Below are 72,089 nucleotides of genomic sequence, written 5' to 3'. Positions count from 1 at the left end.
AAAAGTCAGAGAGAAAGAGACCAGGAGACCCCCTAGGAATGAAGGCTCTGTTCTCGTAAACATCACTCCAACAATGCTATAAAGCTTCAGGTTGCCAAGGTCACGATTACACCAAAAATCTTAATATTTTTTAATTATTATGAGTGACTACCTACCATTGTGTTCATGTTGGTTGGTTCAATGACTTAAAAAAACAGTTGGTCTTAGATGCCTAGCTCTGACAACATTTTTATATTTATAACTTCTTGTGAAACCTTGTTCTGGGCAGATACTTTTTTAATCTACATCCAGAGATATGGGGCCATTACCCTAGAAGCAGCTGTAAAAATATATCTGGAAGATACCAAGGTTGAGGGGCTGGGATTGGGACCCAGGTGCGAATAAGGACTTGAGAGCTCTGCCAGTTGGTCATGGTTTGGTTGGTTAAAGTAAGGCAACCAACAAACTGCCCGACCTGGCAATTGTCCCCAGGAGTTTTGTTCATAGGCAAAGCTGTTCATATCCTCCTCCAGATTCCCTAGAGAGTAAGTGTGTTCAGCCAAAGGTCCTGGGTCTTTGGAGGAGGGAGGAGGGGAACTCTAGGCTTCTGCACAAAATATCACTACTTCTCAACACTAGAATGTTGGTGAAACTTTTTTCTGGATCCCCCAGCCTATCTGTTTTGCCTGCTCATTCCACCTCTGGATTTTCCTCCAAGATTTTAAGGTGATTTGCCCTTTCCTTCACCTTTCTGGCCCTCAAAACCCAACTGCAGGAGGAGTTCTGAGATGCTCAGTACCTGAGGAGTTGAGTTAATGACTTAATATTAAGCTGATGGTTTAATATACTGTCCCTCTCAAATGAACTCACAAATTATTCTCCCACAGTAACAACTGGCGAAAGGAGGGAAAATTTCCTTTTCTTTCCATTTTTTGTTGTTGTTGTCTTTTTGCCTTTTCTAGGATCGCTCCCACAGCATGTGAAGGTTCCCAGGCTAGGGGTCTAATAGAAGCTGTAGCCACCGGCCTATACCACAGCCACAGCAACTTGGGATCCAAGCTGCAACTGCAACCTATACCACAGTTCACAGCAACGCCGGATCCTTAACCCACTGAGTGAGGCCTGGGATCGAACCGGCAACCTCATGGTTCCTGGTGGTATTCGTTAACCACTGAGCCAAGACAGGAACTCCTCTTTTCATTTTTTTTTAACATCTGTATGATATTGGCAATGTTTCCTCCCTTTGTAAGGACTTGCTCTTTTTTTTTTTTTTTTAAAGCATGATTAATAATAATACAGAACTAAACTATTCCACACTGTAGCCACTAGTGGAAATTGAAGATGCCTAGTCTAAATTGAGATGCGCTGTCAGGATAAAGTGCAACCTGGGTCTTGAGGACTTAGTGTGAAAAGCTGTAAAATATCTCAATAATTCTTATATTGATTACATGTTGAAGTGATATTTTGGATATATTAATTTTTTTTATGGCTGCACCCCACATCCTCACGTACACTGTGGAGAGTTCCTAACCTGCTGAGCCACAATTGAAAGTCCTGAATATTTTAATTTAAATAACATATATTACAAAATTGATTTCATCTCTTTCTTTTTACTTTTTAGGCAATTACCAGAAATTTTCTAATCATATATGTGATTTACATTTTATTTCTACTGGAGAAGGCTTATGCAGAGGTTTGTGCCCCACTAAAGTACTTTTTATAGTCTTTTAATCTGTAAGGGACTGATCATTAGTCCACTTTTCAAAAAAATTGAAACTGAGGTTAACAACCAGCTCTTGATCACACAGCTAGCAGCAAAAAATAGATCCTGAGTCTACTAACTACAGAAACTATCCTCTGTGTAGAAATTCAAGGACAACATCATCCCTTTTGATAAACACTGGGCTTAAGTCTCAGACAGGCAAACTTCAACACAAAGCTCTCTCTCTCTCTTTTTTTTTCCTAAAACTTTATATTCTCTTTAAAGCAACTTTTCACTTTTCAAGTCAGAACAGCAATGACAGATGGAAGAATGAGAAAATCTCATTGCTCTGGGGGCTCAGAGGAGTCCACGCCTGGTAAATAAATAGTGCTATGAGACAATGAAACAAAAAGAATTGGGGGAGAGCACTCTAACAAATCAAGAGAAAAAAAAAAAAAGGAAATTTAGGTCCCATTTTTCAGGGAAAATCAAGTAACTGAGCTGATGGCCTGGTTATTTAGCCTTAAAACCCCTTCGCTCCCCAAGTGTGGCAGAAATAAATGACTCACATCTTGCATTTTGTTATTACAGACTGAAGGGAGACATGCTTTACTTTTCTTCCCCAGAACACCTGCCCCATCCTTCCTGCATCAGCTGTGATAAAGATAAGATTAGGTGATTGCCATGCCATCCCAAATTTATCCTCGTGTGTCCTTCATCCACGGCCACAACCCATGATGCCCTGGCCCATGGTACTGGGTGAATCCAGAGTGTAATACAGCAAACAGGCTGCAGCTGGGATCAAAATGGTTGGCTCAGGAGATCAAGTTTCCCATCATGGAAGGTACTTAGACTTTACACAAAGTTGATTTGGATAAAATTTAGGGTATCTTCCAATCCTAAGGCTCAATTCATTTATGGCAAGGATATTGTGCAGAGGAAAGAAACCCTTTCAAACTTCCAGTTAGTGGCCCCACCCATTCCCCATTCCCTCTGTCTTTGGCCATTGCTTTTGAGATGACCACTCCACTGCTCTTCCTGGTTCGGGGATAATTGGGTCTTAACAGGCTGATGATAAATGCAGCAATTCAGGCTGATAAACAAGCAGCCCTGATGATGGAGTTTGACGGAGATAGCTGTGCCAGGAAATATTTAGGTGTTGGATATAATTTCAAAGGTCAATAAATATGCAAGTTGATGCAGGGCTGCTTGAACACACACTGATAGCAGGGCGGGGGACCAGATTATTTTCCCATCTCCCTTACTCAAAGAGTTTAATGTGTACCTTCAAGCTATATTGTATTTCACCATTTTTGCAGTAGGCTAACATCCGTTATTTAATCTTATGTTTCTTTCTTTTTTTAATAATTGAAGATTTTCTCTGCAGCATGGCAGGAGCAATAAATCATACAGCCTTAATATTTATTTACATTATTTTACTTGTCACAGACATTTGAGGCTGGAGAATTTCCAAGGACCGAGCTGTCATCTAAATGCCTATTTCCTTCTCACTTTGCAGTCCTCTGTACTCAGGTCTGTGCTAGGTAGTGTGGAATAGAAAAAATAAGACAAAGACACAATCCATGCACTTGGAGAGCCTTGATATAGTTGGTAAGACATGCAGAGGTGGATTTATAAATAGCATAGCAACCGTGTGGGAAAGGGGGATATATGTCCTGCTTCCACCTCCACTGCTATCTTCTATGCCTTCTCATCAACTTTCAGGCTCTGGCCATTTCACTGCTTTAGTTCAATTATTTGCTTCAGTCACCCACAGTAATGGATTCAGGAATTATCTTAGGTAGATAGTCCACTGTGAAAATCTAAACTTGACTTGTTTCTAACATCCAGTCTCATATTTCTTCTTGGAATTCCTACCAATCTCTTAAACATGTCCAAAATCAAAATCCTCTCTACTTTCCATAATCAGAATTGTCCTCTGGGTGTATTTCTCTTATTTAGACTGTGACAGTGCTCATACCTCACCAGTACATGCACTCGGACAGGTCATTTCTCTCTCTGAGACTCATATTCCTCACACGTGAATTTGGATTATTAGTATCCATCTGATCCTAACTCTCCTTTGATCCATTTACTAGGGGACCAGTGGAAAATAATAAAGTGAGGAGATCAGGTAAAAGCATCACTAATATTATTGTGATGGTAGTTTAGGTAGGCATTTTTTTTTTTTGTCCATAGAGCATTTTCATCACATAAATGGTCTTTTGGTTCTTCTTGCTTAAAGAGTGATGTCTCCATAAGGATCTTTTATTTTTTTTAAGTCTCATAATATATAATTAGCATTTAGTTTGAAAGATTAATTTTTATTTCAAAGAAATAAAAATGGTCTACAATTTGGACAAAGAATAAACGAATTCTAGTCTCAGGGATGGGTTTCAGCTGGAGAAGTGTGGACGCAATGGCAGTATGTGACAGATGGCTTTGAACCTCAGTGAGGCAGCAAAAGCATCTTACACTTATTGTCAAAGGGGTGTGGGAGGGAAGAGTGGGTGGAGAATGTTGGAAGATGGTCATGATTCAAAAGCTATAAGGAGCACAAATATTTGTTCATCCTAAAAAGGACCCTGGATTGTAGATGTTACCATCACAACTTTATGAAGGGAAAAAAATTAAAACTAAAGTTGAGATAGCATGAGCAGCAGTTCAGATACACAGTCTGCTGAACTAGAATGTGAACTTCGGAATAATTGGGTCCAAAGGGCTGTGCCACCTCATTACCCACATGTGGTGCTGGGAAAGCCAATGTTTCTTTTTGATTTTCTGAAGAGTCTTGTGATAGTGTCTCCATTTTATCTGATAAAACAGATGCAGGGACCATAAGTTACTTGCCTTATCTCACATAACCAGCAACTGGCAAAGCTTATATTGAAACCCATCCTTGACCTGACAAACTCAATTCTTTACTCTTCCTCAAAACTTTGCTGTAGGTAAAACCTGGCATGGATCAACACCACATGCATAGCAATCTCTTGCTGGTGGGAAAAGTTTAGTGAATGAAATTTTCACTAAAATAAATTCTAGTCAATAAAGTCCTCCCTGGCTGCTTTGTTGCTGCATTCCTGGTTTTATGGGATGAAAGAAAGAAACTTAACACTTTATTTAAAGCATAAAGTGTATATCCAGAGGCACAGAATGACTTAGCTTGTCACAATGATCCCCCTGTGGGAAGATTAAAACACATTTTAGACTATCATTGGGACACTGCTTAAGGTGGGGAGAAGGGTGATTAATGGATATAATTACTGGCTTGAGGATTTCTTGCTTTCGTCTTGAGTTTATGCCAAGAACACCAAGGTAAGTATACTCTGCTAAATAATTCAAGCACTTGGAGATTTTCCTGCTGCCTTCTCTGCTTGAAAGCAATGTCCCTGACCACCCTTTAGTCCTCATTAGCAGTGCAGAACTGTGAGTCAAATCCTTGTCAGAGAAGAAAGTTTTACTGATGCTCACTCCCTGCAAGTTAAGGACTTGCATTTATGAGCAGCTAGTGAAGCTCAAGGTCAAATTCTTGTCTTTTCTTAAACTAGATGTGCTAAGACATAAGAGGATAGAGAAACACTCAAGAACTCAAGTTCTTATTGGACTTTCCTCTTAATAAAATAGAGCAAATAGAGCTGCACACTTCTTTCACTTAATGGAAAAATATAAACATTCACCACAATGAGCTCAACTAAAATTTTCTATAGAGACATTGTTTTGAAAGAATTATAAGCCAATTTCAGTTCTGCCGCTGAACTTGAGTGAGTCATGCGCTGCTTGGACATCAGTTTGGATGGATGGATAGATAGGTAGGTAGGTAGATAGATAGATAGATAGATAGACAGACAGACAGATAATCCCAGTCCAACTGACCTCCTAAAATGCAGTTGAAACTTAAGATGTAAAGAATTTTGAAAAGAATAGTGTTAATAACCTCCATATACTTGTACATAGTTACAACATGGTTTTCTCAAAGGAGTTTCACACCCATGGTATCACTAGATTCTTATATCATATCTCTGAACTAGAAAAGGTCATGAGAGCCCTATTTCTCAAGAATGGACAGTTAACACCTGAGAAACTAAGTCCAAGTTCATTGCTTGTCCAAGCAAACCAAATGGTGTTCTTGTTTTAAAACACCAATTTTCTGCTGCAGAATTCTTTCTACTGTCTAGACCGAAACCCCACTGGAGTAGAAGGCAGGAAGACTGGATTCCTCCCTCAAATCCAACAGCTATAGTCACATGACATCGGAAAAAAATCTCTTAAATTGTGAGTCTCATTTGGCTCAGACTCCAGACAGATCCAAAGTTAAGGACTGAGATATAGCAATAAACATGAAAACTATAGTCTCTTCATTCACTGATTCCATAGAATACACAGGAAAATCGGTATAGAGTAAATAATTGTGATAAAGTGTAAAGCACTAATATGCTATAGGAATACATAACAGGAGAACACTATCAGGTAGGTTTCAGGAAAGTTCTTCCTAAAGAAGTGATGTATAAGCTAGGAACTAAATGATAACTAAGAAGAAGCTGGAGGAAGTAGGAAGGAAGGAACAAATGAGTATTTCATAAGAAAGGGATAAAAAACATGAGTCAAGTGCTTGAAGCTGCAAAGAACAGATGAAAACTATAATTTCTCTACACTGATTCCTTCCATCTCAGACGATTTGTCACAAATTTGTAAGATTTGGGAGTTCCCTTCATGGCTCAGTGGTTAACGAACCCAACTAGGATCCATGAGAACACAGGTTCAATCCCTGGCCTCATTCAGTGGGTTAAGCATCTGGCATTGCCCTGAGCTGTGGTGTAGGTCACAGAGGAGGCTCGGATCTGGTGTTGCTGTGGCTGTGGTGTAGGCTGGCAGCTATGTCTCTGATTTGACCCCTAGCCTGGAAACTTCCATATATGGCCCTAAAAAACAAAACCAACAAAAAAAAATGTAAGATTTGTTACAAATCTTAACAAAGGTAGCCACTGTCTTAGTAGCTCTACCCACTATCTTATGGAATCTGAACATACTCTTCCAGGGTCCAGCCTAGAAGCTATTAAATTTGGAATAATTTCTCAGATCAAGCTAAATTACTCTTACTTGCAACATTATTATTAGATTTTTCTGAATTTCCGACATTGCTGCATGATTTGCACTTGACTTCTGCAGGAAGTCATACTTCAGTTTTGAAAATCTAGCTTTATGATTGGCATTACCTTTCCCTAAGACTCCTGATACTTCCTTTTATTAATTCAGAAACCCTCCGATTTCAATACAAATTCCTGAGGCCTAGAACTACTGCAGCTCCCAGAGTTGACGTTCATCTTCAGTTCAGCCCTAGATGAAGAAGGCTGCATCTAATGGACTTCTGATTGTACCCACCCCTTGGATTTACTCTCCTAGATTTGGAAGCTGTCCTCCCACTGAGTTTTCTCTATGATCTGTAGGCATGCTCATTCTCACCTCCCCACTCCAGAGGGATTTCTTCAAATATACCGCGATCAAGCTCTTGTATTACCTAGAGCTGGAATGACTCTAGAAAAAAAATGTACCACTTGGGGAAATTTTGAAACACTTGTCTTAATAGTAGCAAGGCAAAACCACCATTCTGAACCTAGAGTTGCAAACATGTGCGCCTAAATACACCCTTGTGGGTACATATGAGAAATCCCAATGATATTATTAAGAATTGTAGTGTAACTATAGACAAGAATGACTTAGAGTAATTCCTATTTGCTCTCAAAAATTACTTAGACCAATATTCCATGCAGTAAATATACTTGCATAAAATGGCATTTAAACACGGCATGAGGCTTAGAAAAGCTAGCTAACCAATCACCGGCTGAAAATTCCATTAGCAGAAAGCAAATAAGACGGTCTAAAATTAATGAATCCATCAACTGAGGTGAAACCTTTCAAAAACTTCTCATGTCAGAGAGTAATTAATTGGATCTTTCCAGGATTTAAGTTATTGCTGCTGAATGCCTGACAATTTCAGTTCAAGTGAAATAGGGCCCTCTAGAAGGAAGAACTCAAGGGTATTATTCAGTTCTTATCCTGACTTGGTCACTAACATGCAGTGTGACATAGACTTACCTAGGCTCCCACTCTGTTCCTGAATTTCCTCATTGTAATGTGAAGTTAATAAACAGTCACCCCGCCTGATATACAAGGTAGTTCTGAGGATAAAAGGAAGTAATGGACGTTACTGGCAACTTAGATAATTGCCTAAATCAGAAGGAAGTTGGAACTTAACAACATTTGGATGACTTATAATGAGAACGGGAACAGTATCTGTCCTTTTCCTGAAACAGGGAATCAACGGTATTGTATTTGAGTAAATAAAGAGAATCTGATAACTTCACTGAGTACATTCTTTTTCTTAGTGTCTGTTAGGTTAATGTAGCTTAGCAAATAATCACACATGGCTGTTAGTCACAGATTTTCCCTGGTGTTTTCAACCCCCTCCATGTATATCAGAAATCAGATTTTCTGGGCTTAGGTCTTCTAAATGTCAAGTCCATTCCAATGGTAAATTAAATATCTGAGAAAAAATATTTCCTCTCTCATGTTGCAGAAGTTAATGGCCTTGCAGCAAAGGCCAACACTCTATTTCTCTTTTATAGAAAAACAAATCTCTTCTCTCCACAAAAGTCTGTACAGTGATTAAGAGCATAGCTTTGGCTTTTGGGATTTTAATCCTTATTCAGTTACTTTTGAAGTAGCATGACTGAGTGATTCAAACGCTCTAAAGTTTTATTTTCCTGTGTGAAAGATGAAGGTAAGTATAGCAGTCTCATAATGGTGATCTGTATACTATTAAATATGATCATTTTATATAGAGCTCTTAGCACAGTTCCAGGCACAAAATTAATGCTGAATAAATAGTAGTTAGAAGCAATTAAATTAGTCTGGCAATTCTCTGATAACATGGAATTTATAAGTAAGTGCTTTCCTAAGTTACTAACTTCTGAATACCTTTAAAAAATAAATATCATGTCATTGCATTTAAGGATATAGGTAAAATAATCAAAGATTGGAAAAGCATTGCAAGCTTAATGTCCTCAAGGGAAATATGTTGACACTTAAAGAATAAATCAATAGGTAAAATAAGAAGTGGTTCAGTATAACTTACATCTTCAGACCATACGTATATATGTTTGTCATCCTACTGAAAAGTAACACAATAACTTATATCTTCAGACCATATGTATATATGTTTGTCATCTACTGAAAATTAATGAGTCTCTACTATGGCACCACCAGGCACTGAAAATAATGTTATGATTATCTGCCATTTATCACATGATTATAGGAGTTAGGCATCATGCTTAAGCATAGCCATCTATTACCTTATTTAATTCCCACCACAGCTCCGCAAGGTGGATCTGTCTGATTTGAGAGCCCAACCCTTAAGTACTATGCCTAACTGATTTTCCCTTCCATTAGCCCACGGTCTGGGCTGGCATGGGGGCAAATGTGTGTGGGAAGGGTACCTAGAGCCACAGAGGAACATCATGAGCTAGGAGAGAGGAGCACAACCTTAAAGCACTCATATGTCTCAGATAACTTCCAGTCTAGGAATCTTATTGGGAATCTCAACCTGATGTTTACCCAACTCCACCCACCCAGCAACATGGATGAAACTAGACTCTCATACTAGGTGAAGTAAGTCAGAAAGAAAGACAAATACCATGTGATTGATATCATTTACATCTGGAATCTAATATATGGCACAAATGAACTTATCTACAGAAAGAAAAAAAACCTCATGGGCATGGAGAACAGACTTGTGGTTGCCAAGGGAGAGGGAGTAGGATGGACTGGAAATCTGGGGTTAGTAGATGCAAACGATTGCATTTGGAGTAGATAAGCAATGAGATCCTGCTGTGCTGCACAGGGAACTATATCTAGTCACTTGTGATGAAACACGATGGAATATGATGTGAAAAAAAGAATGTGTGTGTGTGTGTGTGTGTGTATATACACTGGGTCACTTTGTTGTACAGAAGAAATTGACAGAGCACTGTAAATCAACTACAATAAAAATTTTTCAAAAAGAAAAAAAAGAAAATCAAAATCCAAGTTTTCTAAACCTTAGGCCATTTTGAAATTAAATGTAGCTGCTAATATTTATCAAAATTATATATTAATTTGTTCTAGATTCTGGGAATACAAACTCATGCTTGACCAATTGAATATGGAGTAAACGGCATAATGTCACTTCTCAACCTATTCTGAAAAGTCTTGGCCACTTCTGCTTCACCCTTTAGAAATCGTGATCAATCATGAAAGTCCTGCTAGCCTGACACCTTCATGCTAATAAGAAATCCAAGAAAGACCCTGTGATGACATGCTAGTTAGCAGACCCACATGAACTCTCAGCCAATAATAATCAACACCAAATACACTTATGTATGTGGTCATCTTCGAGGTCCAGTCCTCCATTTGATCCTTCATATGACTCCAGCTCCAGCCATTATCTATGTGAGAAACCCTCAGGAAGAACCATGTAAGCAAGCCTAGTCAACCCTCAGAACCATGAGAAATAATAATAAATTGCTGCTGTAAGCCACTAACTTTGGGAAAGTTTGTTGTTCAATAACCAATCACAAGCATAGATAACTAAGAAATTATTGAAAGATTTTCAACAGGGGAGGAATGATAAATTCAGCTTATAACTGAACATTTTGAGTCTTATGCCTAAGGTATATGATTCCATGGAGAGTAGGAGATAAACACCCTATCCTCGACTCACACACATCCAAGTTTATTTGAAGTCGGAGGGATGCTGGTTGGAATTGAGCGAAGTTCCTCCTCCCATGTAAAAATGGTATGTATTACATAGATTCAGAAGGACCTTCTAGGGGCAAAACAAACAAACAAACAAACAAAAAAACAAAGGGCCAGGCTTCTCATACAGGACTTCTGACCTATGTCTGATAAAGTATCAGGTTTCAACTCTGGTAGCAAGCTATTTTGATAGCACCCAATGATTCCCATCTACTGGTATTTACATTTTCATGTAATTCCATACCATATTGGATAGGGCTGATCTATGTAACCAAAAAGATATGGCAGAAATGACCACATGTGACATCCAAAGCTATCTTTTAAATGACTTTGCAATTTTGCCTTCATCTCTCTTGCATTACTTGTGCTGGAGGAAGCTGATCATTCCAAAAGCCCTATAGAACTGAAGCTTTCTGCCAATAGCCAGCACAAATTTATGATGTTAATGAGTCATCTTGGAAGTAGATAGTCCATCCCCAGTCAAGCCTTCAGATCACTATAGCCTGGCCAATATCTTGATGAAATCTTTACCTGAAGTTCAACAATCATTTTAAATTGATTTCTATGGGCTAACTCCAATAATTTAAAGACCACATAAAATCGTATCTGGTTTTTCTTACATTATTTAATTCAATTTTCTTTAATTTTTAATATATATTTTATGTAGAGAGGACAATGGAAGTATCATGCGTATGATTAAAAGAAAAATTCAAGGACCTATCACTATATTTAAAAAGCATAACTACTATTATGTTTGAAACTTCCTGTGTCTTCATTCCAACAATTACCTTCTCCCTTCATTCAGAGGTAAGAAATGGGAATTTTGAGTTTGTGTTTCCCCTCCTCTTATAATAATATGATAAAATGATATTGTTTTATTGTGTATATAGTATGTATAAATGATATAGAATTCTTTTTAAAATTTTGTTTTTGACCTTTTAAAAAGGAAATTACATAGTATATAATCTTTTATGTTTTGATAGATTTTCCTCAACATTGTATCTTTAAGTTTAAATCATACTGATGCCTGTAACTCTGGTTCACACAGTTACATTGCTTATTAAACAAAAAATGTTTATCCTAGTTTCCTGTTAATGGACTTTTGGGTTGTTTTTGGCTGTTTGCCATTATAAATAATGATGCTATTAACATTCTGTGTATACATATCACTTGACATTTATATGCAAGCTGTATATTCCTATGAGTGGAATATGCCAGGTTTCCCAAAGGGTTCTATCAATTTACGCTACCACCAGGAGCTATGTGAATGATTCCAAATCCTCACCAAAAGTTTGGAGAGTCAAAAAAATTTTCGTGGAGTTCCCATCGTGGCTCAGTGGTTAGTGAATCCAACTAGGAACAATGAGGTTGTGGGTTCGATCCCTGGTCTTGCTCAGTGTGTTAAGGATTCGGCGTTGCCGTGAGCTATGGGGTGGGTTGCAGAAGTGGCTCGGATCCTGCATCCCGCGTTGCTGTGGCATAGGCCGGCGGCTACAGCTCCGATTACATCCCTAGCCTGGGATCCTCCATATGCTACGGGAGCGGCCCAAGAAATGGCAAAAAGACAAATAAATAAATAAATAAATAAATTTCGTGTCCGTCTGATAGGTATGAAACTACATTTCATTTTGATTTTCATTTCATTGATTGCTAATGAGGTTGACATAATGTCATATCTATTGATTACTTTGCTTCTTTAGTGAAATGCCTGCTCATGTGTTTTCACTCTTCTAATGACTATATTTTTCTTTTTCTTATTGATTTTTACTGTTGTAAACATGTTCTAGAAATCAAATCTTTGTCAGGTATTATATATATCTGACAAAAAAATATATATATATATATATACACGCACACACACACACACATAAAGAATATCCTTCCTTGTCCCTTACTCATTTATTTTTATTTTAATTTTAAAGTGGTCATATTTGGCAATATTTTATACTTTGATTTGTGATTTTTGTGTTTGAGATGCCTTCCTAAACCAAAGTCAACATACCGCATACTTTTAAAATATTCTCTTCTAAAGTTTTATGATGTTGGTTTTCACATTTAAGTCATCAGTTCTCCTGGAATGTGCTTTGTTTTATTTATGTGTTTTATTTTGGGGTTGTTTGGTTTTTACATTTAAAAGGTAAGAATTCAATTATTCTTTTGTTCATACGGATATCCGATGAACCCACACCGTTTAGCCCATTCTTTCCTATCAGCGGTGACCCTCCATATTTCCAGTTTTCATATAGAATAAGTTTGTTCCTGGGCTATCTCTTTCATTACGCAGGTCACGTTTACTATTCCTGACCCTAGTCTTTTTTTACAGCAAAAAGTTTTGGTGTATGGTCAAACAAAATTCTTAACTTCATTGTTTCTCCTCTGAAACATGTTGATTATTCTTGTTTTTCTTTACGAATTTTTAGTTTATCAAATTACAGAAAAATCCCATTAGCATTCCAATTGTACTTCCATTAATCAATATAGGGAGAAAGAATATCTTGAAGATATTGAAATTTTTGTCTTTGCAAACATAATCAAACTCTCCATATACTTAGGTCTTCTTTGTAGCTTGAAAAAATTGTTATGGTGTCTTGCCTACTTTTTATAAGATGTATTCCTAGATACATTATTTTTCCTTCCTATTAAAAATGGTATCTCTTAGCTTTTCTAACTTTGTTGCTGGAATTTATGAATTGGGCTTGCATTCTTCATGCTTGCTAAAATTTCTCATTAATTCAAACAATTCGGGGATTCTTGCAGGTTTTCTATGGAGAAAACATATCTTATGCAAATAGTGACAATTTCATTTGTTCTCCTACCATGGTTAAATTTTTCTTATCGTCTGTAAGAGTATTTTCTATAACATAGTATGGTTGAATAGAATCAGTGAGGGTAGGACACATATTTCTGAATTTTAAGGAAATGTTTTCAGTGTTTTACTTTCGAGTCTCTGTAGGTTTCTCTACTATGTTAAGGAAGTTCTTATCTACTCTTTCTTTGTTAAGAGTTTTTACTTTTCACTAATGAATGTAAATTTTCACTGAATTATTATTATTTTTTTCTCTTTTTGCCATTTCTAGGGCCGCACCCGCGATATATGGAGGTTCCCAGGCTAGGGGTCTAATTGGAGCTGTAGCCACCCGCCTACACCAGAGCCACAGCAACGCCAAATCCGAGCCGCATCTGCGACCCACACAACAGCTCACAGCAACGCCGGATCCTTAACCCACTGAGCAAGTCCAGGGATTGAATCTGCAACCTCGTGGTTCCTAGTCAGATTCGTTAACCACTGCGCCAAGATGGGAACTCCTGAATGATTTTTTTATCTTTTAAGATGATCATATTTTTTCCTCCCTTAATTTATTAATGTGAGCATTACATTAATAGTTTCTCATAGCAAACTATCCCTGCAATCCAGAGATCAACCCTTCTTTTCCTTCATTCATTACATACATTGGTAAACTCCTGTGGCTTAAATATTTTGTTCAGGAATTTTGCAGCTACATTCTTGAGTTGGGTTGCTTTAAGTGTTTTTTTTCTAAATTGTTGGCTTTTAATTTTTCTTTTCTCCAAAATTTTCATACAGTATTTTATGAAAAACAAAGGGTCCCAAAGAGAACACAACAGTTATTCACCCTCTATATCAAACACCCTGGAAAGACAATTATGCCACATGGCTCCTCACTTCATCTGCATTCCTTTACTTACCCTTACATTGGATTATTTTGATGTAAAATTTGAAAAATACATTTCACCTGTATTTTATTTTCTATCTCCAAGTTATAACACTAAATAATATAAATATAATATCATATTTGCATCTAAAAATAATAAAAAACCTTAGTATTTTCAAATGTTTACACCTAGTCAAGTGTCTCAAAATTAATTTTTCCCATTTGATTTTTTCAAATTAGGATCTAAACATGGTCCATACATTGTATTTAATTAACACATCTCTCAAATATGAAGAAAGACATATTGCTTTATTTCCTTAAATTCATTTCTTAGACTTTCTTGATTGTATCCCTGTGTTGTAACCTAAGGTTTGTTTCCATCCTCGTATGTCCTGGGCATTGATAGTTTGATGCTAATCAAGCATTTTGGTCTTAGGACACTTCACATTCTTAAAAATATTGAGGGCACCCCAATTTTTTATTTGTTGAAAATTATTGATTTTATAATAATAAATGTTAAAATAGGAATTTAAAAAATATTTATCAACTTACTCACTTTGGTGGTTTTTTAAAAATGTCAACAAAATGCCCATATGTGAATAACAAGTCTGTCTCTCAATCCACATTCAAGTAAAAGTTGTCTTGCATGAAAATGGTGGATTAGAACTGTGTTACATAAGAGTGACCTACTGTATAGCACAGGGAAATCCACTCAATATTCTGTAATAACCTATATGGGAGAAAAAAATTATATATGTATAGGTATATAACTGATTCACTTTGCTGTAAACATGAAACTAATACACATTGTAAGTCAACTATACTCTGATTAAAAAACAAAGCAAATGCTTTTTTTTCAAGACCACCACTGCACTCTAGCATGCAGATTCCCTTTTAGTTGTACACACTGTTGAAGTAATCTATTCAAGTGTTAGGTTTTACTAAAATGAGCTCTCTTAACTGCTTCATCAAGGTCATCAAGGGCATTTTATTTGTTTTTTTGGACACAGCAGCATCATGTGGAAGTTGCCAGGCCAGGGATCAAACCCTCACCACTGAAGCAACCCCAGCCACTTCAGTGACAACACAGGATCCAAAGCCACTGTTCCACAAGGGAACGCCCAAAGACTTTTTTTTCCTTTTTATGGCTGCACCTGTAGCATATGGGAATTCATAGGCTAGGTGTTGAATCACAGAGCTACAGCTGCAGGCCTATGTCACAGCTTTTGCCAACATTGGTACCTTAACCCACTGATAGAAGCCAGGGATCCAACCCACATCCTCATGGATACAATGTTGGGTTCTTAACCCACTGAACCACAAGGAACTCCCAAGGACTTTTTAAAGTGAAAATTCCTATTTGTTTTTTATGAGTACATGGAAATGAAGAACACAGGCTGATGCCTCTGCCTTGGTGAAAGCTGAAACCCTTGAAATTTTACCTACTCTTGAATGTGCCCCATCAGTGCAAATGTCCACACAGTGAAGAAGGCATATAACATTTTAGTATAGTTATGAAAATTGAAATTTACAGTTTCCCAAAATGGTCTTGAGGACCTCCAAGTTTCTGCAGAACAAAATCTGAAGTATCGATTAGGGAGCTCAGAATCAAATTGTACTAAGAACCTATTTCTCAATCTTCCCACACAGAGGTCACCTGAAGGCAAATCTGCCTGATGTTCTGTAAAATCCTGGTTTGCCTCTAGCTTTGGAACACTCCATGCTCCTTTCACACCTTGATGCAATAAAGACATAGCAATGCTGAACAATGGCTTTCCTTTGTTTCAATACTTTCTTTTCCCTCAACTAATGCATTGCCCTCAGCAATATTTTTCAACATAATTGAGCACATCAGAGCTACTCCACTCCCATCCACCAGCATTTGCATTGCCTAGGAGAGAAATCCCTCTACCAATTTAAGCCCTGGCTACTGTGGGAGCCTGTCAAGAAATGCAGTAAGAAGTAGGAAGTCACTACTACCTAGCCTTTTCTATCTCTTCATCCCCCATTTCTGGGTCTGACCTTCCGAGAATCTACCTAAGCTGGAACCGCTCCATTGGCTTGTCTGTTTTCCCTCTGTCCCATCTCTCCTTTCTTTCTGTCTCCTTACACTGGAGTGGGAGCCTGGTGAAGATGAGGGGGAGCCTCTGAATCCTAGGCCAGAATCAAGGGTGCCTGCACATTTATGGACTAAGTCAGATGGGAAGTTAGCTTCTTGAGTCTGGTTTAAGCTCCTCATGGGCTTGGATCCAAGTGTGAAGATTCATCCAGGAAGGGGATTTTATCCCCACACTTTCCATCTGATATTCCTTCCTCCCAACCTCATATCAGGCTTTTTTGTGTATGTGTTCTAAATAAAATTGTTGTCTTCCATTGCCTGTCTTCTCTACTTCACTTTTATAAACAAACTCTGGAAAAGGGGAAGTGGGTGAGTGAGGAGAATTTGGGTCAATCTCTGCCCAATTTCAAACAAGTCCCTTGGGAAATAACCACACACACACACACACACACACACACACATCACTCTCCTACACATTCTACTGCTCACATATTCTCCTAGGCCAGCACTTGGATAGCATGATGCAACCAGTCTTAGGGTATCTGACGACATTCAGAACACTACTTCCTAAAATACCAGCTTGAAGCACAATGAACAGATATTATCAATATTCATTAATATAACACAGATGAATAAATTAATTAAATAGATAAAACATATGATCTCAATGAAACCTTGTATCTTGTTATTATTGGGTTTGATATACATATACGTAGTAGATCAATCGAGTGCAGTTTTCTAATATCTTTCACATTCTATTCTTACCTTACCATTTTTAGCTAGCTGTGGTCCATTTAACTACATGTTGTCCTTTCTGTAGAGGGCACTTGTAAGAATGTATCTCAATAGGTCCTCTGTCCTTGGGTGTTAAGACGCTGACTTCAGTCAAGACTGGAGTTGGGATGGCTTCAGTGTCCAGCAAGATTTCTCTTAACATTTTTTGAATGAAGATTGAAGAAATTCCCCTCACCTAACTGAAGGCAAGACCCATACTTTTCATATATCAACATATTTACAGACCAATAATCTGCCTTCCACCTTATCACCACCCCTCCCTTGGCACATGTTTCATTTCAGAAAAAAAAGAAATGTTTGGGGCCAGTTCCCTAATCTGGGAAATATTTATCATATGAGACCACTGACAATATTTTCCATATGTGCCAATAACACTTCAACATTGCCATGAAGTGTATTGCTTCTCAAATAAAGAGAATGAGCACTGCCTTTTGTTAATGTCTATTAATTTTTTCTTGCTCTTTCTAAGAGAGACTGCCTCAACTAAGCATTCATTTAACAGTTTTGTTGGAAGCACATTTCCATCTAGATAAATTAACTTGTGACAGTACAATGCCGGGGATCTTGATTTTTTTGTCCTGGTTAAAGTAACAACATGGTTTGGAGAATTTCACAGTGAGTGTGTCAGTTCTTATTTTAGTTGAGTTCTTCCTTTAATGGTGGGTGAGCTACCACAGCTGAGGGGGCCAGATCCTGTTCTTCCTGTTGGAGGACCCATTGTATAAGATAGGACATTTTTAGTTGCAAGTAAGAAAGATCCCAACATAATTTGGCTCAAAAAGGTAAAGGTATTTACTTGACTACGTAACTGAAAAATCTAAAAGTGAGGAAGTCTTTGAGCTCAGGTTGATCAGGGCTCAAGTGTCATTTATCTAGGACTTTCATGTCTTCATCCTCCTTTATATGTATCTTGTATCTTTCTACTAACTTCCTTTGTTACAGCACAAGAGAGTTGCTGGAAGCAACTGGGGCCACTGATCCCTTATTAATATAAGAAGAGAGAACATACAGTGTTTCCTAAATTCATAAAAGGAAAAATCCTGCATTTCACCCTTTTTAGACAAAATTTAGCAAACCACTACCGGCAGAATAATGTCATGGATTGGTGCTTGAAGCCTGAATTATGGCACATCTTTGAACTATTATTAGAGCAAAGAGGATATAGTATCATATGAGTCATAAATTGTCCCGGATCCTAGAGTATGATCACATCAACAAATCTCAGGTTGTCTATTATATTGGCATTTAGTTGCTTAGAGAAGTCTCTTATGATCCTTTGTATTTCTGTTGTGAACAACAAAGGAGACCATAAGAAAAAAGAAAGACAATCCGCAGAATGAGAGAAAAGCTTTGCAAATGGTGCAACTGACAAGGGCTTAGTCTTAAAATAAATAACAAATTCTGGAGAGGATGTGGAGAAAAGGAAACTCTCCTACACTATTGGTGGGAATATAAATTAGTACAACTGCTATGGAAAACAGTATGGAGGTACCTCAGAAAACTAAATATAGAACTACCATATGACCCAGCAACCTCGCTCCTGGGCATATATCTGGACAAAACTTTCATTCAAAAAGATACATACACCATTATGTTTATCGCAGCCCTATTTACAATAGCCAAGACATGGAAATGACCTTAATGTCCATCAACGGATGGAAAGATTAAGATGATGTGGTACATATATGCAGTGGAATACTATTCAGCCATAAAAAAGACAAAATAATGCCATTTGCAGCAACATGGATGCAACTAGAGATTTCATACTAAGTGAAATAAGTCATAAACAGAAAGACAACACCATATGATACACTTAAATGTGTACTCTAAAATATGGCACAAATGAACTCATCTAAAAAACAGAAATGGACTCCCAGATGTAGAGAACAGACTTGTGGTTGCACAAGATGGGGGAGGAAGTGGAATGGATGGGTAGTTTGTGGGTGGTATATGCAAACTATTCCATTTAGAATTGATAAGCAATGAGTTCTTGCTGCATAGCACAGGGAACTACATTCTGTCCCTTGGGATAGAACATGATGGACGATGGTATGAGAAAAATAACCCATACATATATGTATGAGTAGATCATTATGCTGCAAAGCAGAAACTGGCACAACACTGTAAATCAACTATACTTTTTTTTTGGTCCTTTAATCTTGGTGAATTGTTGGGATTTTTCTGGTTCTCCAGGGAAGAGACAAAACAGCTTCCAATGAAGCCTCATTTGAAATGGCAGCAACAGGCTGGCCTAATGATAAGGAATTGCATTGGTTAACTGTTGTGAAATTAACTATACATTAATATAATTAATTAATCTAATTTAAAAAAACCTCAGAAAGTGTTACTCTCAGAGGATGGAAGGAGTAGATTTTCTTAGTGGAACACTGGGCTGCTATTGGAGAAAGCAATGAAGGTGGTAGGTTTCCAGTGAATATTACCACATGAGCACACACACATTCAGAGAATTGGATGAAGGTAAAAATTGAATTAATAATCAACTGGGATTAGCCAATATAAAAATAGCTACAGCTTTCTTTCTCTCTCTCCTCTCTTTCTTTTTTTTTTTTTTTTTTTTTTTTTTGCTTAGTAATCATCAATCACCATGTTACCACCATCGAGAGAATCAAAATGCTGGCATGCCCATGAGGGGAGGCATTCTGCATGTCAAGAATCAGTCAAGAATCAGTCACTTGTCTGTGTTCAGACTGCTGTTGATACCTAACATCATAAAATATCTATCTTCCAATTTTTCAGTTCTTTTCACCAATTTATGCTGTGAATGCTCCTTTGTAGTTCACTTTTCCCAGATTATTATGTAACTATGCCATGGTTATTCTCAGCCTCCCTTTGAAAGTAAACAGGCCCACTGACACTTAAATTTAGATGGTGTGTTTTTTTTAAACCTAGGTTGGTGATGATGTATATTTTCAAAAGGCAGTCAGTCATTTGATGAAGATAAAATCAAAATTCTGTTCTCTTCTTGGAGCAATGAAAGAATAAAGAATTAGGAGGACATTTGGAAAATTTTGTGATACTGTGATTTATTAAATATTTTGAAACTTTTCTGTCTGAATCAAGTTTAGACAGAATATTGATGTTTTCTCAGACTGTGTTAAATATTATGATATTCAGATTATCTGGAACTCCAGGAAGGCCACTTTAGTACCCATATTCTTAATCTGTAAATCAAGTGCCTGCTTAGTGATTCCTTATCAATACAGGAAATCCATAACCAGTTCTTTGCTGCAGGACATTTTTCTAGAAAGAATTAACTTCTGTTTTCTTAAAATGAGAAATAAATTTTGAAAACAATCATGTGCATTTTAAAACATTAAAGAGATTATTTATCCCTATCATTTCTAAAAAGAAAATAAAAATAGTGTAAACATTCAAAAAACAGATAAGTTTGAGAGTTCTCTTGTGGTGCGGTGAGAAATACTACTGTGGTTCAGGTCTGATCCCTGACCTGGGAATTTCCAGATTCACAGGTGCAGCCAACAACAACAACAACAACAACAGAACAACGACAAAAGGTATATTTAATAAAGTATAATGCAACCATTGAGTTGAATATTAACCATTAAAAATTATGCTGAAATGCTTAATTTTGTTAAATTATAAAATGTACATGTGAGGGGAGATGGGGGTGGAGGCAATAAAGAACCACCTTTTCTCTTCCCCCAGTCACTGTCCAACCTGAGTGGTTTTGCCAGACTAGATGAGATGAGTTTTAACAGGACCTGAGCAAAGGGTAGAAGCAAAAGTAAAGCCTAGCAAGTGAGCAGAGCAAAAGCCAGGACACAGAGAAAGGGCACAGGTGCTTTGGGCTCAGAGACATTCCCGGAAGGGGGAGGGGCTTTTCCAGGCACAGGTAGGAACTGGCCAGGGTAGGGTATCCTCTCCACAGTCAGTCCCACTTTCCTTCAGGGAACATGGAGTTTTATCCTTCTCTGTCTGGGTGCTCCCAGGTGCTCAGTTCCCACGTCCTGGAGAGGCAGAGGGAGCAAGAAAAAAATCCTCCAGCAGAGCCTGCAAAAGGGAAGCAAAGACATAGCCTAGAAGTAGGTGCAAGAGATCAGGCCTCCTGAGTGGGAATATTTGGGAAGCTATCTGGAGAGAGATTCATGAAAGAGAGAAGCAGGGAAGAGAGGACAGATCGTTTTCCCTACTGACAGACCAGCACATCTCTTGGTTTTGCCCTTTTCCTCAAATGTAAGAAAATGACCAATACTTGCCTGTGTAGAGTCTGATGGTAGCAGATGAGGATGATAAAGAAAGAAGGTTATAATCTCTTCAATTGAATCCAGCTGCAGATTTCCTTGAAAATCTGATGTCAGTGTAAAAATTTTACTTACAAACTTATTATCTCATCAGTAAAACCACCACCACCAACAACAAAACCTGATGCAGTTGGTATCTACCCAACCACCCCAACCAATTCTCTAAAACCCATTAACACCCACGTTCAAAAAGAAAACTGTCATGTTAAAATGGAAAATTATTTAAAGCATGATTTTCTGATTGCACATAATTAATGTATTTGTTAAAATGACTTTCCGGGAGTTCCCGTCGTGGCGCAGTGGCTAACGAATCTGACTAGGAACCATGAGGTTGCGGCTTCGGTCCCTGCCCTTGCTCAGTGGGTTAACGATCCGGCGTTGCCGTGAGCTGTGGTGTAGGTTGCAGACGTGGCTCGGATCCCGCGTTGCTGTGGCTCTGGCGTAGGTCAGTGGCTACAGCTCCGATTTGACCCCTAGCCTGGGAACCTCCATATGCCGCGGGAGCGGCCCAAGAAATAGCAACAACAACAACAACAAATAAATAAAATAAAATAAAATGACTTTCCTTATTTTATAAGATGCATAATCCAATGATGCCTGTCTTTGCACCAGTGCCATCTGTGACCTGTATTCTCTTTCAAAAGAATACATGATTCCGATCTTTTATCAATTGTGTTTTGTCCATATCTTGAGACTTAGCCCATATGACATTTATTAAATGATTCATATTGAGATTTGGAAATGCATATATGAATTTTTCTTGTATAAAATTTAACTGAATAATGTTGCATTGAGGGGTAGGCGCATGTGTGGATTTGGGATAATTAAAATCCAAAGAGTTGGAGTTCCTGTAATGACTCAGCGTTAACGAACCCGAACCCGACTAGTATGCATGAGGACATGAGTTCAATCCCTGGCCTTGCTCAGTGGGTTAAGGATCCAGTGTTGCCTTGAACTGCAGTGTAGGTTGCAGATGAGGATTGGATTCTGCGTTTCTGTGGCTGTGGTGTAGGCCTGTGCCTATAGCTCCAATTCAGCCTCTAGCCTGGGAACTTCTATATGCTATGCTTATGGCCCTGAAGACACCAAAAAAACCCCAAGGGTTGTTTTATAAAGAAAATGTTAACTGTAAATGTTGTTTGCAGGATATGCCTGCAATATCTCAGTTGCTACTCAGAATATATCATAAGGATGATAAAAATTCTAATTGTGTAATGTTTTATTCATATTCATTGTACAGTTTTATCCTTCTAAGACTGTCAGATGCTCAGCATCTTACTGCTGCCTGCTTCAAGGATCTTCCCCAGAATCTTAACCTCCAACATCATTTATTTTGTAAAAATCCTTGATTATCACAACTGGTAAAAACACCCTTGTTCTATTGAGGAAGAAAAGAACGTTCAGAGAATACCTGGGAAAATTTTCTGTCCGTAGCTCTGACATTTCTGCCCTTTATAGAAGATGAGGCACTGGCTGCCCTTTCTTCTGGACTATCTTTGCAAGGATGTCTATGTAGCAAAGACCCTTTAAAAAGAGAGGTGGCACCTCTCTCCAAAGCAAAGGCCAGGCTTGCTTACAATTTGGGGAAGTGGTGATAAAGTTTTTAAGCCAGAATGGAGGAAATCAGGCATTCTCCCCAGCACAGGAAAGCTGTCTCCCTCTGAAGTCAGCAGTAGGCTAAGCTTAAGGCTCATGATAAATATCAGGTTTCCCAAGCTCCTGATGCATAATAACAGGGAGTATTCCTCTCCTGTAACAAAACCCAAACCATGTGAAGACACTGTGTGGGCCCATCTATGTCCTCAGTACGGGACTAGGGGCTGAGGGTGAATGGGCTGAAGCTCATGATGCTGCACGTATTAAATTCTTTGCCTTCTGCCAATATCCGTGCAACTCCTGGGGTAACTAGGCCTGTGCTAGGACAATATTTTAGATACCTCTTGGTCTTTGATATGAAGTTTAGCAAATTTTGCTTCTTATTGGAAGAGAGCAATCTTAACTGAAGTGTTTTGTGTCTCACCATCTGATTTCTATTGCTGTTTTCTATTGAACTTTTCTTAAAAACAAAAAGTAAAACAAAAAACACCAAAAGCAGTTTTCTGGTTTTTTTTTTTTTTTTGTAATTACACATATCATATCTGCTATCCTGGCCTTTTCCTCTGGCAGTTCTCCCTTCCCACCCTTCCCTCCATGTCCCAAAGTGTCTCTCTTCCCCTCTCCCATTGTGGATTTACAGATGTTACAGACCCCCTGACATGTTCTCTAGTCCCACATGGTACCAGAGAGTCCCAACACGCTTCCCTTAGGGAAAGCTAAGCATTCTGAGGGCCTCTCTCTAAAGGAATATTAAATTTTAGATAAACACTCCCCTAAAATATCTGCTAATATCAAATATTGTAAACTTCAAAAGGATCATAGATTAGGAAATCTTATAAGAAAACAACTGTGGAAAAAAATCAACAAGAGCACAATTCATGTTTGGGAGTCAGATTATTTATGGTTTTATATCCTATCCTCAGAAATAATTAAAGGAAGGGATTTCCAAATTTTCTTTTTTTTTTTTTTTTATTTTCCCACTGTACAGCAAGGGGGTCAGGTTATCCTTACATGTATACATTACAATTACATTTTTCCCCCAGCCTTTCTTCTGTTGCAACATGAGTATCTAGACAAAGTTCTCAATGCTATTCAGCAGGATCTCCTTGTATATCTATTCTAAGTTGTGTCTGATAAGCCCAAGCTCCCGATCCCTCCCACTCCCTCCCCCTCCCATCAGGCAGCCACAAGTCTCTTCTCCAAGTCCATGATTTTCTTTTCTAAGGAGACGTTCATTTGTGCTGGATATTAGATTCCAGTTATAAGTGATATCATATGGTATTTGTCTTTGTCTTTCTGGCTCATTTCACTCAGTATGAGATTCTCTAACTCCATCCATGTTGCTGCAAATGGCATTATGGCATTCTTTTTTTATGGCTGAGTAGTATTCCATTGTGTATATATACCACTTCTTCTGAATCCAATCCTCTGTCGATGGACATTTGGGTTGTTTCCATGTCTTGCCTATTGTGAATAGTGCTGCAATGACCATGAGGGTGCACGTGTCTCTTTTAAGTAGAGTTTTGTCCGGATAGATGCCCAAGAGTGGGATTGCGGGGTCATATGGAAGTTCTATGTATAGATTTCTAAGGTATCTCCAAACTGTTCTCCATAGTGGCTGTACCAGTTTACATTCCCACCAACAGTGTAGGAGGGTTCCCTTTTCTCCACAGCCCCTCCAGCACTTGTTATTTGTGGATTTATTAATGATGGCCATTCTGACTGGTGTGAGGTGGTATCTCATGGTAGTTTTGATTTGCATTTCTCTTATAACCAGCGATGTTGAGCATTTTTTCATGTGTTTGTTGGCCATCTGTATATCTTCTTTGGAGAAATGTCTATTCAGGTCTTTTGCCCATTTTTCCATTGACTGATTGGCTTTTTTGCTGTTGGGTTGTATAAGTTGTTTATATATTCTAGAGATTAAGCCCTTGTCGGTTGCATCATTTGAAACTATTTTCTCCTATTCTGAAAGTTGTCTTTTTGTTTTCTTTTGGGTTTCCTTTGCTGTGCAAAAGCTTTTCAGTTTGATGAGGTCCCATGGGTTTATTGTTGCTCTAATTTCTATTGCTTTGGGAGACTGACCTGAGAAACAAATTTTCTTATTTTTAGTTTTTATATATTTTACAGCCAACTTCACTAAAATGTTTTAAATGCTGATGATTAAATATTTGAAATCTTTGAAATTTCTAACTATGAGTCACCAAAGAGACTGACTTATTCATATCTCAAGCTACCCTGAACAAACATTGGCATTCTGAATTTTCTTTGACAAATTCCAAACAGTGCCTCAAGTCTCCAGTTGACACCATAATCATTGTCATGTTAAAAGGCAGAAAATGACCCTGAAGCTTGTTGAAAGACTGCCAGCTGTTCATATTCAAATGATAAGAACATTTTACTCTACAGCAGAAAATGACAGAACATTGTAAATCAATCATAATAAAAAATTTAAAAAAGAAAAGAAAAAAACCAAATGATAAGAACATAGAAGAAATATAAAGTCAGAAGTCCTCAGCGTTACAATCCCAGGTTGTCCTGACAACCCTGAGTAGTGACGTAAATCAAATGAAGAGGCTTAGACAAAGATAAAGAGGAGAGAGAATGAAAGCTTGGACCAGCTTTGATCCAAAGAAAGGGAGTTGTGCTCAGGAGGGGCCTTCCTCTGCCAGACATTCACTGAGGTAGAAAGATGTCCAGAGGTTTCTGAAAGTGGCTGAGCTGAGTGATAGAGGGTCCAGCCTGGTCCAAGGCAGTGCATCAGAAACTGAAAGGAAAACTGTTAGCCTTTATTCAAAATACCTGGCCTGAGAAGTCTCCCAAGAAACATTCTGATTTGGGGCAGAAATGTGTATGGCTATGTGGCACTTTACTATTGGAAGGTGGGTTGAGGTTTGGTTACTGTCAAGAATAAAGGATTTGTTCTGTAACCTTAGTAGTTTACATTTTCTCTAAATGGTAGAGGAGAAACAAGGGCTGATATTCTGTACAAGGATGGGCTGCTTGGGAAAGTACAGCCGCAGGGGCAAAGTACATGCAAACCAGAAATGCTTTCATTTAGGATATAGTGGAATTATTCTCATTATACAGTATGAATGAGGTCCGTCTCAGGGAAGCAGGAATGATAGAAAAGTCTGGGTTGTGTCAAATGCTATAACCCTTAAGGACAATTGATCTTATGTACTCTCTCCTCTTGGTTGTGACCTGAACCTGTAAACATGATGAGATATTCAGCACTTCAGTGATGTCATGTCTGTGGCAAAATAGATTTTTGAAGAGGCAGTTAAGATCACTAATCAATTGCCTGGGTCAAGAAAAAGGGAGACTTCTGGGAGATTATTGAAGTGGGCCCAATCTAATCACATGAGCCACTAAGGTATAGTTTTCTCTGATTGTCAGCATAAAGGGAAGTCAAGAAATTCAAAGCACCACAAAGATTCATTGTGCCATTGCTGGCTTAGCAGATGGAGGTGGTTTGTGCCATGGTATGCCATTGAGAGTTGTGCCTTAGCTGGCAGCCAGTAGGAAATGGGAGCTCAGTGCTACAACTGCCCGGAGCTAAATTCTGCCAATAACCTGAGTGCATGTGGAAGTTTGTTACACAAAAGAATTAAACTAATAAACAGAGTTTCCATGGGATAAAATATGTGTTCTTAGACGGGAATCCCCCCTGTGAGTGAAAATCACCTTCGCTGAGAATCAAGGGATTTTGCCTCTTAGATCTTAAAGGATAGGTTAGCCTATCTTCTGGTTTAAACTAAACTTGTATCAGGCCATGCTCAAAGAAAATATTGTGAAAGAGGATTCTCTGACTGATCCTGTTGTACCCTGTAGTTGGTAAAACACAAGTGTTGTAAAGATCTACCGGTGGCAGGGTCTGAGGACAGGGCATCAGCCTCCCATCAAGGAGATAATTTAAAGGTTCTGGGAGGTCCATTTGCAAGGGGTGATATGTGATCCTGATTACTTAATTTTTTTTTTTTTGTCTTTTTGCCTCTTCTAGGGCTGCTCCCACGGCATATGGAGGTTCCCAGGCTAGGAGTTCAATTGGAGCTGTGGCCACCGGCCTACCCAGAGCCACAGCAACGAGGGATCCAAGCCACGTCTGCGACCTGCACCACAGCTCATGTCAAGGCCAGATCCTTAACCCACTGAGCAAGGCCAGGGATCGAACCTGCATCCTCATGGTTCCTAGTCAGATTCGTTAACCACTGCACCACAAAGGGAACTCCCTGACTATTATTTTTAAGATTTTTATTTTTCTATTATAGTTGATTTACAATGTTCTGTCAATTTCTGCTGTACAAAAAATTGACCCAGTCATATAAATATGTATGTATGACTATATATATATATATATATACATATATATATATATATATATATATATATATATATTCTTTTCTCACATTATCCTCCATCATGTTCAATCACAGGTGACTAGATGTACTTCCCTGTGCTATACAGCAAGATCTTATTGCTTATCCACTCCAAATGCAATAGTTTACTGATCGAATTTAAAGTGTGCTGAGTGGAGGAAGAGCCACATGGGCTTTGAGGCCACTTGGGGGATGGTCACAGTCAAATGAAAGGGTGGTTTCCTCAACCCAGTGGGATCATATACCGGCAATGTAGGCAGAGGAAGGGTAGTTCAGGAAACTGATGGCAGGAGAAGGCCAATCAAACAAAAACCCAGTAGGAATCTGCAAGTGAGGGGTGTTGAGAGACAAAAAGAAAGAGCAGCATGAATTTTACACAAGAGAAAAAGAAAGAAGGAAAAAAAATCCTGGAAGATAGAAGAGTTGGATTTCAGCCACCATCTCTTCAACAGTAAGGTACTAGGCATGCCAACTAAGTGTTCTGATTTTCAATCTGCTTTGTCACTGCCCCAAGCAGGATGGCGCCACATTTGCCCCACTGCCTCCCTTGTTCCTGTGCCCCCTGATTGTCCTGCTACAAGCTCACCCTCTCTCCACCTGCCTCCTGCTGCCCTCTGCTCACACCAGCCATCACTCCTCCTGGAAGGACTCAGTCCCTTCCCCCTGTGCTCAGGATCCTGGGAACAGAGCATCTGGTTGCTGCTGCTGAAGGCAAACCCCACTTTGACTTGCACAGTTTGCTAACCTGCTGGCAGGGAGGGGACCTCATCTGTGACAATTCCCAGGTGTTCTAAGAAGAGGCTACTCCTGGTGCTAGAATTTCCTTGTGCCAGGGTCTCTCCAGCCCTCCCCTTGCAATTCAAATGTAAGGCTTTATAGAGGAAGAATCCAGAGAAAAAGAGCTATTTCTGAGTGTGAGAACTTTATGACATTTGTAGAGACTTTATACTCAAATTTAGTAGAGTAAATAACTGGTGGCTTGACAAAGTTTATTTCTGACCATTCAAAGATAATGGGATTTAGAGGAGGGAGAGACCGTGGATGTTTGTCTGTAATATCTGGTTCTTTTCCAATGCTTGTATGTCCTTTATTTCCATGGACACATGAGGCATGAGAAAGGAAGGGGAGGGGGCTCTGACTTGCTCTTTGTTCTTCCAAGTCTCCAACCAGATTTCAGTGTATCTGCCCCCATGTGTTTGTGACCATGGGTGGAGTGAGATGGGAAAGTACAACATCCTTCTTCTCCCCCAAGTCTCTGTGACTCTGGTGTGTGTAAATATGCAAAAGACACATTGAATAGTGGGTCAAAGGATGGGGTGCTTGAAGTCTTACATTCACTCCCTTCCATAAACTCTTCTTGTGGTGTCTGTGGCTATAGCCACGATCAATGGGTAGTTATTAATTAAAACCAGTTAGGCCTCAGAGAGTTGGATGCATTGAATATAAATATATTAGGGGGAAGGAAAACAGCAAGTTTTGGTCATGTAGGAAGTGACCCTGGAAGTTCCCTTGTGGTAGGTTAAGAATCCAGTGTTGTCACTGCACTGGCTTGGGTCACTGCTGTGGCACGTGTTTGATCCCTGACTGGGGACCTCCCACATGTGGTAGGTATGGCCAAAAACAAAAGGCCCTGAAGAATAACTTCCTACGTTCAGATCAGTCCAACTCCAACACTTAGTAGCTTTTGACCTCAAGTTTCTTAGCCTCTGTGATTTTCAGTTCGTTCATCTGTTAAATATGCCCAATAATGGCACCTGCTTTATCAGACTGTTGTGTAATGGGGATTAACTGAGCTAAATTATTTGTACAGCATTTAAGAAAGTAACTGCCAATACAACATGCAATAAAAGCCTGTGACAAATACACCAGAATTTTCCTTTGAAGTAAAGATAGGAAAAAAAAAAGGCATTATTATAAGTAGTTTCCTCATAATCGGCAGGGCACACTCAGCCTAAGAAAGGCCTCAGTCCATCACGTGCTTTATTTCTCTGGAGACTAACTTTTGCAGACAGATTCTTACCAACATGCAGGTCAAGAATTAAAGCAACAGGGAGATAATCTCTCTATAGAAAATCTTAAATACTAGTTCAAGGCTGGAAAGTAGTGAACAGTTAACAGCTATTAGAAGGTGGCCAACAGCATCACTTATCAGTCACAGCCTTAAACCTCCTAAGCTTTACTGGAGGCTTAGTCAGGAATCACTCCACTGGGGATGCATGAACTTTAGAGATCTGGCATTCTGCTTTCCATCTATCAGAAGACTTTTGAGGACTTGCCATAGGAAAGGCCTGAAAGGAGCTCCTGTGAACCTTGTGAAATGGGGTCAGGATATAGACTCCTGAGGACAAGAGGATATATATTGAAGCAATGGGAAATAAGGCTTCTCTGAAAAAAACATCACTCTGGACACAGCAAAAATCTTTATTACCATATATGTGGAATTTGGTCAGCCACATATGTAAGCAACAAGAATAACTATCTCAATAGGTTCACAGCTATTGGGGGCAGTAAAGATTGTGCTGAGACAACAGTGTCAGTTTTTTTAAATGCCCTTCTTTTATCTTGCTGTAGCTCATAGTCTCTATCATACTAGCTACAAAATATTTTATGCATTTTAAAGTATTAGGTCTTTTATGCCTGGGAAGTCATTGTGCATTTACAGTTTTCTTGAAAGATGAAATCACTCATATTAAAAAAGCAACAAATCGGGAGTTCCCTGTTGTGTTAGCATTAAAGGATCCAGCATTGTCACTGCTGTGGCTTGGATCACTTCTGTGGCATGTGTTTGGTCCTTGGCCCAGGAACTTCTGCATGCTATGAGTATGGCCAAAAAAAAAAAAAAAACAAAAAGCAACAAATCTTTTAGGTATTACTTTTCAAAAATATTTCCTTGTTTACTTTTGTCAAGTGACTCTCTCATGGTACCACTGGGGATAAGGAAATTTCCTCCCCTACCATTCTTGAGTTCTGTGGCTAAAGTAAAATTGAAATAAGGCAGATTAACTGGAGAAAAATAAACAAAGTTTAATTCATGTACATGGAGATCCTATAAAAACAGGACCTAAAAACTGGCCACAGAAAGCAGTTTTTATATTTTTAAACAAAGAAAGAATGCATCTGTAAGAAATTGACAGAATAAAAAAATGCAGGTTTGGGGTGCCTAAATACCAAAGGTCCTAAATAGAGTTTGAGTTTGGAGTAGTAAATTACAGAAGAAACAAGATTTGTGTAATAGGTTTCTCAGCTCAAATTCCCTACCCTTGGTGATAAGGGTGTCCTTCTGCCTCCAGATTCAGGAAGTGCACCTTTCACATGAGAGATTTATTTCCTGCTTTCAGGGAGACAGAAAGGAGGGTCAGTGGGTCCCTATTGAATTAGCCACTGCTTAAGTAACTTTAATTCAATATAATCAATATACCATTGAAGCACATTTCAGGGAAGCCTACTCTGGGCTCTAATATCTCCTTCCTCTGAAACTTAATTGGAAATTTTTCATATTAGAAACTGAGCTGGTCACTATAGCAGTCCTAAATCCTAATGCAAGAGAGCTGCCTGTGCTGGTGACTGCAGAGAGAGAACAGGATAGTTGAATTTTCCATTTCTTAGTTCTGAGGACAGATCAGTTAAACATTTGTATCTCATTCAGAAGATGATGATGCTGATGGGCTCCGCAAGCCAGACATACAGTACCAGGAATCAGGTACTTAATAAGAGACATCTCTCTGGGAACAAAAGAAAAACAATAGTTAATGATAACAGCAGATTATGAACCCGTTTCTGAGCCCAGGGTGCCATCACTTAAACAGATTTCTAGATGTCAGAGGCAAGGCATCTTTTCCCATTTGCAGTACCTCTGATAAAGTAACTGGGCATGAAGGTAAACTTTCTGAGTGGCTCATATATACACAGGCGAAAGGCTTGTTTAAATATGAGCTGTTGTGGCAATTTATCTGAAATTTGTATCAAGTCATTTAGTTTCAATTTTCAGGGCTTCAGGAAAAGGGGAGTATTACTTCCCAATAATTTCAAGATGAAAAGATAGGAAATAATGGAAACACTAGTTTACAGAATCGTAGCTAGATATTGAAGAAAACTAGAAAAAATCAGTATATAGACCAAGTTTAAGGTAAACATTCAAACCTCTAGGAAAAGTAATAGCATTAGAATTTAATATTCACAAGTGTGTATTATAGTTTAATTGAAGCATATTTATCTCTCTAAAATCATCCTCATTTCTACCAAAGATAGCTAAATAAAGATTAACTGGTTTACAAAATAAGTTTGTTTTTTAGACCCCTAGCCTGGGAACCTCCACATGCCTCGGGTGCAGCCCTAAAAGTAAAAGTAAAATGAAATGAAATGAAATAAATAAAATAATTAAAAAAATACAATCCTACCCAACTAAGAAAATGGAAAAGGGGGGAGAAATTCTCAACTCATTCTATGGGGCTAGCATTACCCTAATATTCAAACTAGACAAATACATTACAAGACAAGAATACTGCAGACCAGCAAACCTTATAAGCCATTCACCTAAACCTTTGGCAATATGTTAGAATGTTGAATTTAGTAGAAAGTAGTTTAATATAAAAACATTAAAAATACACCATGAGTAAGTGGAACTTATCCTGGGAATGAAAAGTTGGTTTAACATTTTGAACTCCAGTGATGTAATTTACCATATTAACACTGTAAAGAAAATCCATTAGGTCATCTCAATAGATGCAAGAAAAGCATTTGACAAAGTTTGACAAAATTCAACTAATGTTCATAAATAAATTTCTTAGGAAATTAGAAAGGAAACTTTAACTTGATAAAAACCATCTCTGGTGGAGTTCCCGCTGTGGTACAGTGGGTTAAGAACCTGACTACAGCGGCTTGGGTCACTGCAGAGGCTGGATTCGATGCTTGGCCCCAGTGCATTGGGTTGAAGGTTGCTTTGTCATAACTGTGGCGTAGGGTGTAGCTGTGGCTCAGATTCAATCCCTGGACTGGGAACTTTCAAATGCTGTAGGTGCAGCCATTAAAAAAAAAGAAAAGAAAAGAAAAAGAAAAGAAAAAAAAAAGAGAGATTTTAAAAAATCAGTAATATTTTAGATTAAAACTCATAAAAATATATTTATCACTTCATTTGTTCTCATGTAACCAACTCATTCTTTTTTAATTCAGTTTTTCCATTAGTTCTAATTACCGTGCTTGCTAATTGAGGGTAATAGATACAGTGATAACTCCAAGAAGTTTTCAAGTTTTTTGCTAAGGATTTGCCTAGTGAAGTGAGCGCCTTGATCACTAGAGATTGTGGAAGGTATACCCCAAGTAAAAAACACATTTATTTTGTAATGGTTTCCTTTTTTATTAAAATATGTTTGATTTATAGTCTTTCTTAAATTTCTGTTGTACAGCAAACTGACCAAATCACAGTTTCCTATGCAGTTTCTTTACTGTTGTAAGGATTTCAGCTTTGTGGCAGGAGAAGGATTCGACCCATTTGGAAACAATACACATGATAACATGAATATTTTGATATCTCATATTAAGTGACAGTTGAATGAAGTCCATTTTCAGGTGTACAAAGGATCTAGAGAAAGGAAATCTGAGACAACTGAGGACAAAAATACTTTTCCCCAGGGTATGACATTGAAGGTTGATTGTCTTCTTGATTTTATAGAAAGCTTCCTGCCAGTGTCTACTTATAATTTGAATCAGCATTTAAGTTGCTTCCATGTCTTGACTATTGTGAATAGTGCAGCTATGAAAATTGGTGTGTATGTTTCTTTTCAAATTAGGGTTTTTGTCTTTTCCTCATATGCCCGAGATTGGGGTTGCTGAATCATATGGTAACTCTTTTTTTAGATTTTTTAAGGAAATTCCAGACTGTTTTCTATGGTAGCTGTAACAATGTATTTTCCTAACAGTTGTGTAGGGGGTTTCCTTTTTCTCCACATCCTCCCCAACATTTATTATTTGTAGACTCTTTGATGATGGCCATTCTGATGTGAGATGTGAGATGATACCTCATTGTAGTTTTTATTTTCATTTATCTTTTATTTCATTTATCTTTTCATTTTTTTTGGTCTATTGGCCATTCATATGTGATCTCTATCAAATTACCCCTTCCATTTTCCACAGAGCTAGAACAAATATTCTTAAAATTTATATGGAACCCACAAAACACCCAGAATTTCCAAAGCGATTCTGAGGAAAAAGAACAAATCTGGAGGCATAACTCTCCCAGACTTCCAACAATACCACAAAGCTATAGCAATCAAAACAGTGTGGTGCTGGCACACACACAAAAAGATATAGGTCAGTGGAACAGAATAGAGAGTCCAGAAATACATGCACATCATTATGGTCTATTAATCTTCATCAAATCAGGCAAGAATATACAAGGCAGAAAAGATAGTCTCTCTTCAAAAAATAGTAGTGTGAAAACTGGACAGCCTCATTCATAAAGTGAAGTTGGGACACTCCCTCAGACTATAGAGAAAAATAAAATAAAAATCACTTAAAGACTTAAATATAAGATATGACACCATAAAACTCCTAGAAGTTAACATAGACAAAACATTCTTGGACATAAATCATAGCAATGTTTTCTTAGGTCAGTTGCCTAAGGCAAAATAAATGAAAGCAAACATAAACAAATGGGACCTAATCACACTTAGTTGGTTTAATATAGCAAAGGAAACTTTCAACAGAACTAAAAGACTATCTACAGACTGGGAGGATATATTTGCAAGTGATCCATCCTATAATGGCCTGACTTCAAAATATGTAAACAGACCTTATAAATCAATACGAAAATTACAACAACTCAACCAAAAAAAAGCAAAAAAATTGGTAGAAGACCTGAATAGACATGTTTCCCTTCATTCTTTAATGCATTGGAAATTGTCAGGTAGTGCCTAGACTATTGTGGTTATTTTGTGTCCATGAAGGAATGGCACAGATCATCATGGAGAGCCTTGATATCCCTGAACTTCTGAGGGTGAACCCTGATAATACCTATTCCAAAAACTGCTAAGTAAATCAGTAAATCTCTGTGTTATTAAGCTGCTTATGGTTGGGTCTTCTGTTACCATAAAGTATCATAATAGCTATAGCAGGTGAAGTGGGGCAGGAAAGTCCCAGCAAGATCAAGCTCATCTGTTAAGTCAAAATAGCAGAAGTCTGGAGTTCCCATCATGGTGCAGTGGAAATGAATCCGACCAGGAACCATAAGGTTTCGGGTTCAATCCCTGGCCTCGCTCAGTGGGTTAAGGATCTGGCGTTGCCGTGAGCTGTGGTGTAGATTGCAGACGCCGCTTGGATCTTGTGTTGCTGTGGCTGTGGCATAGGCCAGCAGCAATAGCTCTGATCAGACCCGTAGCCTGGGAATCTCCATATGCCTTGGGTGTGGCCCTAAAAAGACAAAAAAAAAAAAAAAAAAGCAGAAGATTGCGGGAGGGAAGGTAATTTGATGTAAAAATGAGTCCTATAGAAAACTCAAGGTCAGAATCAAAAATGTATGTCAAAACAAATCAACGGGACTAGGAAATGTTTTCATTTGGATTTCTGTGGTCAACATTATGCTGGATCTCAGTGAGGGTGATGATGCATTTTTCTAGAATGAACTGTTGAATGTCTACTATGTAAAAGGCATGATTATTTAAATCCTGGATAAAATCTTCTGGTGGACTCTGAAATCTGTTTAAGTGAACAAATAAGTGTAGGGTTGTTTGTGGTAAAAGTTGATGGTACTAGACAAATCACCCAATTGAATAGTTCCTGGGTCTGTAACTCAGAATGTTAATATTTAATGCTTTTCCAAGTAATTTTCGTTTATGTCCTCTATTATAGGGTGTTAGAGCTAAGAGTGTCATTACACATCACTTAACCCAACTGGGGAAGGACATAAGACGTTATGTCTGGAGATCTGGGGAAGAGAGTTCAAGGTTTTAGTTCAGAGCAAAGGTCTTTGGGGTAGTGGAAAACACGAATGAAACCTTAATAAAGTTGGAATGAGAAAATCTGGATAGGAGGAAGTAGTTTCAGTTACTGCCCATGTTTGCAAAACTCCTTCCTCAGCAGGAAGGAGCACTGGGAGGCTCTCTTTCTTGGAGAATGAGGGACAGCTTAGACACATGGCTAAAAGGAGGTATAGCAGAAATTAAAACATGCTTTACCAACTTCCAGTCCAATACCTTTTCCACCTTATACCTGTTGTTGAATTAAAGCTGTAGTAAAGGATAATAATTGTGACAAATAGATGAGTTGCAAAATAAGAACCATCCCTGGAAAGATCCCCAAGGCTTCCCACACCAGCTTCTGATTCTCTCAAAATCCCATCTTTTGAGAACTAAAATCATCTTGAAGCTAAAAGCCTAGAGTTTCTACTCATTGTCCAGTTATTCAACACTCCTAGTGACCCAGTGATCAGAGAGGTAAACTCTAAATGGAACTTATTCTCTTGGGGGTCATTTTTCATTTGTTTGTTTTTGGCTAACCCTGAATTCTGGTAGAAAAATGTCACAAAGGACATCTTTCTCTAGAGGGCACAATGTTTATATGTCCCCTTTTTGTCTTCTGGGTCTCCCATGGGTGGGACCCTACCCTAGGAAACATTATCACTTTTAATTTGATAGAGTAGTTCAACTGATAGTTGTTTGATATTTTGTTCTTTTTTCTTTTGTTTAGGAAAAACATATCAAGCAATTAAAAACATGGTAAAAAATGTGTTAGTATCCTCCTCTCATTCCTTATAACCACAAGTATCTAGCCCTCTCCACCAATGTGAATAACTTAGGGACAATGGCTAATGAATACCTGGTTTAGTTGGGTGGAGTAGGATAGTTGCACAGGTGGTTGTGAGGGGTTCCAAGGGGGACCATGGATGAAAAGGGGGCCTGAGGAGATTTGGGAGATCACTGCGGATCAGTGATGTCACAGGAAGGCCATCAGAATGAGGCAGGCTTGCTTGATTAGTGGAGGCATGAGATACACTTCAGGTCATTGGGTGGGGGATAGAGTGAGGCCTGTCTTCAGGTTCAGACCAAGAACAGATGTTTAAGGATCACCCCCCTCCTGCTGATTTGAATAAGCACCTTGACAGTCCTAGTTTGACTTTATAGGGTCAAATACTCTCTTACCAGATACCAAAGAGGGGCTATCACTCAAAGAAAGAGGAAGAAGTGGTCTTTTCCCACCCGCACACCCCTTGGATTATAAAACTGTAGCCCACCTAACCCTTGAGGCAGAGCCTCTTAGCTTGTCCATTGTATGTCTTACAATCATCCTTTCCTAATAAATCTATTTCTTGCCTATCCCTTTGTCTCTCACTGAATTCCTTCTGTGCTGAGGCACAGAGAAACTGAACATCAGTAAGTCCAGACACCTGGTGAGTGATTCTAATTTAAAAAACTTGGATTTGGGAGTTCCTGTTGTGGTGCAGCAGAAACGAATCCAACTACTATCCATGGAGAATGTGGGTTCGATCTCTGACCTCACTCAGTGGGTTAAGGATCTGGTGTTGCATTAAGCTGTGCTGTAGGTTGCAGATGCAGCTAGGATCTGGCGTTGCTGGGCTGTGGTATAGGCTAGCAGCTGTAGCTCCTAGCCTGGGATCTTCCACATGCCTCTGGTACGGCCCTTAAGAGTAGATAGATAGATAGATGACAGATGGATTGATTAGATAGATTAGATAGATAGATGATAGATAGATAGATAGATAGATAGATAGATAGATAGATAGATAGATAGATAGTAGATAGATAGATAGATAAAATTTGGATTTAAGTCCCAAATTGGGATTTGGCTGGGTTCAAGTCTTGGCACGTGGGTTCAGGTACCAATCTGGCATCTGGCTGGGTTCAAATCATAAGTGCTGTCAGTTTCAGTTTTGTTCTGAAAAACAAAAGAAGAAAGAAACAGAGTGCACTTACTGTGCTATTGAACAGCCTGGGCTGCATCAGTTGCTTCATTCATCAATCTGGGATGACACACCACAGATATATCTTCCACTGCTTGGTTTTCCCAGGGTTGGGGATATGGTCATCACAGCTCAGTCTTGGAAGAGCTTTTAACATACTACATTTTTAAGATACACACTTACTTAGAGCAAAGGGAGCATTGGAAATTTCAGTCACCCTCCTTAAAGCCAATGAAGGAATTGGAGAACAGGGGTCCTATCTATTTAGCTATGATACCATTACCACAAGAAACAAATATTAAAATTCTGTCATTATCAAAAATTGGTTCATATATGTATTTCACAATCATGTTCATATATGTATTTCACAATCATTTCACAAATGACTATTTTTAATTATTTTTGTTGAAATACATTTGATAACATACATTAGTTTCTAGTGTACAGCAAAGTGATATAATCACATACACACATTTTTTTTCTTTTTTTTAATTATGTTTATCACAGGGTACCCTGTGCTATATAGCAGAAACTTGTTTATTCATTCTATATATGTGTTTATTCATTCTATATAATAGTTTGCCTCTGCTAATCCCAAACTCCCAATCCATCTCTCCCACTCCTGTTATCCAACTTGGAAAGCACAAGTCTGTTCTCTATGTCTGCGAATCTGTTTCTGTCTCATAGATAAGTTCCTTTTCGTCATATTTTAGATTTCATACATAAGTGATACCATATTGTGTTTATCTTTCTCCATATAACTTACCTTATTTAGCATAATATTCTCTAGATCCATCTGTATTGCTGCAAATGACAGTATTTATTTTTATACCTGAGTAGTATTCCATTTTTTGTATGTCTATGTGTGTGTGTGTGTGTGTATCCATTCACGTGTCCATGGGTGTTTAGGTTGTTTCTGTGTCTTAGCTGTTGTAAACAATGCTGCTAAGAACATGGGAGTACATGTGTTTTTCTCACATTTTTGATTTTTGTCCAGTATATGCCCAGAAGTGGGATCGCTAAATCATATGGCAACTCTATTTTTATTTTTTGGGGGAAAACTCTCTACTGTTTTTCATAACAGCTACACCAATTTACATTATCACCACCAGCGTAGGAGTGTCCACTTTTCTCCATACCATCTCTAGCGACAGTTATTGCAGACATTTTAATGATGGCCATTCTGACCAGTATGAGGTGGTACCTCAATGACTTTTGCTTTGCATTTCTACAATAATTAGCAATGTTGAGCATTTTTTCATGTGCCTATTGGTCAAAGGGCATAATTTATTAATTGATACAACATTAAATTTTACTCACCAGGATAGGTTATATATCTCTTTTGAGACCTTTAATCGAAAATGATATCTTTCCTTATGATAGTGAGTTTTACAAGAATTCCAGAACATACTCCATTCCTGATGGGTGATTGCTATCATTCACTTCTCACTTTAGTCTTTTCTGTAGAAAATTTCCTTCTCAAATAACCATAACTATCATACTTGAATGATAGGTTTATTTTGTGATTTCCACTAAGCTCTCACTTGTGTGTGTGAAATCATTCCCGTTTTTCCTGGATAACAAAGGAATCTGTTGTCTGTCCTTTTCTTCCTATTATTTGTGGGTTCTACTGATGTTTGGATTCCTAGGACATGAATCAATTACAAACTGAGTTGCAATGACCACATCACAAATCTCCACAATAGACACCTGTGCACAAGGTGTCCTATGGTGTCCTCATAAGAATGGAAATCTCTAGAGAATCCCAAGTTAAATTATTTCCAGATTGGCCAAAATGAACATGATCCATATAGTGTGTGTCTCATACTTGCCAAAGTTGACAACTAGGACGTAACCCTGACGAAGGAAATTTTCTCAGTATGCTTAGAGTGACCAACCTCCCAGTAAGAATGTAGTAAAAATCACCTTCCTTCTCCATAGACATGGCAGTCTTGAAAGTCAGTTGTAGCATAAATACACGTGTGGGTTCACAGTATTGAGCACTTATTACATCAACCAGAACGACTCCAGGAGATGTGCCCTTGAACATTAATACCACGTTTTCTGCCAGAGTCACCTAACAGGAAAGAAGCAGGGAAAAGAACAAATGTCACCTGTTCCTGGAAAAACTGCTGACCTGCTCCCGAGAAGGAGGTAATATCTGTGGCAATTCCCAACCTTTCCTGGAAGAGCCTCCTCCCCATGGCAGGAAACTCTTGAGCCACAGCCAGGCCCTGCCCATGACCCCTGCCCTGCCTCTACTCATCTGTTACTCATTTCAGAGCCCCTCCCTCAATTCCCCTTATAAAAGCCCAGTCTCTCCTGCCCTGATGAACCATCTCAGATCCCTGCAAGACAGGTAAGTGGGAGCTGAGAGAAGATGAGACCATGAGACCTGACAGAGGTTTCACCTCCCACATTTCAGGGGGTGGTACACAAGGATGCCTGGGCTCAGAGAACACAGGAGCTCTGAGACCAGGCAAAGGCAGTCCTGGTTGGAGGGGATGTACAGAGTTTCCAGTTGTTTCCAGAATTATAGCAGGGCATGGCTTCTATCAAGATGGATTTATTCCTAGGAGACTAGACAGAGAGAAAGACAAGAGGTACAACAGGGGGTTGCTCACACCCTTCCTGTGACCACCCTTCCTTTAGTTCTCTGACTGCCTCCACACGTCAACAGACATGATACTGCCTTCCACGGGCCTCCCCAGCCTGTCCTGGATGCTGCTGTCCTGCCTGATGCTCCTGTCTCAGGTCCAAGGTGAGATGTCTCTGCCTCTAGCAGTGGGTTCCCCATGGATGCTCAGGAAGAGGAGGAAAGCTCCTGTGTGCCTCACATGGTAGTGGTGCATCTCCACACAACACAACTGCTTGAGGTTCTTGCACCATCACCCCATCCTTCTGGGGAACTAGAGGTGGGAGACTCCCACGGGTCCTTTCACAGTGGATTAAGATGATTTCCACTCTATTGGTAGAGTCTAATTTATGCGAGTAATTAAAGAGGGAAAGCACAGAGTGTCATTAATGAGATGAGTAGGAGCAGAATGATTGGAGAATGCAGTGTAGGTACAAGCAGCCCAGAGGAGGAAAAAGATGAAAGTTTTGAATAAAGGGGAAGAGCAATAAAAAAAGGGGCCATCTCCCAATTAAAAAGACTGGTTAAATACTAAAAACAAAATAAAAAACGGAGTGTTGGCCATGGTGAGGTGTAGTCAGGAGTTGGGTGTCAATGCCCTAAGCACTGGACTCATAGATATTCCCCAAATTGAGATATTCACCTCCTCACTTCAGTGCCCTCTCTGCATTTCACCCCATTTGTCTGTTTATTTCTTCCTCCCCAGGTGAAGATTCCCCAGCAGACATGCCCTCTGCACGGATCAGCTGTCCCAAAGGCTCCATGGCCTATGCTTCCTACTGCTATGCCTTGTTTATAACACCCAAAACCTGGATGGATGCAGACGTGAGTGCTGGGGTGTGCAGTTAGGGGTGAGAGGGAGAAGCAAATTAGAGGCTTAGAGTCGGTGGTGCTGGTCTCCTTCCTCAAGGGGTCCTCGAGGTCCATCATTTGCAGAGGCACCCCTTCTCACCTACCCCAGCCCTGCCCTTCCCCCAGGGATGTCTCAGGCCCCTCCTCAGCCTCTCCCTTCCCCACACAGATGGCCTGCCAGAAGCGGCCCTCAGGACACCTCGCGTCTGTGCTCAGTGGGGCTGAGGCATCCTTCGTGTCCTCCCTGATCAAGAACAATTTGAACGCCCTCTCAGACGTCTGGATTGGGCTCCACGACCCCACCGAGGTACGCTTACATCTTCTCCTGTCTGTAACCTCTCAAGATGCCATGGCCACCCAGGCTCACTTCCTGTCCCCTGTGCCTGACTAGAAATAACCTAGAGTCCCTTGGGTCTCAGAAGGCCAGAGAGTGACTAGGGAAAGAGGATCTGTGGGCCACTGAAGGACTGAGTTATGTGCAGGTCCCTAGACTCCAGCTAAAGTAAAATCTGCCTCCTGTAATTTTCCACAATTTACAAATCATGCCTTTTTTTTTTTTTCTTTTTGCCTTTTCTGGGGCCGCGCTTGTGGCATATGGAGGTTCCCAGGCTAGGTGTCTAATTGGACCACCAGCCTACACCACAGCCACAGCAATGTGGGATCCGAGCTGTGTCTGTGACCTATACCACAGCTCATGGCAATGCCGGATCCTTAACCCACTGAGCAAGGCCAGGAATCAAACCTGCAGCCTCATGGTTCCTAGTTGGATTCGTTAACCACTGAGCCATGACAGGAATTCCAAATCATGCCTTTTAATTTGGCTTTCTGAGCCTCCCTAGGTCCGCATATACTGCACCTTGCAATTCCTAAATAAACACCACCAAGTGTAGTTCAAATAGTGACAGGTGACTCTGAGTGGTTCCCTTGGTCTTTGTGATTCTTGGCTTTGGAATTTGCCAATAGGGACAAAGATTTACAGAGGTTTGCCCAGAGGAGAACTGTGGGGCATCATCTAGAAGGACAGAGCCAATTCCATGATGCTGGGGAGCAGAGCAGGGGGTCCCACTGAGGGAATCATGCCAGGAGAACTCCAAGGGCCTTTCACCCTCCTGGACTCCACCCTCTGCTCTCTAGGGCTTGGAGCCCAATGCTGGAGGATGGGAGTGGAGTAGCTCTGATGTGCTCAATTACGTTGCCTGGGAGAGAAACCCCTCCACCAACTCATACCCTGGCTACTGTGGGAGCCTGTCAAGAAACACAGGTAAGAAACAGGGGAGGTCACTTCTGCCCAGAATTTTCTATCCCTTTATTCCCCTTTCTATGCTTGACCTTCAGAGCATCCTCCTGGGCTTGAACTGCACTATTGCCTTGTCTGCTTCCATCACCTCCCTCCCCTCTTCTTTCTTTTTGTTTCCTTTTCCTAGAGCTGGACCCTGGTTCTGGCCTTTGAACTCTAGGCCAGAATCAGGGGTGCCTCTCCCCTGGGTTCCCAAACTCCACCAGCCACATTCACTTGGGCTCTTCTGTCTCTGCAGGATATCTGAAATGGAGAGATTATAACTGTTATGTGAACTTACCCTATGTCTGCAAATTCAAGGGCTAGATGAGATTGGAAGTCATGGTCCTGATTCTGCTGTGCAGCTCCTCATAGACATGGAACCAAGACCCATCTCGGAAGGGGATTTTCACCCCACGTCCCCAACATGACCACTTCCTTCAGACCTTCCCACCTGTCAATCATATTTCAGCTCTGTGTGCATTTTCCATGACCTGAGGTCTCAAATAGAGTAATAAATATCTTATTCCATATTTACCTACTTTAGTGCTCTCATTTCATAACAGGTAATTGAGGAGGCAATGTGTGTAGGAAGAAATCTCCACCCAGTTTCCTCCAGTCCCCTTAGAAAATGACTGAATGTGTGTCCTTAACAGTGATTTGTGATCATTTTCTAGGCCCTGTTCTCTTAGGATTTGGGTTGTTTTAGAGAAAGTCATTGCTATCCCACACCTTCTACTGCCCACTTCCTGATGGTGTGACCCACACAGCCTTATTAGGGTCCTATGTTATTTAGAATGCACTTCTGAAATCATTTTGTCCAAAGGAGCAATTCTTTTTCCTTAATTTGAAGCAAATCTTTGGTCATGAGTTTTATAAATATAGTCAAAAATAAATTACTGGGACTGACATGCATATCATTAGAAATTATCAGTCTCTTTTAAGAAAGTAACAAAATTATAGGTATGATATTCCTTGATTTAAAACCATACTACAAAAGCTACAGAAATAAAAATAATGTGGCACTAGCATAAATATATATATATATATATATATATATATATATATATATAACAGAATAGAGATATGAGAATAAAGCAATGCTTATGTGGTCAATTAATCTATGACAAAGTCAAGAATCTACAATGGGGAAGACAGTCTTCAATAAAGGGTGTTAGACAACTAGGCAGCTTCATGCAAGAGGATCAAATTGGACTGCTTCTTCACAACAAATACAAAAATAAACTCTATGTGAATAAAACTTGATGTAAGACCTGAAAACACAAAACTCCTAGAAGAAAACACAGGGAGTATACAGTCTGAAATCTTTCTTAGCAATATATTTTTGGGTATATTTTCATTTGTTTCACACAAGGGAAACAAATGAAAAAATAATCAAATGGGATTAGATCAAAATAAAAGCTTTTCCACAGTGAAAGATATTCCCACCAAAACAAGATGACAGCTTTCTGAATGGGAGAAGATATTTGCAATGATATAGCCAGAGGTCGATATCCAACATAGTTGAAGTACTCAAACAACTCAACATTAAAAAATCAAATGCTCTGGTTAAAAAAAAAAAAATGGGTGGAGCACTTGAATAGACATTTTTTTTCAAAGAAGATGGCCAATGGGCATATGAAAAGATATTCACCATCATTAACCATTATGGAAATGCAAATCAAAACTGCAATGAGGCACAACCTAGCATCTGTCATAATGGATATTATCAAAAAGACCACAAATAACAAATGTTAGTGAGAATGTGGAGAAAAGAGAGCCCTTAGGCACTGTTGTTGTGAATGTAAATTAGTACAGCCAAGTGGAAAACTGTATGGAGTTTCTTAAAAAAATTTTTAAAAAGAACTGCCATATGATCCAGCAAACTTACCACTGCACATTTACCTGAAGAAAAGAAAAACACTAATTAGGAAAGATAGAAGCACTCCATTGTAACATTATTTATGATAGAAAATGTATGGTATAAACCTAAGTGTTCATTAATAGATGAATGGATAAAGAAGATGAGGTATACATAACAATGGAATATTACTCACCCAATAAAAAGGAAAGTTTGCCAATTGTGACAATATAGATAAATCTAGATGGTATTAGGCCAAGTGAATTAAGTCAGAGAGACAAATACTATAAGATCACTTATGTGGGAAATCTAAATACAAAACAAATAAATGAAATGAAGTAAAAATAGATTCATTTATGCAGAGAACAAATAGGTTTACAATGAGAAGGGGTGGGGATGTATAAGAGGGGGAGAGAATTAAGAGGTACAAACCTCCATTATAAAATAAATAAACCATAGGAATGCCACATACTGGGATATGGTCAATAATATTGTAATAACTTTGTATGGGGACAGATGATTACTAGACTTAATGTGCTGATCGAAATATAGGCAAATGCCAAATCACCATGTGGTACAGCTATATAGTAATATCAGCTAACATAATATTGCATGTCAACTATATTTTAATTATAAATATCAATTAGAAATACAATAATAATGTATCAATATGGTTCACTAATTTTTATCAAGTGGTAGCTCCCTGTATTACCATTTCAATAATTCGTAGACCTACAGTTTTCTAAGAATTGAAGTCTTTTAAAAAATGAATTACTACATGAAGTGTAAAACAAAACTACATATATTACAAATCATTTATACAATGTTAGATTTCTTTGGCAAAACTAATCTGTCAAAATGCTACAAAATCTTTGAAACTCTTCCTCTGGCTTTTTATACTTATCTTGCCACAGATAAGGCAACAAAGTGTCCGAGGACTAGAACCATTTTATAGAACTTACAATTTGTTCCTGATCCCTAGAGTTGTCAGTGGAGTCACTTTCCAGGGTACTTGCAAGAAAGACCCTGTGCTTTTTCAGTCCTGTGTACTGGAAATATGCTCTGGCCTTGAACAGAGTTCAGAAGACAACATCCTGCAAGGTTTCTACTAATATTTCCTGGATTAATAAAAAATCGAATATGTGATAATTTATTTGAAAAGAACTACTTATGCAAGTGAAGAAGAATAAGATTTTCAATGAACCTAAATATTTTAGACCATCATACTACCCACTTCCTCACAGCCTACGATCCTCCAGCTTCATATCCTCTAAAAATAAAATGCTTGGACAATTCTGTCAAATGAAAGGAGGATGGGACCTTGGTCAAAATTGTTTATGTGAAGAGAAAAGCTTGGGTTTGCTAGATAAAATAGAGGACTCCTAGGTAAATTTGAATTTCAGATAAGCAATAAATTGTTTCTCAGTATGAGAGTATATCAAGTATTACATATTGGAGTTCCCATTGTGGCACAGTGGTTAACGAATCCGACTAGGAACCATGAGATTGTGGGTTCGATCCCTGCCCTTGCTCAGTGGGTTAATGATCTGGTGTTGCCTGAGCTGTGGTGTAGGTCGCAGACGCGGCGGCTCGGATCCTGCGATGCAGTGTGTGTGTGCTACAGCTCCGATTCAACCCCTAGCCTGGGAACATCCATATGCCACAGGAGCGGCCCAAGAAATGGCAAAAAAAGACAAAAAAAAATTACATCTTTTCTCAATTTAGCAGATATTGCATATTTGCCCAGTCTGGTGATATTACATGGAAAGATTTCATTCTCAAATATATAGATCAGAAGAGTGGTCAGTGTCAACATTTCCAAACTGATGTTAGGCAACCTATAACTTATATCCTAAGACAGGCAACCTTTCTTTCAAGAGGGAGGACCACTACTTACATCTGAAACTAGGTAAAAGCACCTCTAGCCCTTTCAGCTGAGAATTTTTTCTGTTATTTTCTGTCAGGGTTAGCAAGTATTTCCCCTTTATCCTTTATTTATTTGTACTATTATTATTATGTTGCTTTTTAGGGCTTCACCTTCAGCATATGAAAGTTCCCAGGCTAGGAGTCTAATAGGAGCTGTAGCCACCAGCCTACTCCACAGCCACAGCAACACTGGAACTGAGCCATGTCTGCAACCTACCAGCTCACAGCAACGCCAGGTACTTAACCCACTGAGCAAGGCCAGGGATCAAACCTGCATCCTCACGGATACTAGTCAGGTTTGTTGCTACTGAGCCACAATAGGAACTCCCCCCCCCCCCTTTATTCTTTAAAAGCCTTTATATAAAATTTTAAATATGTGTTTTGGGGTAGTTCCCTGACACTATTCTAAAAACACTCCTCAGCTAAAGTTTTCTTTGTAAAAAGATGTATTTTAATGTATATGAAAATTTTTATATCATCATAGTAGATTTTAAGATATTCCTAACTTTCCCTAGAAGAACTGAGACTTTTTCAACTTTAGACCTTGAGAAAAATTTAAGAAGCTCAATTTAGTGATGACATGATCCAAAAAGCAGTAATGACACTTCCTAGCACTCTATGTTAAAACCAATATCAGGAGTTCCCGCCGTGGTGCAGTGGTTAACGAATCCAACCAGGAACCATGAGGTTGCAGGTTCGTTCCCTGGCCTCACTCAGTGGGTTAAGTATCCAGCGTTGCGATAAGCTGTGGTGTAGGTCGCAGACACAGCTTGGATCCCACGTTGCTGTGGCTCTGGAGTAGGCCGGCGGCTACAGCCCAGATTAGACCCCTAGACTGGGAACCTCCATATGCTGCAGGAGAGGCCCTGAAAATCAAATAAATAAATAAATAAATAAATAAATAAATAAATAAATAAATAAATAAAACAAAACAAATATCTCAGCAGTAGTGTAGCTCCTGGATGGTGATGCATTTTTATTACAGCTTTACTGAGGAATAGTTGTGGAAAACAAAAACTTGCACTTGTGTACAATTTGAAGCATTTGGATATCTGTGTACATTTGTGCTACATTCACCACAACCAAGAAGGTAAATATATCCATCATCTTTGAAGTGTTCCTGGTGTTCTTTTTGTTTGTTTGTTTTTTGTTTGTGTCTGTGGTAACAACAGTTAACATGAGAGTTACATTCTTAATAGATTTAAGTCCTCAGTATTTCATTTTTGACTAACCACTGTGTTGTACTAGATATTCTGGAAGCTTTTTCTGAAGCTACTGAGATGATCATGTACTTTTTATCCTTTATTCTATGACTGCAGTGTTTTGTGTTGATTGATTTGCATATGCCGAACCATCCTTGCATCCCAGGTATAACAACTATTTAATCTTGGTGTACTATACATTTTAAAATTTATTTTTTAATTAATGTATAGTTTATTTACAATGTTGTATGACACTTTTAATAATCTGTGATTTGGGGTTGGTAATATTTTGTTGAGGACTTTTGCATCCATGTGAATCAGGGATACTGATCTGAAGATTTCATTTTTTAAGGTGTCTTTACCTGGATATGTTTCAGAATGGTTACTTTTCTCTTTACCACTGGAATCTGCTGGGGTTCTAGAAAGTAAAACCATCAAAGTATGGAGACTCACTGAGAGTGAGGCCTCTAGGTGTTTATCTTTCATAAAGCCCATCCACACTCAGCATCCAACCCTTTGTCCAAATTACCATTTCATGTTCCTAGCATATTATAGATCTAGCATGTCCTGATTCAGAAAAGCAGCAATGAAAAGGGCTGTATGTAATTTGGGAGCCCCTGCAGATTCCCCAAGCAAAAGTGATGACCCTTAAGAAAAGTTGTCCCTGCTCAAATTGTTCAGATTTTTTTCTTTTTTTAAGAAAGAGAGTGATAACTTCCAATGATCTGGATTTCAGTCCAGGTAATTTATTTTTGACTGTATTTTATAAAAGATATGATCCAAGTTGGATTGAAAACTAAAGAAGAATTGTTCCTTCACAGCAAGCAATTAGAGAAGTACATTCTAAATAACATAGAACTCCACTAGGGCTGTGTGTTTCACTCTCTCAGGTAGAGTGTGTGGAACAACAAAGCCTTTCTCTGACACAACCCAGATCCTAAGAGTAGGGGGCATAAATATTGATCACAAACACATCAGCGGGGATATACATTCAGTCATTTTCTAAGGGGAACAGAAGAAACTGGAAAGAGGTCACAATTAGATTTCTTTCCACACATACTTCTTCCTCAGAGTCTTGTTATAAGGCAGGAATAGGAAAGCAGGTAAATATGGAATAAGATATTTATTACTGTTCTCTGAGACCTCAGGTCATGGAACATACACACGCACACACACTCAAGCCTGAGATGAGGCTGGGAGGAGGGAACATCAGAAGGAGGTGGTCACTTTGGAAGTGTAGGGTGAAAATCCCCTCCCGAGTTGGGTCTTCACACTTGGTTCCATGTCTATGAGGAGCTGCACAGCAGAATCAGGAAGCTGACTTCCCATCTGACCTAGTCCTTGAACTTGCAGACATAGGGTAAGTTCACATAACAGTTATAATCTCTCCATTTCAGATATCCTGCAGAGACAGAAGAGCCCAAGTGAATGTGGCTGGTGGAGTTTGGGAACCCAGGGGAGAGGCACCCCTGATTCTGGCCTAGAGTTCAAGGGTCCTCCTTCACCAGGGTCCTGCTCAGGAAAAGGAGACAAAAAGAAAGGAGAGGGGAGGGAGGTGATGGAAGCAGACAAGGCAATAGTGCAGTTCAAGCCCAGGAGGATGCTCTGAAGGTCAAGCATAGAAAGGGGAATAAAGGGATAGAAAATTCTGGGCAGAAGTGACCTCCCCTGTTTCTTACCTGTGTTTCTTGACAGGCTCCCACAGTAGCCAGGGTATGAGTTGGTGGAGGGGTTTCTCTCCCAGGCAACGTAATTGAGCACATCAGAGCTACTCCACTCCCATCCTCCAGCATTGGGCTCCAAGCCCTAGAGAGCAGAGGGTGGAGTCCAGGAGGGTGAAAGGCCCTTGGAGTTCTCCTGGCATGATTCCCTCAGTGGGACCCCCTGCTCTGCTCCCCAGCATCATGGAATTGGCTCTGTCCTTCTAGATGATGCCCCACAGTTCTCCTCTGGGCAAACCTCTGTAAATCTTTGTCCCTATTGGCAAATTCCAAAGCCAAGAATCACAAAGACCAAGGGAACCACTCAGAGTCACCTGTCACTATTTGAACTACACTTGGTGGTGTTTATTTAGGAATTGCAAGGTGCAGTATATGCGGACCTAGGGAGGCTCAGAAAGCCAAATTAAAAGGCATGATTTGGAATTCCTGTCATGGCTCAGTGGTTAACGAATCCAACTAGGAACCATGAGGCTGCAGGTTTGATTCCTGGCCTTGCTCAGTGGGTTAAGGATCCGGCATTGCCATGAGCTGTGGTATAGGTCACAGACACAGCTCGGATCCCACATTGCTGTGGCTGTGGTGTAGGCTGGTGGTCCAATTAGACACCTAGCCTGGGAACCTCCATATGCCACAAGCGCGGCCCCAGAAAAGGCAAAAAGAAAAAAAAAAAAAGGCATGATTTGTAAATTGTGGAAAATTACAGGAGGCAGATTTTACTTTAGCTGGAGTCTAGGGACCTGCACATAACTCAGTCCTTCAGTGGCCCACAGATCCTCTTTCCCTAGTCACTCTCTGGCCTTCTGAGACCCAAGGGACTCTAGGTTATTTCTAGTCAGGCACAGGGGACAGGAAGTGAGCCTGGGTGGCCATGGCATCTTGAGAGGTTACAGACAGGAGAAGATGTAAGCGTACCTCGGTGGGGTCGTGGAGCCCAATCCAGACGTCTGAGAGGGCGTTCAAATTGTTCTTGATCAGGGAGGACACGAAGGATGCCTCAGCCCCACTGAGCACAGACGCGAGGTGTCCTGAGGGCCGCTTCTGGCAGGCCATCTGTGTGGGGAAGGGAGAGGCTGAGGAGGGGCCTGAGACATCCCTGGGGGAAGGGCAGGGCTGGGGTAGGTGAGAAGGGGTGCCTCTGCAAATGATGGACCTCGAGGACCCCTTGAGGAAGGAGACCAGCACCACCGACTCTAAGCCTCTAATTTGCTTCTCCCTCTCACCCCTAACTGCACACCCCAGCACTCACGTCTGCATCCATCCAGGTTTTGGGTGTTATAAACAAGGCATAGCAGTAGGAAGCATAGGCCATGGAGCCTTTGGGACAGCTGATCCGTGCAGAGGGCATGTCTGCTGGGGAATCTTCACCTGGGGAGGAAGAAATAAACAGACAAATGGGGTGAAATGCAGAGAGGGCACTGAAGTGAGGAGGTGAATATCTCAATTTGGGGAATATCTATGAGTCCAGTGCTTAGGGCATTGACACCCAACTCCTGACTACACCTCACCATGGCCAACACTCCGTTTTTTATTTTGTTTTTAGTATTTAACCAGTCTTTTTAATTGGGAGATGGCCCCTTTTTTTATTGCTCTTCCCCTTTATTCAAAACTTTCATCTTTTTCCTCCTCTGGGCTGCTTGTACCTACACTGCATTCTCCAATCATTCTGCTCCTACTCATCTCATTAATGACACTCTGTGCTTTCCCTCCTTAATTACTCACATAAATTAGACTCTACCTATAGAAGTGGAAATCATCTTAATCCACTGTGAAAGGACCCGTGGGAGTCTCCCACCTCTAGTTCCCCAGAAGGATGGGGTGATGGTGCAAGAACCTCAAGCAGTTGTGTTGTGTGGAGATGCACCACTACCATGTGAGGCACACAGGAGCTTTCCTCCTCTTCCTGAGCATCCATGGGGAACCCACTGCTAGAGGCAGAGACATCTCACCTTGGACCTGAGACAGGAGCATCAGGCAGGACAGCAGCATCCAGGACAGGCTGGGGAGGCCCATGGAAGGCAGCATCATGTCTGTTGACGTGTGGAGGCAGTCAGAGAACTAAAGGAAGGGTGGTCACAGGAAGGGTGTGAGCAACCCCCTGTTGTACCTCTTGTCTTTCTCTCTGTCTAGTTCCCTAGGAATAAATCCATCTCGATAGAAGCCATGCCCTGCTATAATTCTGGAAACATCTGGAAACTCTGTACATCCTACTACACATGGACCCCCTCCCAACCAGGACTGCCTTTGCCTGGTCTCAGAGCTCTTGTGTTCTCTGAGTACACCCATCCTTTTGTACCTCGTGGAGAAACATATAACATGTCAGGGTCTTATCTTCTCTCAGCTCCCACTTACCTGTCTTGCAGGGATCTGAGATGGTTCATCAGGACAGAAGAGACTGGACCTTTATAAGGGGAATTGAGGGAGGGGCTCTGAAATGAGTAACGGGCAAGTAGAGGGAGGGCAGGGGTCATGGGAAGAGCCTGGCTATGGTTCAAGAGTTTCCTGCCATGGGGAGGAGGCTCTTCCAGGAAAGGCTGGGAATTGCCACAGATATTACCTCCTTCTCGGGAGCAGGTCAGCTGTTTTTCAGCAGCAGGTAACATTTGTTCTTTTCCCTGCCTCTTTCCTATTAGGAGACTTCGGCACAAAATGTGGCACTAATGTTTAAGGGCACATCTGGAGTCGTTCTGGTTGACGTACTAAGTGCTCAGTATTGTGGACCCACACGTGTATTTCTGTTAACAACTGACTTGCAAGACTGTCATTTTACTTCAGGGAAGAGTGATTTTTTTTTTTTTTTTTTTAGGGCTATACCCATAGCATATGGAAGTTCCCAGGCTAGACGTCGAGTTGGAGCTGTAGCTGCGGGCCTACACCACAGCCACAGCAATACCAGATCTGAGCCATGTCTGAGACCTACACCATAGCTCAGAGCAATGCCAGATCTTTAAACCATTGAGCAAGGCCAGGGTCGAACCCTTGTCCTCATGAATACTAGTTGGGTTCGTTACCAGTGAGCCACGATGGGAACTCCCAAAAAAAGGGATTTTTATTACATTACTGGGAGGTTGGTCAGCATCACATGAGCATACTGAGAAAATTTCCTATGTCTGGGTTACCTCTGTTGCCGGTACTGGCAAGTTTGAGACACACACTATATGGTTCAGTTTGGTCAATCTGGGAATAGTTTTCCTTAGAATTCTCTAGAGATCTGCATTCTTGTGGGATTACTATAGGCCAGCTCCAGTGCAAGTGTCTATTGTGGAGATTTGTGATGGGGTCAGTGAAACTCAGCTTGTAATTGATTCATGTCTTAGGAACTCACAAAATATCTAACACGTAGGATAGGACAGGCAACAGATTCTTTTGTTGTAAAGGAAAAGAGTAGAGGCTTCACAAAAAAAAATGAAAGCGCAAATCCATAACTATCATGAGAGCTCAGTGGAAATTACACTTTAAAAAATTAAATATATCATGCAAATGTGATATTTATGATGATAAAAGTAAACTTCTACAGTAAAATATTTATTTAAAAATAAATAATAGCCATCACAGATCTAGAATGATATGTATTCTGTAATTCTTGAAAACCTCAATATAATAAGGAAAGATATTTTAGACTAAATATCCCTAAAAGATAAACAACATACTCTTATAAGTAAAATTTAATGTTGTGTTGATTGATAAATTATGCCCTTTACCAAGACACATGTGAAAAGATGCTCAACAATGCTAATTATCGTATAAATACAAAGCAAAAGTACAATGAGGCACCACTTCACACTGGTTAGGATAACCATCATTAGAAGTCTACCAATGCTGGTGTTCCCGTCGTGGCACAGTGGAAACAAATCCGACTAGGAACCGTGAGGTTGTGGGTTTCAATCCCTGGCCTCGCTCAGTGGGTTAAGGATCCGGTGTTGCCGTGAGCTGTGGTGTAGGTCGCAGACGTGGCTCAGATCACACATTGCCGTGGTTGTGGTGTAGGCCGGCAGCTACAGCTCTGATTGGACCCCTAGGCTGGGAACCTCCATATGCCCTGAGTGTGGCCCTGAAAAGACAAAAAGACAAAAAAAAAAAGAAAAAAAATTCTACCAATGCTAGAGATGGTATGGAGAAGAGGGACCCTCCTACACTGCTGGTGATAATGTTAATTGGAGCAGCTGCTATGGAAAACAGTAGAGAGGTTCCTCAGAAAACTAAAAATAGAGTCACTGTATGATCTATTAATCCCATTTCTGGGCACATATCTGGAAAAAACTCAAAAATTTGAAAAATTGCACATATTTCTGTGTTCATAGAAGCACTATTTACAATAGCCAAGACATAAAAACAACCTAAATGTCCATGGGCAGATGAATGGATAAAGAATTAAGAAGTATCAGTATATCATGCACAATGGAATACTACTCAACTACAAAAAAAAAAGGAAAGAACGCCACTTCCAGCAATATGTATGGACCTCTAGATTATCATAATAAGTGAAATGTCAGGAAGACATATGCATATACCATATGATATGCCTTTTCTTTTTTTGTCTTCTTAGGGCCATGGCCATGGCATATGGAGGTTTCCAGGCCAGGGGTCAGATCAGAGCTGCAGCCGCTGGCCTACACCACAGCTACAGCAACAGGGGATCCGAGCTACATGTGTGACCTACACCATACATAGCTCACGGAAATGCCGGATCTTTAACCCACTGAGCGATGCCAGGGATTGAACCCACGTCCTCATGGATACTAGTCAGATTCATTTCCACTGAGCCATGATGGGAACTCCATATGATATCACTTATATGTGAAATTTAAATGTGGCACAAGAAACTTATCTACAAAACAGAAACAGACTCACAGAGAACAGACCTGTGACTTCCAAAGCAGAGGAAAGCAGTAAGAGGACCATTCCAAATTGGGAGTTTGGGATTAGCAGATGCAAACTATTATATAAAGAATGAATAAACAAGTTTCTACTGAATAGCACAGGGAAGTATATTTAATATCCTGTGATAAATATAATGGAAAAGAATATGAAAAAGTGTACATATATAATTACATATACATGTAATTACATTATCATATTTATATTTATATAAATATGATAATGTAATTACATTAATATATAATTAATATTACATTAATATATCATTAATATGTAATATATTAATATATAATTAATAATACATTAATATATAATTAATATATAATGTGTTTAATTATATATTATATATATATAACTGAATCACTTTCCTGTACACCAGAAATTCATACAATGTTGAAAATCAAATATACTTCAATACAATAAATTAAAAAAATAATAAAATATGTCATTTGAGAAACAATTTTTAAATATAAACATAAACTAATTTTTTACAATGACAGAATTTTAGTATTTGTTCCCTGTGGTAAGAGTATCATAGCTAAATAGACAACACCCCCCCATCCTCCAACTCCTTCACCGGCTTTAAGATGGGCAACTGAAAATTCCAACCCTCCCTTTGCTCTAAGTGTGTTTCTTAAAAATGTAGTATGTCAACAGTTCTTCCAAGACTCGCAGCTGTGATGACCATATTCCCCAACCCTGGGAAAACCAAGCAGGTGAAGATACATCTGTGGTATATTACCCTAGTTTGATGACTGAAAGAAACTGATGCAGCCCCAGGCTGTTCCATAGTGCACCCCATTTCTTTCTTCTTCTATCTATCAGAGCAAAACCAGGTATTCCTTAGCCATCATCTTTCAAGTCTCTCACACTGGTGGAGAGGGCTAGATTCATGCAGTTAGAAAAAAATGAAAAATGGCACTGACACATTTTTGGCCGTATTTTTCATAACTTGACATATTTGTCTGAACCCCCCCAAGAAAAAGAAATAAAAATTTCAAACTACTATCAGTAGGACTACTCTTCATCAAATTAAAAGTGATAATGTTTCCTAGAGCAGGGTCCCACCCATTGGAGACCCAGAAGACAAAAAGGGGACAGATAAACATTGTGCCCTCTAGAGATGTCCTTTGTAGCATTTTACTACCAGAATTCACGAATGACAAAAAACAAACAAAAAATGACCCCCAAGAAAATAAGTTCCACTTAGAGTGATCTCTCTGATCACTGTGTCACTAGGAGTGTTGAATGACTGGATGATGAGTTGAAACTCTAGGCTTTTAGCTTCAAGATGATTTCAGTGCTCAAAAGATGGGATTTTGAGAGAATCAGAAGCTGGTGTGGGAAGCCTTAGGGATCTTTCCAGGGATGGTTCTGATCTTTCAGCTCACATATTTGTCTCTATTATTATCTTTTGCTATAGCTTTAATTGAACAATGGGTATAAGTAGAAAACATATTGGACTAGAAGTTCCCGTTGCGGCTCAGAGTGTTAAGGAGCCAATGTTGTCTCTGTGAGGATGCAGATTTGGCCCCTGGCCTCCATCAGTGGGCTAAGGATCCAACGTTGCCATAAGTTTTGGTGTAGGTCACAGATGTGGCTCTGATCCGGTGTTGCAGTGGCTGTGGTGTATGCCTCATTTGTGGCTCTGTTTCGACCTCTAGCCCTGGAACTTCCATGTGCCATAGGTGTGGAAATAAAAAGAAAAAAAAATATTGGCCTAGAAGTTGGTAAAACATATTTTAATTTCTGATATACCTCCTCTTAGCTACATGTCTAAACTTCCATTCATTCTCCAAGAATTACAGCCTCCCAGTGCTCCTTCCAGCTGAGGGAGGAGATTTGCAAACACCAGCAGTTATTGAAACCACATTATCATATCCAGGTGTTTTTCACTGCAGCTTTGCTAAGACTTCATTCCTGTTTTCCACTATCCCCAAGATCTTTGCTCTGAACTGAAACCTAGAACTCCCTTCCCAGTATCTCTAGACTTAGTGTTTTATGTGCTTTCCCAGTTGGGTTAAATGATGTGTAATGACACTCTTAGCGCTTATACCCTATAATACATGACATAAAACAAAAATTGCTTGGCCAAGCATTAAACATTAACATTCTGAGTTACAGACCCAGAACATGTTCAATTATGTGATGATTTGTCTAGTACCATCAGCCTATACCACAAACAACCCTGCACTTATTTGTTCATTTAAACAGATTTCAGAGTCCACCAGAATGTTTTATGCAGAATTCAAAGTATTAAGCCTTTGAAATGAGTAGACACCCAACTGTGCTGTTGAGAAAAGCACATTACAGCCACAGGCATCCGGACCCAGCATAATGTTGACCAGAGAAATTTAAATGCAAATATTTCTTAGTCCTCTTGATTTTTTTTAAAACAAATTATTGTTGGCTCAGCCATTCATTTTCTATAGGACTCGTTTTTATGTTGAATTACCTTCCATCCCATTGTCTTCCATTTTGACTAAACAGATGACTTTGATCTTGCTAAGACTTTCCTTCCCTCCAATAGATTTGTCTCTGCTTCCTTTCACCTGCTGTAGCCTTTATGATACTTTTGGCTGTAACAAAAGACACAACCATAAGCAGCTTAAATAACACAGAAATTTATTGATTTACGTAAGTATTCTGGAACCAGGCATTTTCGGGGTTCACCTTAAGAAACTCAGAGATGTCAGGGCTCTAGGTAGAGATCTCCATGATGATCATGGCCTTTCAGTCATGGATATGAAATAACTACCAAAGACTAGGCTCCATCTGACAATTTCGAGTGCATTAAAGAATGAAAGGAATGATGCCTATCTAGGGCTTATATTCATATTTTTTTAATATTGAGGTATATGAGGTGTTGTATATTTTGCAAATTAAGCCCTTGTCAATGGCATCATTTGCAATATTTTCTCCTGGTCTATAGGTTTTCTTTTTGTTTTATAGAGAGTTTCCTTTGCTGTGCCAAAGCTTCTAACTTTGATTAGGTCCCATTTGTCTACATTTGCTTTTATTTCTTTTGCCTTAGGAGACTGATGTAAGAAAACATTGTTATGATTTATGTCAGAGAATGTTTTGTCTATATTCCCTTCTAGGAGTTTTATGATGTCATGTCGTATATTTAATTCTTTAAGCCATTTTGATTTTATTTTTGTGAATGATGTGAGGGAGTGTTTTAACTTCTTTGACTTACATGAGGCTGTCCAGCTTTCCCAAACACCACTTGCTAAAGAGACTATCTTTTCTCCATTATATATTCTTGTCTCCTCTGTCAAAGATTAATTGACTATAGGTTTTATTTCTGGGCTGTCCATTCTGTTCCACTGACCTAAATTTGGTTTTGTGCCAATACCACTTATTTTTTGATTGCTATTGCTTTGTGGTATTATCTGAAGTCTGGGAGAGTTATGGCTCCAGCTTTATTTGTTTACACCAAATTTGTTTGGAAATTCTGGGTCTTTGCAGGTTTTATATAAATTTAGATTACTTGTTCTAGCTCTGTGTAAAATGGCATTGGTAATTTGATAAAGACCTCAAACAAATGGCCAGTAGGCACATGAAAGAATGCTCCACATCGCTATTAGAGAAATGCAAATCAAAACTACAATGGGGTATCATCTCACATTGATCAGAATGGCCATAATTAAAAAGTCTACAAGTAATCATGGCTCAGCAGGTTAAGCATCTGGCATTGTCACTGCTGTGGCTGGGGTCACTGCCATTGTGCAGGATCTATCACTGGCCCACGAACTTCCCCATGCCTTGAGAGGGGCCAAAACAAAGCAAATAAAAACAAAACAAAACAAAACAAAAACTAAATTCAGTAGAGCATGTGGAGAAAAGGGAATCCTTCTACAATATAGAAAAGAGTCTGGAGCGTCCTTAAAAAACTAAAAATAGAGTTAGAGCTACCATATGATCCAGCATCCCCACTCTTAGACATCTATCCAGAATAGAAAAAATGCTAATTTAAAAAGTTACATGCAGTAGTTCCCACCATGGCACAGTAGGAATGGCAGTGTCTCTGCAACTCCAAGGTACAGAAGTTTGATTCCCCAGATCAGCACATTGGGTTAAGTTTCTGGCATTACTGCAGCTGCAGTATAGGTTACAACTATCTGATCCATATGCTATGGGGCAGCAAAAAAAATGCGTGCAGGCCAATATTCATAGCAGCAGTATTTACAATAGCCAAGATGTGGAAGCAAACTAAATGTCCATCAACAAATGAATTGATAAGGAAATGTGCTATATAAATACAATGGAATATTACTCAGCCATAAAAATAATGAAATAAGGCCATTTGCAGCAATATGGATGGACATAGAGATAACCATATTAAATGAAGTCAGATGAAGACAAATATCATATCATATCACATATGTGGAATCAAAAAAAATGCACATCAGCTCATTTACAAGACAATAACTAGTTCACAGATGTAGAAAACAAATTTATGTCTACCAAAAGGGAAAGTGGTGGGGAAAGAATTAATTGAGTACAGGATTAACAGATAGACACTACTACATATAAAAAAGACAAAAAATATTTACTGTATAGCATGGGGAGCTATATTTAGTATCTTACAATAGCTCCTAATGGAAAAGAATCTGAAGCTGTACTCCTGAAATTAACACAATATTGTAAATCAACTATAGTTAAGTAAAGCAGAAGTAAAGCAAATCTTTTTCCACAAAAAATGAAGGGAAAGAGACTCCTTATTATGGAGAAAATGTTTTTCTCACAAGCTCTTAGTAGAAATAATCTTATATCTCATTGGCCAAGGTTGAGTTGCCATTCTAGTCTCCATAAAAATGATTGAGTATGACTTAGATACTTTTGAACAATCAGGATTCATCTCCTGTTGGACATACTGCCTTCCATGCAAAATTGGCAATTTGTTAGCAGAATTTAGAAGATCAGCTGTTGTCAAGTCAACCAAGATTTCCTACTGCAGATGGAGCTGTGCTTAATTTCCTGAGATACAGAGGATATTTTGCTAAATTCATAGTCCTTGTGAATGACAAATTTGCATTTTGAACCACATTATAAATTTTCTTACCTTGATAAACTCTCATCAAACTTTGCATCTAGAAGTCTAGAACAGAGGTAGGGAAGCAATTTCCATCTTTCCTGCTCTTGTATCCCTTCTGTCCCATTGAGCCCTCAATATTTTGTGACTTTCAGGCCATCCAGAGCTCTACTTCTCCTGACACACTTGACTAAAAAAGCCACTCCCTCTTAGTATTTCTTAACTCTTATTTTCTCTCTCTATAAATGATTCCCACTGAATTTGGGTGTAAGAAAGTGGGGGTGTGCAAACTTGTGTGTGAGACCCTAATGTATGAAATTCATTTGCAAAACTCTATGTCATATCTAATACTGGAATACCTCACAATTTCTTCTTCCACTGTCCATAATCCTATTGGGTTGATAAGAGCTCAAAAGTACCATTCTTTAACAATAGCACAAAATCTTCTTTTAGGCTAGCTGGTTTGCATTTGAGTTTAGAATATTTGCATATAACATGCTGAGATGCATTGTGACTCACTCAGCAAAAGAAGGCGTTTTTTTAGAAGGACATGGGTACATCTCAAGGCACCCAAGTTCAGGGCATAATCAAGTCTCATGAAGGACTAAAGAAAGGAAGAACAAGTCAGAAGTGATGTTATGCTCTCCTTCCTTTTCTCTCTTTATTTCACTAGGTTTGGTCCATACTCTTTGATCCAGTTAGTTTATTTTCCTTTGGGATACAGGCAGAGTGACCAAACATGGCTAACTCATAGAGTTCTTCCAAACCTTCATTCCAGGGACTCAAAGGATGAAAGATATTGTCAATGAACAAATTTACTTTCTGATTCCTCTACCTAGGTCTAGGTATTGACAACAGTCCAATCAGCTGGGGAAAGGAAATGAGTCACCTGTTATTATGGGAGCCACAATCATCTCTTAAATGTCTTGGTCCACGTACATGGGTTGGAAAATGAATTTTCTGCATTAAGAGTGAGATGAAATTTTCTAGATTAGGATAAGGTTATTGAGATAAGAGATGTTGCTAGCACAGAGGGATAACTTCCTGATAATCAGGGAGAGCCAACCCCAAGCGCACGGTCCTGTTTTTATAGCCCAGGGTGAGGAGAGGTATTACGATACACCTGCATACCTACTGATTGGAAAAAGAGGGTCTTACAATACACTTGCTGGTTTGTAGGAGGTGTATAAGGCACCTAAAGGGGCCAGAGAAGGAGCAGGCCACGTACATTTCCTAGTAGGGTTAGAAAGCTGTAGGCCACGTTGCTCAGCATGGGGGAGGGGACATTACAACCAGACAGGTGGGGGTGAGGATAAGGGTCTGGTAATTCTCATCTTGACCAGAAGCTTTGAGTTCTATCCCCCTTGAAGGGACCTTAAAGTTATCCATTAAATAAGACCTGTGGATGAGACCTAGTTTTTAGAGAAGGGGGCCAGGTTGGCACCCCAAGAGAAGTTTACTGCAGTAAACTAACTTAACTGTCTCAGCCTCTTGTTCTGACCTTGGCTTGTTTTCAGACCTAGATTTCTTCCATGCACATTTCCCCAGGTACCATATCTGCTTCTGACCTTGGACTGTCTTCCAGACTTGCAGGAGTTGTCCAGCTGGCTGTTGTGCTCACCACTTTCATGGTGTTTAATCAGTCCTTGTCTGCTTCCAGAACAATGGACTTAACTTGTTCTAATTTGGATATCTGCCAGTCCCTAGGAGCCAAAGAACAGGAAAAATCTTTTCCCCAATTGGATCAGCACATCCTCACATGCTCCTGGGTCTCTGACAGTCCCTCTAATTACAGATTTTATTTTCCACCTAATCTTTGGGAGACAAAAAAATTGAAAGCAATAGCAGATGCAAAGAACATCTAGGTAAGAATCAGGTGAACCAAGGGACCCTAAATCCTAATATCTTTCAATGTAACTTGGTAATTCACCTCTTTTAGTTTTAACAGCGTTCCTCTCACTCTTCCTCCAGACTTTCTACCATCAAACCATATTTGTCTTTTCCTGTCAAGTAATTCTGAGAGTGTACCTCTGGGGGGATTATTGCACCCCAGTTGCATAGGTCTGGGCTACAATTTATGAGCATATTTGGCACTAGATTTATTTGTGTATTTCTATTTCATGTGTGAAGCAGAGATTACCCCAAATCCCATTCCTTGAAACACTCATTCATGAGCTACTTCTAGATTTGCTTAATTTTTGTTAGCTATGAATATTTTAGAAATGCTCTTTCTGTGGTTAAATTCAGGAAACACTAAGTTATGCAAAGTTAAAGAGTTTTCTATCTTGCTTGGCTTTTCTGAGTCTTTGTGTGCAAATGCACAAACCTGATGGTAAGTAAAAGGGTTTGCAGCCCATCAGGCACTGGGTCACAGGTTTTGTGGGCAAGCTTATATATCTCTACTTGGGAGAAATACCTGTTAATAAGTTACTAAGTTAATTCATTTTAATAATAATGTAAAACACTGCTTTTAAAATCATGAGCTGCAACTTACTGGTGTCCAAAAGCATTTAATCAGTTTAGTGAATGATAAACTAACATTTTTTTTTCCCTAAATGCAATGGGAATAGAATAGAAAATTCCACAGATATTGCACTAATCAGATAAGTACTGTTTCATGAATTTTTATTAAGAGTTTTGAAAAGTGATGAAATAATAAATTACTCATTGTAAATAGCAGTCAAAATTGTGTGACATCACTATTTTAAGTAGGCTTTTAGAGTATTAAACAAACTACCACTAGGGGGAGAGTCAACTCAGCACAGAATTGAGTGTAGGGGAAAATTAGAACCAGGAGAAGGATGCTTCTAAAGAGTGGGTTACAAAAAGACACAAAGAGAACAAAAAATATTCTTATATCCTCTAAGATTAAAGGTCTGCTGCAGCTTCACATCCAAAGGAACAGAAGGAACAAATTTTGCAAATGAGAAAGTACAGCATGTAAATAACACAGGGGTCAGAACTGGATAGTTGAGCTGTGTCCCTAAGCAGGTAGAGAGGCAGGAGCGCATGGTGGGAATACTCTACGCAGAACTCAGAGAGAGACCTGCCACTCAGGGCTCCTGATGGCTTCAGAAACTATGAGTCATGTAAATGCCTAAAGAGCCTTTGGTCTTTTTTTTCCCTCTTGGCTATTCAGAATGAGAGAGCTTCCTTTATGTTGAAGGAATTCCCTTGGTGCATTTCATGGTAAGCTGCGAGGTCTCAGCTCCCACTACAGAAGCAAAGGTTGGAGATATCTTCCACCATCCAATTCTCTGGAGGCTAGGGCCTTGGGATGTGATGGCTGGAGACATGACAGTGGGATGTCCCAGACAGGTTGTGGCATAAAGAGAAAGAAGCAATTAGAGCTCACTCTTAGTGACTATGAGTGGGGGTCCTGCATGGGTGGCCTTGAGTGTTCAATGGTTGTGGCCCCCCTAGAGCTTCATAGCAAATCACTCTGCCTACATGATCTTGCCTGTACTTGCAGCCACTGAACTTTGTTGGCTCCTTCTTGTCATCCAGATCTGGTGGTCTAGCTTCCCAGTGAAACTTTGATCCAATGCTGAACCCTTATATTTTGTTTGCTTTTACTTTTCAGCTTTATCAAGGTACATGGAGGTGCAATCAAGGATGCATATTTATTGTGCATTTAAAAAATTAATGTCTTGACATACAGATGCATCCATGAAGTCATCAAAGTAACCCCTATAATAAACATGTCCATCACTGTGAAAGATTTCCTCCCTCATCTCCACTTCTCATCCTCAACTTCTCTGATCCCCCCAATGGAAGGCCAACACTGAATGTTTACTGTCACTATAGGTAACATTAAATTGCATTTTCCAGTATTATATGTAAGTGGAATAGTACATAGAATACTTTACTTCCTGGTTTATACTCCTAGCATTTTTCTTTTTCTTTTTATGTCCTCCCCTGCAACATGGAAGTTCCCGGGCTAGATATTGAATCAGAGCTTCAGCTGGTGGCTTATGCCACAGCCACAGCAAGAGTGGATCTGAGCCACATCTGCAACCTATGCCACATCTTGCAGCAGCACTGGATCCTTAACTCACTGATCGAGGCCAGGTATCTGTGAGGAACGAATCTGCATCCTCACAGACACTATGCTGGGTTCTTGACCCACTGAACCACAGTGGGAACTCTTTTTTTTTTTTTCTTTTTTCTTTTTAGGGCCACACTCATGGCATATGGAATTTCCCAGGCTAGGGGTCACATTGGGGCTACAGCTGCCGACCTAAGCCACAGCCACAGCAACTAGGGATCCAAGTTGCATCTGTGACCTATGCCACAGCTCACGGCAATGTAGGATCCTTAACCCACTGAGCGAGGCCAGGGATCAAACTCTCATCCTCATGGATACTAGATGGATTTGTTTCCACTGAGCCACAACAGGAGCTCCCACAACAGGACCGCTTACACCTAGCATTTTTATTTTGAGAGTTATTCATTTTACTGCATGCATCGATACTTCATTTATTTTCATTGTTATGTTCTATTATGTGTATATGGCATAATTTGTCTATTCTATTGATGGACATTTGGGTGGCTTTTAGTTTTGTTTATTATAAACAGAGCTGTTGTGAACATCCATGTACAAGTTAATGTAGACCTATGTTTTCATCTATCCTGGGTAAATATCTAGGAAGGGAATACCTGTGCTGCACAATAGGTATATATCTAATATTTTAAAAACTGCTAGAGGAGTTCCCACTGTGGTGCAATGTCTCTACGCTGCACTGTGACTGGCAGTGTCTCTGGAGTGCTGGGACCCAAGTTTAATCCCTGGCCCAGCACAGTGGTTTAAGGATCCATTGCTGCCACAGCTGTGCCACGGTTTGCAACTGTGGCTTACATCTGATCCCTGGCCTGGGAAGTCCATATGCCACGGGGCAGCCAAAAAAGAGGAAAAAAAAAAGATAAACTGCTACAGGTTTTCTGAAGTCTTGGTATTATTTGTATCATGACCAGCAGTGTGTGAGTGTTTCAGCTGTTTTGCATGCTCAATATGGTCAGGCTTTCTCATTTTAGTCATTCTAATAGGGGTGTAGTGACCTCTCATTGTGATTTAATCCACCTGTGTCTTATAAGGAAAGATACTGGAAAATGATCCATTTGCTAATTTTCCATCTGCATATCTTTATTTGTGAAATATCTGCTTAATTCTTTTTTTGCATTTTGTATTGTTTTGTTAGTCTTATTTTTAGCAAGTTTTAAGTGTTTGTATTTCTAGATATCATTTCTTTGTTGGATAATACCTTTTTTGAAATATTTTCTTCTACTCTAGGGCTTGCCTTTCATATTCTCAATGGGGTCTCATGAAGAGGAAAAGCTTTTAATTTTATCAAGGCCAACTTACCTATTTCTGTCCTTTTGTAGTTGTAACTTTTTCAATCTTTGCCTAATTTAAGGTCACAAGATTGTCTCCTGCATTTTCTTTTTCAAATATTATAATTTTACTTTTTATATTTAGATATACAATCCATTTTGAGTTAATTTTTTGAAGATGTGCTATTGGTTGAAGTTAATTTTGCACATGGTCATCAAACTGTTTCTCACACCATTTCTCAAAAGGCTATCCATTGAGCTGCTTCCTGCCATCCCCCCACCCCATGGCTTTATCGAAGCATACTTGACAAATAAAAATTTGTCAGAATACAAGGCTACAAGGCAGAATACTAACTCAGGTAGGAGCATGGGCTTCGATACATTCTTTGATATGGCTATTGGTTAGCATTTGTGGCTTAAGGGCTCCAGGGAGTAATATCCCCACAGGCCATGCTTACTATAAGGAGTGTGCCTACACCCAGATGGACATTAATCCCTAATCCCCTGTGACAGGAAGAAAAGGCCAAAGAAACCATGAGACCTGCAGGACATTTCCACCCCTAAAGTCCCTATTGGATAACCACTTATATAGGTAATTGAGCAAGGCCAATGGGAGAAAACCACATCTTTCTGGACCCCACACTGGTAACCCCCATTTTTAAGGGATATAAACCCCTATAGGACAATAGAGATCAGGGGCTCTTCTCCCCTTTCCCAACATCCCTGGGAGCTATTTGCTTTCCTTTAATAAGACTTTGCTTGCTTGCTTGCTAGCTGCCTGTGTGTTCGCAGAGTTCATTCTTCAACTGCCTGAACAAGAACCTGGATTCTGGTAACATCCTTCCGGCGTCATAAGTACCGTATGATATTTTGACAAGTGCATTAAAAACCTAAGATAAATGAAAGTAAACAAATATCTTTTACAATGACTCACATAACCATATTGCGGAGGGTAGGGAAAATGAGCTGATTTAAGTAATTTTGGAAAACAATATTTTGGCTGGATACTTATATAGACTAAAGAAATAAAGATCTCTACACACTGTACTCTAGTGGGTAAGTATGTTTCTCACAAGGATCTAGAATATCAGTTTGAAAGTATATCATACATATATGTGTATATATATATATATATATATATATATAATAAATATGTAATATACTATACATAATGAGAGCCAGATTTCTCTCTGTGGGGTAACTTATTCACAAATAATAAAGGAAAAAATCTATAGAGAATTTTGTAGTTCTCATTGCAGTTGGAATATTTTCTCCCTGTAGAATAATGATGCATATATGCATATATCATTGCATATTTTTCTTTTATATTCTATTAACATGATAAATTGTATTGAGGCTTTTGATTGGTAAAACAGCCCATATTTCTGAGGTATTAATGCTTGATCATGGTGTTGTATTCTTTAATATTGTCTTAATTCAATGTACTAAAATGTTTTAAGGAGTTTTGTAGCTTGGTTCATGAGGAGCATTTTTGCTAATATTTTGATTAAAAAACTAAGGTTTTTCTGGTTTTCATATCAGGATAAAGCTGGCTTTATAAAATGGGCAGCGAAGTGTTCTTTTATCTTCTGTTTTCTGAAAGAATTTACTTAAAAATGATATTGAGTTTCCATTAAATATTTGGTAGCATTCACTGGTGAGGTAATTTGGTCACGATGTTATCTTTATGGAAATGCTGGATGAGCTTTGTAGTTTGTGTCTTTCGAGGAACTTGCCTATTTCATCTAAGTTGCCATATTTATTGGCATGAAGTTGCCCATAATGTTTCTCTTTAGCTTCTAAATTCTGTAGGATTTACAGTGATGTCCCTGCTTCCATTCTTGGTATTATCCATTAGGCTCTCTGTCTGTATCTTCTTCAGTTGGTTAGAAGTTTTGTCAATTTTATGGACCATCTTAAACAACTATTCATGGCATTTTATGGCTTCTAGTCTTTTCCTGCTTACATTTCAGGCCAGAAAACATATTTTGTATGATTTGATCTCTCAAATTCATTGAGATTTGTTTTATGGAATGGAATATGATTGATATTTATACATGTCTATGTGTACTTGAAAAGAATGCATATTCTTCTCAATGGATATAGGAATTTATGAAAATCATGTAAGTCATATTTTCTTCTAATATTATTTTTTTATTACTCAATGAATTTATTACATTTATAGTTGTACAATGATCATCACAACGAAATTTTATAACATTTCCATCTCAAACTCTCGGTGCATCTCCCCACCCCCCAATCTGTCTCGTTTGGAAACCATAAGTTTTTCAAAGTCTGTGAGTCAGTATCTGTTCTGCAAAGAAGTTCATTGTGTTCTTTTTTTTTAGATTCATGTAAGGGATAGCATTTGATGTTGTTGCCTCACTGACTGCCTTCATTTAGCATGGTAATATCTAGGTCCATCCATGTTACTGTAAATGCCATTATTTCTTTCCTTTTAGTGGCTAAGTAATATTCCATTGTGTATATGTACCACATCGTCTTTATCCACTCCTCTATCAATGGACATTTAGGTTTTTTCCATGTCTTGGCTATTGTATAGAGTGCCGCAAGGAACACTAGAGTACATTTATCTTTTAGAGTCATGGCTTTCTCTGGATAGATGCCCAGAATTGATATTTGGTCCTATTTGTATTATTTCTTCTCTTCTCTTGATATTTGGTCTAGTTTAGTTTCCTAAGTAAAAAAACTTGATAATTGATTTGAGATCTCTCTTCTTCTCTAATGTAGATATTTAATGCTGTAGATTCCCTTCTGACCCCTGCTAAGCACATAACACAGAAAAATGAAAACTTATTTTCACATAGAAACTTGTAAAGAAAAGTTTATGGCAGCTATATCTGCAGTGGTACAAAACTTGGTACAACCCAAATGTCCTTCAATAAGTGAATGGCTAAATAAACTGTGGTTGGTCCACACCCCAAAACGATTTCAAAAGAAAAGGGAACAAATTATTGATAAAGACAATAATCTAGAAAACTGTTAGGAAATAATGCAAGTAAATAGTCAAGACATGGAAGCAACCAAAATGTCTAAATGTCCGTCAACAAAGGAATGGATAAAGAAGATGTGGTACATATATGCAATAGAATAATACTCAGCCATAAGAAAGAATGGAATAATGCCCTTAGAAACATGGATGGACCTAGAAACTATCATATCAAGTGAAGTTAGTCAGACAGTGAAAAACAAACATCATATGATATCACTTATATGTGGAATCTAAAAAATTAATAAATAAAAAAGGATACAAATAAACTTATTTGCAGAACAGAAATAGACTTACATACTTTGAAAAACTTATCCTTACCAAAGGGGACAGGTTGGGGGGATAGGAGGGATGGACTGGGGGTTGGGGATTGTTATATGCACACTGAGGTATATGGAATGATTGGCCAACAGAGACATGCTATATAGAACAGAGAAGTTTACCCAATATTCTGTGATAATCTACTTGGGAAAAATATGTGAAAGAGAATGGATAGGTGTATATGCATGAATGGATCACTTTGCTATACAGCAGAAATTATCATAACCTTGTAAATAAACTATACTTCAATAAAACTTTTTAAAAAAGCAATAAAAATAGTATCATAGGAGTTCCCTGGTGGCTCAGAGAGTTGAAGATCTGGCATAGTGCTCTGGCTGTGGTTACTGTTGTAACATGAGTTAGATCCCTGACCTGGGAACTTCAGAATGCTATGGGAGTGGCCAAAAATAATAAAATTAGAAGTGCTTTATTTTAAATTATTTTATAAAAAATAAAAAATAATAAACCAATATTGAAAGTATATATATATATATTAGTTGATTCCATCTATAAATCATTTAAGAAATAACCCAATTATAGTGATAGAGAACAGATTAATAATAGCTAAGTTTTAGGATGAAGGAAAAGGGTAGATAAGGCTCTTTAGAGATAAAAATAGTCTTGTGATACAGTTAAGTATCTTTTTGTGTGTGTGCATGTGTGCATGTGTGTGTCTTTTGCCTTTTCTAGGGCCGGACCCACGGCATATGGAGGTTCCCAGGCTAGGGGTCTAATTGGAGCTGTAGCCACTGGCCTACACCAGAGCCATAGCAACACCGGATCCTTAACCCACTGATGGGAACTCCAGGTATCTATCTTTCTTTCTTTCCTTCCTTCCTTCCTTCCCTCCTTCCTTCCTTCCTTCCTTCCTTCCTTCCTTCCTTTCTCTCTCTCTCTCTCTCTCTCTCTCTCTCTCTCTCTCTCTTTCTTTCTTATGGCAGCACCTCCAGCATATGGAAACTCTTGGGCCAGGGATTGGATTTCAGCTGAATCTGTACCTGCCCTGTAGCTGTGGCAATGCGGGATCCTGTATGCCACTGTGCTGAGTCAAGAATCAAACTCACAACTCTACAGCGACCTGAGTCATTCAATCAGACTTTTAACCTACTGTGCCACAGTGGGAACTCCTATAGTTAAGTATCTTGATTGTCGTGACAATGAAAAAGGACAAGCTTCTTCCTCTTCATTTATGTTTCTCTTTTGAGAAAGCCACAGTATCCTCTTAGCCCAAATTTTTCAGTGGAGACAAAAACCTAGAAAACCCTTGCTTATAGTTCTGAATATAGTAAAGTTTTGAATTGTTTAGAAAGATCCAAGTGATTCTTCCTGGGGAAATATGCAGGCATGTTCTGGGGAAATTCCAGAATAAGCCAAGTGGGGAACATTATAAAAATTTGGGTTCAAAAGAGTCAAGTGAAATGCCTACTCAAGTCTTGATGAACTGGACACTATCACCTCATCTGATGGTCACATACTGCTGAGAACCTGACAGTCTAGGAACAGAGGCAAGGAGCACACGACCTGTGAAACTTTTCAATTCAGCATCAGGCACTATTTCTGCAGCAACCTGGTCTGTTCTCTGTCCCTGTCCAGATTTGGCCCCCAGATTTCTCTAAGTCTTCAGCCTGTGTCTTCCACTGCCTTTCTTACTAGAACTTAAGAGTGTGTATCCCTGATTCTGAATAAGAGTTTATCCTTGATCTGCGAACTTTCTCTGGCCCATTCCCGACTCCAATCCTGTTGGGAAATGCATTCCCAACAATGCTATTATTCCACATCCAGCGTGGAACTGGCCGCAACTGAAAGAATAAAGAGAGGAGATTTGAGTTCTGTGCTCAGAAGCCCAAGTGCTGAACAGACTTTTAGGCTGTTCTTTTATGGAATCTTACAAGTGTCTATATGTCCTGTAGCCCCACACCCAGTTAAAGGTTAAACAGATACAATCAAACAGAAATAGTATAGATTATGAACTGCAGGGTTTGTAATAGTCGTCAGAGCCTCATATGCAAGACCTTCTGATCGAAGGTCTTTTTTCTAAATCACCAGAGTAGGGTCAGTTTCCTGTTTTTGCCCCTAGTACAAGCAATCTCTGCAAGAGGCTTGACAGCATCCTTCCAAGCCCCAAGTCTAGTCTTAATCCATAGGCGGCATTCAGCCTGAGAGGCCTAGGCAGCATTCAGCCAGGGTTCATATCATTCTAAACCTATGCTATTTTCCTACATCCTCTCCCACACAATCCCACACCTGAGCTCAGAGCAGAATCAGTACTTATCTGTCCTTTGTGTCTTCCCAGGATGCCTCCCAGGATGTTTATTCACAGGGTGCAAGAGGCAGGGTGGTGGAGAGGGGGGGCTGGGGGCATGTGCAGGAAACTGAGACAAATAGGTGGTGACAGGTAGCGCTGAGCTGCTGATGAAAAGCAAATCTCACTCAGAGAAGACTTAAGATTTCACTAAAAAAAACATGGTAGCGTACCATTAAAACAACAAGAAGTGACAAAGCCTGTGCTTGTGACTTAGAAAAACTGCTAATTAAACAACATATGCACATGCTGGCACCTTATGTTAAAATGTGGCATGTCACCACTTGGATTCCTGGCACCCTGGACACCCCTCACTCCCACCCACCAACCTCATCCGAGCTTTGCACATCACATAGTCCACCTGTTCTTCCATCCCAGCAGCTGTCCCTTGGGGAGAGATGTAGGAATGCTCTCCAAGAAAGAGAAGTGGGAGATTTTTTAATGGATCCAGCCACTCTCTGGATCTCGGTGTGAAATGAAAACAGCTGGTAGCCAGCCCTTCCCTGCTTCAGGCTGACAGCACCCCATAGCATCAGGCTCCAAGTAAGGTGTCCTCTAACAGGGAAGAAGCAACAACTGGGAGTGTTTCCAATTCAACACAGACTTATTTTTCTCTCCCTGATCTAAATGCATCTGCATCCACCTGCCAAGTTGCTAACATCTGTGGAAACCTATAGATTCTTTCAGGTTAGAAGACTGGTTCCTCTGCTGAACAAAACTATTGGCTGCTTGGCTCCTTCATGTTTCCATAAAGTTTCCATAGTTTTCATGATGTTGTTCTCTTCTCCTTGCTACTATCACAGCCTACAGTTTATTCTTCTCTTAGAATAAAAATACAAACATCAACACTCTGGCAGAAGGAGTTCAGGCATGAGGGAGCAGGCCTGGAAGCAGTTGGGGTGTGGCTTGGACTGGGAAAAGCTTCCCAAGAAAATTCCACTCAGTCCAGAGGATGCAAAGCCCTGAGATCCAAAGCCAGTGCTGCAACCTATCCATTAGCAAAGTAGCAACACCCAAAGGTCATCTTTTACTCTGGTTACCCAGTGACCCTTCAGCAGAGCCTTCCCTTCAGATGTGTTTCACTATTTTTGATTCACTCTCAGAGAAGAAATTTCTGGGCCCTTGAGACTCTCTCTTCTAGAAGTTCACAAAATCTTACCTTAATATTGGCCCAACTCCTCCCCTAAATCCTGTCTTTCATGGCCAGAGCAGGTTAAATCAATGGGTTGGAAAGGACTTGTCATATTGGCAGTTTGATTTCATCTTCTTCCCTCCTCCTCATTTTTCCTTCCCTTCCTCCCCAGTTTGTGACAACATTTCTTAAAGCAGTATGACTAAAGAAACCCACTCAGATCATTATTCACAAAAATATCCTCAAACCTTCCTGTAGACAGGGAACTTAAGTTCTAAATCAATAGTAATGCTTTTTCTCTGGATGCATTTATCCTAGGATCTGCGTGTCTCAAGGTTTGCTTTAGGATTCTGACACACTTGACCATAGTTTGTGAAAAGGATGTTCATTTGGATATTACTCCAAATTGGAGGTTGCTCTTATCCAAATAATAACCAACATTTATTAGGTGTTGCCCATATGCCAGGCAATTTATAAAGCTTCTATTCCTATTACCTTATTTAATCATCATTGCAAACCTATGATGCAAGTACTATTCCTGTCCCAATATTGCACATAATTTGCAGGAGAGGCTCCACTAGAGCATCTGGAGGTAACCTGTGCTGAGACCAGCTCATCAGGATGGGACTGAAGAATGGGTGCTGTGAAACTTAAGGAAAAAAGTTAACATAAAACAAGACAGAGACATTTATCTTAAGTAAAGTTGGGAGCTGGGGGACTCAAGATCTCAGGGACCAAGAGCACTGCCTCAAGAAACGACACGGCTTTTATTGTGTTGTTTTAGGATTATGCCAAGTGAAAAGGGGGTTGTAGGTGCAGGATATAGGTTTTTTTTTTTTTTTAAGTTATTTTAAAAGTCACATAGCCGGTTGCTGATTAAGCTTTTACTCTGACCTTTGGGCAATTAACAGTCATTAGCATTTGAGGAAGCTTAGCATCATCTATCTATGCATAGCATCTAGAGAATCACCATTGTGCTTCTGCAGACAGTGGGCTTGTCTATCTGCAGCAACCCTGCAGTGCCTAGGTTTGCACTTTGGTTCTCCTTGCTAATGCATATCCTGCTAATGACCCCTCATAAACCCCTTGGGGCCATGAGGCTCCTCTTTCTTTTGTTCTTAAGAGGACCTATCATGCTGTGTACATGGTGTGCCAATCTGCACTGGTCCCTTGTACTTAGACCAATGTGTTATGTCTTCCTCCAGCTGACCCTATGAATAATTTACGCCTTTAGGTCTTTGTGCTTAGGCTTAAGTCATTCACCAGCACTGTGACTGCTTTTCAAGCAGGAAGATGGGATAAAGTAAAGCAGGACAAGATGGGATTTTCAGCAAAGAGGCTAAGAAAATATTGTAGAAACATGTCTCGCGACAAATCCAGTTCTGCCAACACCTTGATTTTGTCTAGGTGCTACTAATGTCACATTTCAGGCCTCCAGAACTA

General features: G+C 39.4%; 2 protein-coding genes across 2 annotated transcripts; one reads left to right on the top strand and one right to left on the bottom strand.

Annotated features, from left to right (window-relative positions):
- Positions 1-39,502: 39,502 nt before the first annotated feature.
- On the top strand, positions 39,503-42,468 carry LOC125126812 (lithostathine-like). The gene is made up of 6 exons (XM_047779202.1): positions 39,503-39,523; positions 39,817-39,925; positions 40,506-40,624; positions 40,821-40,958; positions 41,786-41,912; positions 42,187-42,468. The coding sequence occupies exons 2-6, from the start codon at positions 39,847-39,849 to the stop codon at positions 42,252-42,254; spliced, it is 531 nt and encodes a 176-aa protein (XP_047635158.1). The 5' UTR covers positions 39,503-39,523; positions 39,817-39,846; the 3' UTR covers positions 42,255-42,468.
- Positions 42,469-48,250: 5,782 nt separating this feature from the next.
- On the bottom strand, positions 48,251-50,659 carry LOC125126811 (lithostathine-like). Its single transcript, XM_047779201.1, has 4 exons — positions 50,584-50,659; positions 49,884-50,002; positions 48,596-48,722; positions 48,251-48,318 (listed from the first exon to the last, which is right to left on the bottom strand). Exons 1-4 carry the CDS (start codon positions 50,657-50,659, stop codon positions 48,251-48,253), a joined length of 390 nt encoding a protein of 129 aa, XP_047635157.1.
- Between the last annotated feature and the right edge of the window lie 21,430 nt (positions 50,660-72,089).

The sequence above is a fragment of the Phacochoerus africanus genome, chromosome 5, assembly GCF_016906955.1.
Source record: "Phacochoerus africanus isolate WHEZ1 chromosome 5, ROS_Pafr_v1, whole genome shotgun sequence".
Lineage (NCBI taxonomy): Eukaryota > Metazoa > Chordata > Mammalia > Artiodactyla > Suidae > Phacochoerus > Phacochoerus africanus.
Note: the sequence above shows the minus strand (reverse complement) of the source record. Positions and strands in the feature narration are given on the sequence as shown.

Bases quoted from the DNA above. Each gene is read 5' to 3' on its own strand.
- LOC125126812 (XM_047779202.1), top strand. From the start codon at position 39,847: ATGATACTGCCTTCCACGGGCCTCCCCAGCCTGTCCTGGATGCTGCTG. The intron at 40,625-40,820 runs GTGAGTGCTGGG...TTCCCCACACAG, and splicing joins AAACCTGGATGGATGCAGAC to ATGGCCTGCCAGAAGCGGCC. The intron at 40,959-41,785 runs GTACGCTTACAT...TCTGCTCTCTAG, and splicing joins GGCTCCACGACCCCACCGAG to GGCTTGGAGCCCAATGCTGG.
- LOC125126811 (XM_047779201.1), bottom strand. From the start codon at position 50,659: ATGCTGCCTTCCATGGGCCTCCCCAGCCTGTCCTGGATGCTGCTGTCC. The intron at 48,723-49,883 runs GTGAGTGCTGGG...TCTGCTCTCTAG, and splicing joins AAACCTGGATGGATGCAGAC to GGCTTGGAGCCCAATGCTGG. The intron at 48,319-48,595 runs GTAAGAAACAGG...CTGTCTCTGCAG, and splicing joins GAGCCTGTCAAGAAACACAG to GATATCTGAAATGGAGAGAT.